The sequence below is a fragment of the Momordica charantia genome (genome assembly GCF_013281855.1).
Source record: "Momordica charantia cultivar OHB3-1 chromosome 1 unlocalized genomic scaffold, Mcharantia_2.0 BLBB01000001.1, whole genome shotgun sequence".
NCBI lineage: Eukaryota > Viridiplantae > Streptophyta > Magnoliopsida > Cucurbitales > Cucurbitaceae > Momordica > Momordica charantia.
The window spans coordinates 643794-715882 of NW_028275157.1; the positions used below are offsets into that span (position 1 = coordinate 643794).

Sequence of the window (72089 nt, forward strand, 5' to 3'; positions counted from 1 at the left end):
TTGTGAGAAATTATAGATTGTAGTGACATAGTAGGAAGAAAATGAAAATGAAATAACCTAAAAAAAAAAAAGAGATGTCAACATTTCGTCGACATCTTGACATGTCGATGCCATGGGGAAAATCGACTTTTCCCCCGTGTCACATTTAAATAATTATTACGACTTTCTTATTTTTATAACTTATTTAAAAAATATCTATCGGTATTGACATTTTATCGATATTTCTATGAAATTAAGACCTCCCCATTTATCTCGACATTGACATTTAAAACCTTGATTACACGTTATCCTCATTCTAAAAAAATAAAAGACACACTACTTACTGTACACACCATTTGCATATTTCCATGGTCGCCAACATAAACATTTGCAATTTCTTTTCAAATGGATGACATCAACATCCCAACAGTCGTACACTTTTAGCTGCTTCAAGTTTGTGAATGAATGGAAATTTGTTAAAGTGAAGCTTGTGTTAAACTCCTCTTCCACCTTCCAATCATCTCTCGTCCCTGTAACAAAGTTTCCTTCGATTATTGAACATTCCTAATGTTACATATTTCGAAACTAAGCTATAAAATTCAAATGTAGTAGTTTACTTTTCATTTAATTATTGTTGTACCTATATCAAGAAAAAAAAAAATTATTGTTGTTTTCTCAATGGAACTTTACTCTTAAGAAAAACCACTCAGTACATCACATTCAAATAAACCCAAATGATGCTCAGTGTGAACTGCATATTTGATCAAGCATTACCTGAAGTAACAAGGTAAAATATGTACCCCAAAGATTGAAATCCCTATTACTGAAGAAGTTATTATACTACCTTGCGAGGCGGGATGGCCAGTTCATTGTCCTCGATCAGTACGGCCTTAAACCCCAATGGAAGTAGTACGTCCTCATAACTATCAATAAACAATATAATCACGAGCGAAGTCTATGGAAATATACACATATATGCAAAAGATACGAAACTTGAGCTTCTTTTAGGGAAATAAAAGACAACATCATTCAAGAGGAATCATGTAAAAAGGAAAAAGGGGAAGATAAGGTATCCTCCTAAACAAAAAAACAATGAAGATTACAGAAACAATCTCCAAGTGGCATTGATAAAAAAGGAGTAATAACAAAAAAAAAATCTAGGGCATGGCAAGAGGAGGCAACGAAACTCGACATATTCAAGAAGTTCCTATCAAATACTTGAAAGATCATCCTATTTCTCTCCAACTAAATTTTCCAAAGCGTTAGGCTCCAAAGTCATGGATTTATCTTTAAAAGGATGGCCACACAACACTTGAAGTTTAAAATCTTTTACACGTTACTGAAACACCGGCTGAAGGCCAAGGCAGGAACTAATAATATCCCTCCAACATTGTGAAATACTCCCATTAAGTCCTCTCTATGTTTTAGGAGGTTTATAACTTAATTTTTGTTAGTTTTCATGTTATTTATGTCAGATTTATTAGCATAAGTGAGTGTTTTACAGGAAAGAAACATTAGAGGGAAATCAAAGACTTCAATTTGGGGAGAAATTAGAGTATAAATGTGTGATAAGGATGACACAGAGGAACCGTGAGCCTATCACTTGAAAGAACAGTGTCTTGACGCTTGTAGGATGAAGAAACAAGCATTCGAGGTGGAAGCATCATGGTGCTACCATGAGAAGCCATGGCGCCTGCAGCCAGCACCAACGCAAGTCCAAATTCTGAGAGAGCAGTGCCACAATGCTCACTTGTAGCACCATGGCACTGTGAATTTTAGGAGTTCGTCTTAAATTGAGACAATGCCATGGCACTAGTGTGGATCTTTTATCAAAGTATGGTTTCTGCACCACACAAGGGCAGAAAGAGAATTGAAGAGAGAGAACAAAGTAGTTTTTACTAAAAATTTAAGGCAAAGAGATCATCGAAGAGCTAAGAGAAGGAATTGTCTAGGCTCGGGATCATGATGATATATTCAAAGGTGGACTATTGACTCGAAGATGTTAATTTCTTCTCCTTGCCCTTGACTTTTTGTAATTTCTATGGGATTAGCTAAATTTCTCGTTCTAGGGATTGAGGTAGTCACTAGATATTATGAGTTGGATTTACTGATTTGCTTGACGGAGTTATTATTTTTCTGTTCATGTATTCATATGTTTATGTTAAATTATATTTGTTATCTTTTAATTTCCTATAGTGTTTTAATAGGTTAGGGTTTACTTGTTGTGATAGGAAAGTGTTAAATTATATTTGTACTTCTTCTTGATAGCTGTAGCTGCTATTTATATCCTTGTATCAACTCTTTAAAGAATAAGTAAGAATTATTTTCTTTTCTTATTAATTAACATGGTATCAGAACCTAAAGAGCTTTACGATTGGCTTTTGAAAACCAGTCAATTTCTTATTTGATAACTTTATTTTTATTTTCTTAAATTGGGCTTCATTGTCGAGCTCACTACTTCACCGATTAATTACATGAGAGATAGAATCTCATTCAGATCAGTTCATATCTCCATCGTTACTGAAGTTTTAGTTTGTGTCTTCATTCCGTTCGTGCGTATCAGTACACGAAAATTCTCAAGAAGAAAAGGAACTTCTTTTGAACCAACTCTCAAATACTGATTATGAAGGTTTTTCTTGGCATTGGCGAACCTAAATCGACGACAATTGAAACAAGTTCATCGTTGTTGTCTGTTCTTGGACTCCTTGCTCATTTGATTAGTCACTGCCTTCTCACGCCCATTGTTGAGATTCGCCACCATCGAGCTTGCGCCGTGTTGTGGGCATGCTTGTCCAGGGTGTGTTACCCATGGCCGCATGTCCAAACCATCCTCACCACTCGCTTTCCTTTCATGTCTTTAAAGCTTTCTAGTGTAATTTTCTTGTATCGGGTTTTTGGGGTTGTAGGTGGATTTTGACCGAGCGGCTTTGGAACTAGGTGTGTATTAGTAAGATATGTAAGCACGCCAAATTTCAAACCAATCGGAGTTCACACGGGCCCTGTAGGCCACCGAGTGACTCCTCGCCACTTAGGACGTCTACACCTGCCACACCAAAAATGCCTTATAATGTACCTTAGGGGGGACCAAGTAGTCATCAAACCTCCCCCCGACCAAGTGTTGTATACTTTCTTGCAATCAAAGCTTTCTTGCATCCAACGTCTACAATGCTTGTTTTAAAGATGTTTTCAACTGTTTTTCTCTCTCACGTTTTCTAAAACCAATTTTCTCCTAAAACGTGAGCGGAGGCTAGACCCACGACCGAGATTGTCCGCAACTTACATTTTTTCCCGGCTGACTTGCTCGTTTGAGCTAGAGCAAGTGCCGCACAATCGCTCGAGCTGCTTTAAAAAGGTGCGATTGTGACAAGTGGTATCAGAGCTTAGTTAGCTCCTCGACCCGAAAAAGTCCGGAACCATGTCGACGACAAAACAACTGAGCAAGTCGCACGTCGACCGACTGGTAGAGATAGAAGAACAACTTCTCTACCTAAGAGAAGTCCCTGATTCCCTCCGTCTGCTGGAGGCGCGAGTTGATGAATTCTCCGAGAAGTTTGGAGAAATAGACGCAGTGAATGCCCGTGTAGACGGGTTGCCGATACAAGATATAGCAATGAGGGTTGAGACCCTAGAAAGCAAAGCTACACGTCCTGGTAGCTTCGAACGTGGAGATAGTTCCACGAACCCAAACACACAGATAGAAGTACGTATGGGAGAGTTAAACAACTCGCATTCGGCAATGATGCAATTGTTTAACGAAATGACAGAAGACTTCAAAGTGACCATCGACACCCTCCGAGCTGAGATGACGGAAATAAGCACTAGAGTGAACCTAACCATGCGAGCCGTGGGAAATCAAGCTCCCAACCAAGCGAACATGGGGTTCAACAAGTTGAAGGTCCCAGAGCCCAAACCATTCAATGGCAATAGAGACGCCAAAGATCTCGAGAACTTCCTGTTCGACGTAGAACAGTACTTCAAGGCTACAGGGACAACGTCAGAAGAGATGAAAGTGACTTTGGCCACCATGCATCTTACTGATGATGCAAAGCTGTGGTGGAGATCTAAAGTCAACGACATTCAGAATGGTCGATGCACGATCAATAACTGGGATGATCTGAAGAAAGAATTGAGGGGTCAGTTCTTCCCCGACAATGTCGAGTTCATGGCTAGAAGGAAGCTACGTGAACTCCGACACACTGGAACAATCCGGGACTGCGTGAAACAATTCTCTGTCGTAATGCTGGATATTCGCGACATGTCAGAGAAAGACAAGGTGTTCGTCTTTATCGAAGGATTGAAACCGTGGGCCCGAACCAAGCTGTATGAACAAAGGGTACAAGACCTTGCCACCGCCATGGCCTCTGCCGAAAGATTGCTAGACTATAGCAGTGAACCATCCCACCCAAAAAGAATGCTACAAACCCCATTGGGGGAAACAAGACGTTCAAACCCTTTACCCCAAAGAGTGGGGGAGCTGACAAGAGACCTCAAGGCCCGAATCCCGGTCCTTCCCGAGGACCCTATCCACAAAGTCAAAACGCTCAAAGGCCGATATCATGCTTCTTGTGCAAAGGTCCCCATCGGGTAGCTGAATGCCCACACCGAGCTGCCCTTACTGCCCTTCAAGCATCCGTTCAGTCGTGCAATGAACCTGAAGTTGGAACGGATTGTGAGAAGGAAGAAGACGAAGAAACACCTAGAATGGGGGCGTTAAAATTCCTATCTGCCATTCAAAAGAGGGTCAATGGACCCAAAGGAACGTCCGAAAAGGGGCTTATGTTCGTAGATGCTACGATCAATTGTAACCCTGCAAAGAGCACCATGGTGGATTCGGGTGCAACCCACAACTTCATATCAGAACAGGAAGCCCACCGACTGAAATTGACTATTGAGAAGGATACGGGTAAGATGAAGGCCGTCAACTCCGAAGCTCTACCCATTGTGGGAGTTTCTAAAAGAGTGACGTTGAAATTAGGGACGTGGACAGGCAGTGTCGATTTCGTAGTAGTTCGCATGGACGACTTCGACGTTGTACTGGGGATGGAATTCCTCATCGAACATAAAGTCATACCGATGCCTCTGGCCAAGTGTATGATTGTCACTAGTAATAGTCCCACTGTGGTCACAGCTAGCATCAAACAACCTGGTGGCATAAGAATGATATCCGCGTTACAGTTGAAGAAAGGCCTCAACCGGGAGGAACCTACCTTTATGGCCATTCCGATGGTCGAACAGCCGGTGGAGACAAGAGATGTCCCACCTGAAATTCAAGTTGTCATGAGAGAGTATGTTGACATAATGCCAGATAGTTTACCGAAGACCTTACCTCCTCGACGAGGGATTGACCACGAAATCGAGCTCATTCCAGGAGCTAAACCTCCAGCAAAGAATGCGTACCGGATGGCTCCACCGGAGTTAGCCGAACTCCGAAAACAGCTAGATGAGTTGTTAAACGCTGGGTTCATCCGCCCAGCTAAAGCTCCCTTCGGAGCCCCTGTGCTGTTTCAGAAAAAGAAAGACGGGACGTTGCGTCTGTGCATTGACTATAGAGCCCTCAACAAAGTCACGGTTCGCAACAAGTATCCCCTCCCAATCATAACCGACTTGTTTGATCAATTACATGGAGCTAAATACTTCACGAAATTGGATCTCAGGTCGGGCTACTACCAAGTGCGTATTGCAGAAGGTGACGAGCCTAAAACTACTTGTGTGACGAGGTATGGGGCTTTTGAATTCCTCGTGATGCCTTTCGGATTAACGAATGCCCCTGCCACGTTCTGTACTATGATGAATCAGGTCTTTCACGAATATCTCGATCAGTTTGTGGTAGTCTATCTAGACGATATAGTGGTATACAGTCCGACGCTGAAAGAACACCAGATCCATCTCAGGTTGGTCTTCGACAAACTAAGGCAGAATCAGCTATACGTAAAGAAGGAAAAGTGTGCGTTCGCACAGAAGCGGATCACGTTCCTTGGCCACGCGATCGAACAAGGGCAAATCAGTATGGACACAGATAAGGTAAAGGCGATCCAAGAATGGAGAGTCCCTACCTCTGTGACCGAGTTGCGCTCCTTTTTAGGGTTGGCCAACTACTACCGACGATTTATCGAAGGATTCTCAAGGAGAGCCACCCCAATGACAGAGTTACTGAAGAAAGGAATGACCTGGATGTGGTCGAGGGAAAGTCAGGACGCCTTCGAAGATCTAAAGACGGCCATGATGAAAGGCCCAGTACTTGGGCTAGCCGACGTGACGAAGCCGTTTGAAGTAGAAACGGATGCTTCAGACTACGCGTTAGGTGGTGTCCTTCTCCAAGACGGTCACCCGATCGCTTACGAAAGTAATAAAGGTATTGTTTCCAAAATTTTGCCTAGAGAAGATATGCCTTATTTGCAAAATGGAAGAAAGCCCAATCGCAAGGTCTGAGACGACCCAGAAAGCACTTGAACATGATCAACTTTGTAAGCCGACTTGGGTATTGAGCATTTGTCTCCCGAGGTAAGGAATAACCAGTTACACCAAAGGATGCGGTCAATACAGCCAGAACCACACCAGTAACCCAAGTCAATTCACGAGGTTTTTTAAAGCCACCAGTAAGATACACGAATACTATTTGATTAATGACGACCCGAATCTCTATTTTTTATATTTATATTTGTACCCTATCTATGTCAAATCAAAAAATAAAGACAAGCTCCCCTTCCGTGTTTTTCTTGGATTGCTTTTTATTTATACGTTTTTTCACATCTGCTCCCGCGGAATCTTCTTGAACATATTTTTTGTGGTTTGAGAGAGTGATTTATCATTCAATGAATGACTGAAAAATCTAATGTTTGTTACTTTGTACATAAGTAAAACATTAAAAATTTTATTTAGGGTCTTATAACCAACTAATTGAACCTTTGAAATATGTATAAAGTATTAATTGAACGTGCTTTAGATGCACGTGGTTCCAAATTAATGCCGGATAAAAAGGATTTTGGTTATAGTTTTCCTTGCGATCCAGGTCGTCTTACTAATGGGATGCCCTAATACGTTACAAAATTTAGCTTTAGCTAATGATCCAAGCAGAGTTTTTTGTCTAACTCACTTCCTTTTTTCTTTGTGAGTTTCGGGAATATCCCCATTCATAGGTCCGGACAACCACTATGTCTATGTTCTTTCGTGTCGAAAGTATGTTTCAACAATACAATTGTGACTGTTACAGATGTACGGGGTCGGGTAATTTCTTGGTCCTCCGCCGGTACTTATGGATTCAAAGGGACAAGAAAGAATCAATAGAAAAAGAAAGAATCGGAATTGATCGATATATTTCTCGAAACAATCGATACAGTTTGATTCTTCAATTAGTAGTAACGGGACCAATGCTGCGAGCTTCCGGAATACCATGGGATCTTCGTAAAGTTGATAATTATGAGTGTTATGACGAATTTGGGACCAGATCTAGAACTATCCTCAACGGTTTGTGAATTGGGTTCGTATAGGCATTTTAGACGCCCCTATTGACATAACCTTTCTGGCTATATTTTCTGCTACTCCACCTAACATTAGAAAATGGAATAATCGGGAATCTCGAGTAACTGGCCAAGCCGCTAATAGGAGGCATCCTTCTGGATGGGTAGAAGGAATAAATAAAATTTTTAATGTTTTACTTATGTACAAAGTATTCATGTGGTATTTTTTCAGATTTTGCACGTGTGATACATGTTCCCTCTATTTCATTCTTATCCAAGACTTGTATCATTTGATGATGCCATGTGATTGCCTCGATAAGATAGTCCTTTCATTCTTCCTCTATGGTGTTTACGAAATTTAGTTCTTTTGGGGCCCTGCACCCACCCCCCGAGTATATGCTCCATCTGGGATAATTCTAAAAAGAAAAGAAAGGGTTTACAAAAAACGAGAAATAAAGGATTGGTTAGGGTAGAGTGGAGTCCACTAGATGGATTGAATCGAATTGCATAGAAGTTCATTGATATCTTCTTTTTATAAAGCAACTCGACTTCGATTCTTGAATAATCCACATCACTTCTGCTTCTATTGTAACAAAGATTTGACCTTTTCGAACTCTGTCTGTAACTCACTATAGGCTCGAGAAACAAAGAGAAGATGTGTACGAACGAGATATACAGCAACAAGAAGAAGGAAAAGGATTGAAGCTTCCTTGACCAATTGGGTAGATCAAGAAAACAGCAGTAGCAGCTGCAACAGGAACACTCAAGAAATCCGTCGGACGGGCGGATTCACATCTCTTACAACCAACACAGTCTTCTATTCTTGGAGCCGAACTGTCCATATCCAGTTCATCCTTCGGAACCATATCACATCCCGGATCTGATGAAATAGGATGAATTGAGACGGTATTTTGTAAATACGTAATTATCTTGTATATATTAACTATTTCTCGGAACCATATCACATCCCGGATCTGATGAAATAGGATGAATTGAGACGGTATTTTGTAAATACCTCGTTCAATTCTTTCGAAGTCATTGGATCCTTTTCCTCGTTCGAGAATCTCCTCCCTTCTTCCATTCCGTCCCGAAGAGTGACCGGGATTCACAACCAAATGTGTCTTTGTTCCAACCACCGTGCCCATAAGAAATCGCGAAGCCACCCAAAAACGGAGTCTTTGTCTAAAGAAATGCCTTGAGAAAGGGCAGATGTATAGAACCTTTCAACGAGTACATTAGATCTAATAGAATTATTTTGCTGTATCCAGACTAATATCAATCCAACCCATTTCATGAATAAAATGTGACCAATTAACCAATTCATTCATTTGGAATCTGGGCTCTTCTACGTCATTTTTATTTACTTATTTTTCCCTCTCTTTTTTTTTTCTTTTTTTATTCCCTTCCATCATTCCTTAGACCTATAACAAGAATATTTTTTTTAGTGGGACGATAGCTCTGAAAAGACAGACCCAATCGCAAGGTCTGAGACGACCCAGAAAGTACTTGAACATGATCAACTTTGTAAGCTACTTCTAGAGTCCACTTCTTCCCCATACTACGAGTGAAAGGGAAAATGTAAAGACTACCATTAAAGCAGCCCAAGCGAGACTTACCATATCCATGTGTAGAAGGACAAACGGGTTATATCATTTTTTGGTGGATCCGCGAATTACTGGAATGAAAACGTGACTGAATTGGTCCCGGTCACTCTTCGGGACGGAATGGAAGAAGGGAGGAGATTCTTGAACGAGGAAAAGGATTAGCTTACCAAGGCGATGATCAGTAGCTGGTCCGAGAGGATGATCACGGTCCCGCTTATGGGGTCAAATCAATACGTCCGAAGAAGAAAGATTGGAATATCAATCTTTGTTTGTCTATTAGTTCATAGTTCTTCTCTTTATCGCGGGGTAGAGCAGCTTCGTAATTAAAAATTCCCCCGTTTTCATCCATTAAATAATATTTAAGTACTTGAAAAGTCTGTTTTAAATTGTCAAGTTTGGCACCTCGATGTCGGCTCTTCGCCACCTGGGGCTGTAGTATGTTCCAAGGGTTGGGCTGTTCGCTTCTTTTCTTCATTTTGGATCGGAAAATGGAAGAGTTGCGTGAATCAAAAATCCAAGGGAGGTTCATGGCATATAATGGATTTGCCTGGACCGATACATGATTTTCTTGTAGTCTTGTTGGGATCAGGTCTTATATTAGGAAGTATGGGAGTGTGTGAAACCCGATTATTTTTTTTTTTTCTGTGGATTTTTGAATTATAAACACGAAGGTCTTGTGTTTTTGGCACTAATGCAAGCTGAATAATGTGGAACGACGTTATACCGTATCAGAGAAAGAAATGCTAGCCGTCGTTCACTGCCTCAGGTCTTGGAGGCAGTACTTGTTGGGCTCATATTTTGTGGTAAAGACGGACAACAGTGCAATTTGCCACTTCTTCAATCAGCCTAAGCTAACATCCAAACAGGCCAGGTGGCAGGAATTGTTAGCCGAGTTTGATTTTAAGTTTGAACACAAGGCAGGAAAGTCCAACCAAGCTGCCGACGCTCTTAGCCGTAAAGGAGAACATGCGGCCCTGTGCATGTTAGCCTACATTCACGCCAGCAAAGTGGACGGGTCGATCCGTGACCTTATTAGAGAGTATCTTCAAAGAGACCCCTCCGCCCGAACTGTGGTCGAGCTGGTTAAGACCGGAAAGACCCGCCAGTTCTGGGTTGAAGGGGACCTATTATTTACAAGAGGAAACAGACTGTACGTGCCAAGAATGGGAGACCTGAGAAAGAAGCTCCTACATGAGTGTCACGATACACTATGGGCTGGTCACCCGGGGTGGCAACGGACTTGCGCCTTGCTGAAAAAGGGGTACTTTTGGCCAAATATGCGGGAAGATGTGATGCAATACACGAAGACCTGTCTTATCTGTCAGCAAGATAAGGTAGAAAGGACTAAAATAGCAGGGTTGCTTGAACCCCTACCAACTCCTACGAGACCATGGGAGAGTGTGTCGCTCGACTTCATCTCTCACTTGCCCAAGGTAGGAGAACATGAAGCCATTCTTGTCGTTATCGATCGATTTTCCAAATATGCAACTTTCATTCCGACTCCCAAGACGTGTTCCGCCGAGCTGACAGCGCAACTGTTCTTCAAACATATAGTAAAGCTATGGGGAGTTCCAACGAACATCGTTAGCGACAGGGATGACCGATTTACAGGAACCTTCTGGACGGAACTTTTTTCTATTCTGGGTTCAAGCTTGAACATTTCCTCGAGTTATCACCCACAGACTGATGGTCAGACAGAGAGATTCAACAGCATGCTTGAGGAATACCTGCGTCACTTCATCGATGCCAGACAAAAGAACTGGGTCCAGCTGTTAGATGTGGCTCAATTCTGTTTTAACGGCCAGACAAGTTCCTCAACAGGAAAGAGCCCCTTTGAGATTGTGTGCGGAAGACAGCCGTCTATGCCACATATTCTTGACCACCCGTATGCGGGGAAAAGCCCTCAAGCCCACAACTTCACAAAGGAATGGAAGCAGACGACAGAAATTGCTCGAGCATATTTGGAAAAAGCTTCCAAGCATATGAAGAAATGGGCCGACCGCAAGAGACGCCCTCTCGAATTTCGAGTAGGCGACAAAGTTCTTATCAAGTTGAGGCCAGAACAGATCCGTTTCCGAGGACGCAAAGACCAGAGACTCGTGAGAAAGTACGAGGGACCCGTGGAAGTCGTTAAGAAGGTGGGGAGTGTCTCGTATAAGGTGGTGTTACCAGCTTGGATGAAGATTCACCCGGTGATCCACGTGAGCAATTTAAAACCTTACCACCCCGACCTTGAGGATGACGAACGCAATACTGCTGTGCGGCCCGCCATCGACTTCAAACAGAAGGAAGACAAAGAAGCAGAAGAGATCCTTGCAGAGAGAACCAGAAAGGTGGGGAGACCCGTTCGAAAAGTTCGAGAATTCCTCGTCAAATGGAAGGACCTACCTGATGCAGAGACCAGCTGGGAACGAGAAGAAGACCTTGAAGCCTGGAAGACGAAGATCGAGGACTTCAAGCTTCAGCAGTTGACAGGGACGTCAACCGTTTAAGTGGGGGAGAATGTTGTGGGCATGCTTGTCCAGGGTGTGTTACCCATGGCCGCATGTCCAAACCATCCTCACCACTCGCTTTCCTTTCATGTCTTTAAAGCTTTCTATTGTAATTTTCTTGTATCGGGTTTTTGGGGTTGTAGGTGGATTTTGGCCGAGCGGCTTTGGAACTAGGTGTGTATTAGTAAGATATGTAAGCACGCCAAATTTCAAACCAATCGGAGTTCACACGGGCCCTGTAGGCCACCGAGTGACTCCTCGCCACTTAGGACGTCTACACCTGCCACACCAAAAATGCCTTATAATGTACCTTAGGGGGGACCAAGTAGTCATCAAACCTCCCCCCGACCAAGTGTTGTATACTTTCTTGCAATCAAAGCTTTCTTGCATCCAACGTCTACAATGCTTGTTTTAAAGATGTTTTCAACTGTTTTTCTCTCTCACGCTTTCTAAAACCAATTTTCTCCTAAAACGTGAGCGGAGGCTAGACCCACGACCGAGATTGTCCGCAACTTACATTTTTTCCCGGCTGACTTGCTCGTTTGAGCTAGAGCAAGTGCCGCACAATCGCTCGAGCTGCTTTAAAAAGGTGCGATTGTGACACGCCGCAGCATCAAGTTCACCACCGTCGAGTCCATGCTACCTCGCTGCCGTTGAGCCCATTAGTTCTCTATCTCACCGCCACTGTTCCGGCGACACATTCAGAAGTCGTCGATCCTTCACCACGTCGTGATTCGCCACTGATTGCTCTGTCGTCGGAATCGCGTGACGCTGTCACTGCAACCGTCCGTGTACAATTTTAGGTGTGCGACATGGTTTGCAGTTCATAATATGAAGCCCTAATTTTCGTGGATTTCAAACATAAGTGTTGGTCTGGTTCAGATCTCGTTCGGTTTGATTTGGTTCGCATTTTTTTTCGATTCAGTACAACTAGGTTTACTTCGGTCCGGTTCACTAACGGTTTTCGGTCCGGTTCAGTTAGATTTAATTTGGTTCATCCGGTTCAACTTGGTTCAAACCCGATTCAGCTTTATTGCAGCTTGATTAAGTGCATCCCGTCTCAGTTCAGACCGGTTTTAGTGCTGTTCTCTATTCTTTCCTTCGTTATTGTGGGTTTTCATTTTTTTTAAGCGGCTGTTTAGTCTCTTTATTAGCATCAATGTCGCAATCCACCAAGATTACCAAAGAATTGGATAAATATGAGATAAAAAAACTAAAGAGCTTTTTAGAAACTTTGGATAATGCTCCTAGTCAAGGTATATGTTGGTAACTTTGACAGGTACAACTTCTAAACCTAACCTAAACATGGAACCTGGATTATTGATTCTGGTGCAACTGACCATATGACAAATAGTAGCTGTCATTTTATCTCTTATAGTCTTTGTCCGAGCAACAAGAAAATTTCTACAACAGATGGTACCTTATTAACTGTGGCTGGTCAAGGAATATCAAGATAAATTCAAATATTACTATTGTTTGAGTGACGTTTGCTTAACTCTCGCCCAGCTGGTCCCCAATGGGTGGGATCTATTGTTTGCATGTAATATAGCCTGTCAATACAGGCGGTGAGAGAGGCTTAATCGTGGAGACTTCTGCAGGTTGTTCCTCCTCCGGAAAACCTGTACTTTTGTTTATCGAAGAGGAAAGAGAAGAAACCCTTAGTGGAATCAGAGAGTGCTGGAAAGCGAAAGACCTCCAACAAAGCTTCTCTGTCAAAAACTGAAAAAGTGAGTGGTTTTTTATTAGTGGGGATTGACTTTCCACTACGGGAGGTATTTTTGATATCCCGACTGAATTCAAGGCTCCGGGTAGGCATTTACTATTTAATTCGTTCTTTTTTTTTTGGTTTGGCCGATGTCTTTTTATTGTTAACTTGTTTTTTTTTTTTGTGGATGTCTAGCTTTAGCTCGTACCCGTTGTTGACATGCTGTCGCACGCTTAGAAAAAGGCTTTAACTGACTTGGGAAAAAACAAGAACTTACTTACGGAGGACAGTTTGAGTCAATACGACCTATCGGATCTAACTCGTCCTCTTTCAGAGGCACTGAGTCGACTTGTTAGTGAGCCCCCACTCCTTTGTCAAATTAATGATTCCACTTCAGGTAAGCTCTTACCTTGACTTTTATTTGCTTCTCGTTTTATGAGTTGCCTTTATAGTTTATCTTTCTCGCTGTTAGATTCTTCCAAGTCCTCTGACGATCAGGATGAGATGGTCTTTTCGATCGACTTCGAGCTAACAAGAGGTCTACCTCGAGAATTATCTCGTCCTTGAGTGTTACTCGTGGTAACTCAAGTATAGAGCAAATTCATTAAATCCTAAAATTGCTATCCTCTAATTTACCTTCTAATAACTCATGTGTATCCTTGACACAAACAGGTATTTATTCTAAGGCTTTCTCGTATAGTAACTCATCTCCATGTATTATAGATTCTGGAGCTTCTAATCATATGACAAGTTCTTCTAATCTCTTTGAATCAGACACTCCTTCATATTCTAATGAAAAAGTTAGAATTGCAAATGGTAGTTTTTCTTCTGTTGCAGGAAAATGAACCATTAAATTGACTAAGACCATTTCGTTACAGTCTGTCCTCCATGTTCCACAATTAGCCTGTAATATTTTATCTGTCAACCAACTTTCTAAATATTCTAACTGTCGTATTACTTTCTTTGAATTCCATTGTATTTTTCAAAATCAGAACTCGGAGAGGATAATTGGCCACAGTAGGATGCTTGATGGTCTCTACTACTTTGATGAAGGTACCTTTAGTAATAAAATAACTCAGGGTCTTAGTAGTATTAGTTCTCTTACTGTTAAGGAACAAATTATGCTTTGGCATCATAGACTAGCACATCCCAGTTTTTTCTATTTAAAATATCTGTTTCCAAAGTTATTTAAGGGTATTGATTGTTCATCTTTTAATTGTGAAAGTTGTGTTTAAGCAAAAAATCGCTCCACATATTTTCCAAAACCTTATAAAACTTCCAAAGAATTTTACTTAATTCCCAATGATGTTTGGGGTCCTTCTAAAATCAGTACTCATAGTGGAAGAAGATGGTTTATTACTTTCATTGACGATCATATTCGCCTGTCTTGGGTTTATTTAATGTCAAAAAAATCTGAGATGAAAGACATTTTCAAAAACTTCTATGAGACGATTGAAACTCAATTTCAAACCAAAATTTGTATTTTACATTCTGATAATGGAACTGAGTATTTTAATGAGTTTTTGGGAAATTTTTTGAAAGAAAACGGTATGGTTCATCAGTCTACTTGTCGGGATACTCCTCAACAAAATGAGATTGCTGAAAGAAAAAATAGGCATTTACTTGAAGTAGCACGGGCTATAATGTGTTCTATGCATGTTCCAAAATATTTATGGGGGGAAGCGGTTCTCACAGCGACCTACCTAATAAAAAGAATGCCTACTAAAGTTTTAAATTTCAAAACTCCCATTGAGTCCTTTTAAAATATTTTTCCAACATCTCAAATATATTCTAATCTACCTCTCAAAGTTTTTGGGTGTACTACTTACGTTCACACACCTAGTCATTTCAAGTCAAAACTTAACCCTTGCACTATTAAATGTATTTTCTTAGGCTATGCTTCAGGTCAAAAGGGTTATAAATGTTTTGATCCTCAGACAAAAAAACTTTTTGTGAGTATGGATGTGTCTTTTTTAGAAAATCAACCGTATTTTACCCAAAATTCTCTTCAGGGAGAAAATGAATTTGGAAATGAATTTGGAAGATAATTTTTGGGATATTTTTGTTCCTCTTCCTAGTCCTATCAGATCGAATTTTACTAGTCCTTCGATGCCAAGTATAGAAACGGTCCAATTAGGGAGAAATACTACAAAACGATTCTACGAATCCTAGTTCTGAGTTAAAGTTTTATACTAGAAGGAAATTCAATCAGAGGAACCAAGATCAAATAGTTACTCCTTCACAAAGCCAATCTGAGACTCCTAGAAATGAAACTGAACTGTCTGATAATCTCCCTCTTCAACTTTGTCTGGTAATCCCACTTCTTTAAATTTTCAATATAATTCACTTGTCTCTGACCTTGATGTTCTCATAGCCATTAGAAAAGGCATTCGAAGTTGTACCAAACATCCTATTTCGAACTACATTTCATATGAAAAACTATCAAATAGTCATAAGGCCTTCACATCTAGGATAAGTAATCTGTTTGTTCCAAGGAATATACATGAAACTTTAAAAGATCCAAATTGGAAACTAGCTGTCATGGAGGAGATGAATGCTCTAAAGCAAAACAGTACTTGGGAGATAGTATAGTTGCCAAAGGATAAGAAACCAGTGGGATGTACATGGGTGTTTACCGTAAAATGTAATGCAGATGGTAGCATCGAGAGATACAAGACTAGATTGGTAGCTAAAGGCTTCACTTGAACCTACGGGATAGATTATCAGGAAACGTTTGCCCCTGTTGCAAAAATTAACTATATTAGAGTTCTTTTGTCTCTTGCAGTTAATTCAGATTGGCCTCTCCACCAGCTTGATGTAAAAAATGTTTTTCTTAATGGCAACCTTGAGGAAGAAGTTTTTTATGAATTTGTCACCAGGTTTTGAAAAGGAACTCGGATGGAATAAAATCTGCAGATTAAAGAAATCTCTCTACGACCTCAAACAGTCTCCTAGAGCTTGGTTCGAACGATTCGGAAAAGTCATATCGAGTTATGGATTTCTTCAAAGTCAAGCTAACCATACTATATTTTATAAACACTCTGAGAATAATAAAATCTCAATTCTGATTGTCTATGTAGATGATATTATTCTCACTGGTGATGATGAAGCAGGACTAGCTGGACTTAAGAAAAATCTAGCAAGTGAGTTTCAAATCAAGGACTTGGGAACATTAAAATATTTTATAGGAATGGAATTTGCAAGATCGAAGAAAGGTATATTCGTTAATCAAAGAAATATGTTCTTGACTTACTTGGAGAAACATGATTGCTTGGTTGCAGGATCGCAAAAACTCCTATTGAACCTAACTTGAAATTCCAAGCAGAAAGTACAGAAGAAATAAGATAGGGAACAATACCAGAGACCTGTGGGAAGATTAATCTATCTGTCACATACGCGACCAGTATTGCATTTGCTGTAAGTATGGTAAGTCAATTCATGCATGCACCTGGACCAACTCATTTAGTCTTTATGGTATTTATTGCTTTCCTTGTTTATAGTAGGTCATTCTCCTATATAAGAAGACCTAAGTTACATGTTTGAATATAGCATAATATTTTTTACTCTCACAAATTCACAAAAATCTTATTATTCTATAATTAAATAGCAACCTAGACCAAACTAAAAGACAAACCTAATTTGTCTTCATTTGTACCATGAATAAAAATGTAAACGAGTAGATTGACGGCAAGAAACAGTGCGTTAAAATATTTTCTTTTCTTCTCTTTCCTTCCTATCTACTCTGTTTTGCTTTGTTTATTTTGCTTTGTTTTTAATTTTTTCTTTTGGTTATTACATACTGTATTAAGGGTAGCAAGTTTTCTTCCTTTTTTTTTTTCAATGTTTCTCCCTTTTATTTCCTTTCTTTCTTTCCCCTCAACTTGTTTTCCAAATTTGTTATTACATACTCTTTTTTTATTTTCTAGTGATAATGATTCTGAAAAGTTAGATGTAGTAATGTACATCAATGGACTATTGAGATATTCTTTTTTTTGTCAGAAATTTTAAGTATGTTTTGTACTTTTACAATACAAAGTTTAAAATTTTTATGATCCCTCATTTAAAATGAGTACTGCCTGGAGGCTTACGCCTCGTCTCTCGCTGAGAAAAAACCTCGAGGCCGCTTTAAGACTTTTAAAACATTGTGTATTGTACCTATATAAGGTTCGACTTCTATGAAAAGTTCGTACCACCACAATATTTGTACCTCCACATATTTGGTTCAACCACTTGTATCACATTTCTTGTATCACCAACATTTATACTATTAATTTGTTTATTCACAATTTTGTATCACTTCAATTAGAAGTTGATTTTTCACCTATTGAGTTTAACTCACACATTGCTTCTGCATTACATTTATCACTTCCATTTTCTCAACAAACACAGTAGAATAGTCTTTTGTAATCCACATTGGGTGGCTGGAAGACCTTTATCATCTCTCCTTGTTTTGTAATATTTCATTTTATCAATAAAATATCCATTTCTTCTAAAATAATAATAAAAAAAATATATAAAACAAGGAAAGACAAGGAACCTGGGTATTTATGACCATTATAGGGAAAAATACACATCTTGAACAGAATGAAAATTTAAACGAGTAGGAAAGAATAAAAGTGAAGGTTGAGAATTACTCTGAAACTGAAACTTTGTACGGGGGTCCACCAATATGGTTATCAATCTGCAAATCAATATAATTATGATTAAAACATGAAGTGATTGAGAATTGAAACAAATTATACATTATAAAATCTAAGTAATGACCGTTTACTTGTCAATAATTTATTATTATTTTATCTTTATTTCCATTTATGTTTGAGTCTATCTTCTATATAAGAAGGCCATGTATTTCTTATGATTAATATATTGGAATACAAATAATTTGATTCCATCAAAACTAAGTTGGAATCAGAGCTTAGGAAGTAAACCCTAACTCTCAAAACCCTAGCCATCATCAAAAATACCAAACCCTAATTTTAAAACCCTAGCCATCATCTACCTCCGGCGAACTTCCCACGGCAACGCAACTGTTGTCGTCGATCCGTCGTCCTCACCGTCGATCTGCACCGGTGTCATCTGCACAGATCAAATAAATTCAAATATCCTAAAGACATTTAGAAACCCTAGCCTCTGAGCAGCTGCCGCCGCCCCCTTTTCATTGCCGGAACCCTAGCCGCCGCCGTCAAAAGGCGCACCTTACTTTCGGACGACTCCTTCGGGCTCGGGTTGCTCGCTTGCTGGGTTTATTTCGTCGTGGATTCTGTATCACTGATTGCAGATTCGGAGCTCGGAGGACATTGAGATTCGTCGCACCTCCGCCCGTCGCCTGTCGCCGTCTGTGCCTATTCCGCTGCCGTCTGACGTTGATTCGAGTAGTGTGCCTTCTTTCCATCGTCGTTCGCTGCTGGTCGTGGGTAGTTGCGCCACCGAAAGGGAACGACAGACCCACCTCTACAGGTCACCAGCAATCGTAAGGAGGAAGACCATCGGAAATTTTTCTGGTGACCGTCTGCTTTTTTTAGTTCGTGGGTTGTGGCTGTCCTACAAACCCTAGACCGGTTTGGTCGGTTCGCTCGATTCGGCTCGGCTCAGTTCGGTTCGGTTTGCATTTAGGATCTGTTTGGTCTGGTTCGGACCGGTTCACTCAGATTGGTCTGGTCCATCCGGTTTAGCCTGGTTTGGTTCATCGGTTCTGTCTATTTCTTGCCATTTTTTTTGGCTTTCTGGTTCAGTCTTTCTACTCTAATATCAGTTTTGTGGTCTGATTGTTATAGTTAATCTGTTTTTGCCACCATGGTTGAAGAAATCGTTGAAGTAACTCAAAGTTCCAACCAAAGTCTAGCGAAATATGAGAGTGACCGGGAGCAAGTTCACACTAATAGTGTTGACTCAAATCCATCTATTAAAGAGCATCTATCACAACAGCTAGAGACCAATTCGTTATTCGGTAATCTTTGTATTTCCTGGGCACAAACAGGTAATTACCCTAGAGCATTTTCTTGTTTTGACTCATCTCCGTGGATCATTGATTCCGGAGCTTCTGACCACATGACTAGTTCTTCCAAAATATTTGAATGATACTCACCTACATATTGCAATGAAAAAATTAAGGTTGCCGATGGCAGTTTCTCTTCTATTGCAGGAAAGGGAACCATTAAATTAACCGAAAATATCACTCTTCAATCGGTTCTTCATGTTCCTAAATTAGCCTGCAATCTTCTATCAGTTAGTAAACTCTCTAAAGATTCTAACTGTCTTGTTACTTTCTATGCATCTCACTGTTTTTCAGGATCGGTCCTCGAGGAAGACGTTTGGATGTGCTAGGATGCTGGATGGCCTCTACTACTTTGATGAACCTTCTGGTAGTAATAAAATAACTCAGTGCTTTAGTGGTAACCGTTTTCTCTCTATTAAAGAAAAAATTATGCTATGGCATTTTAGGCTAGGACATCCTAGTTTCTTCTATCTCAAATATCTATTCCCAGATTTGTTTAAAGGAGTTAATTGTTCTCAATTTCATTGTGAAAACTGCATCTTGGCAAAACACACATTAAAATAAATAAGGCAGATCGCCTCGCTTCAACGAGGCGATCGCCTGGCCTCAGGCGAGAGGCGCACAAAGGCGCACCGAGGCGAGCGCCCGATTGAAGGCGCTCGCTTGGGCACCTTGCAAGGCGCACCGAGGCGAGCGCCCGATTGAAGGCGCTCGCTTGGGCACCTTGCAAGGCGCACCTGGACGAAATCGCCTCACCTCTCGCCTGAGATGAGCACCCAGGTGCGCCTCAACAACACTGGTTGATTAGAAAACTATGTCAGAGTCCCGAAAGAAGGGATGAGATGTCTTCTCTCGTGGAACTATTCTCTCAACACGATAGCTGGTTCGAAGAAATTCTCGTGGAACTATCCTCTAACCATTGAATGCCTTTATTGGGAGGTGATTTATTTTCTTATTCCTCTCCGTTTTCAACTAACTTTGATGCATTGAAAGGAGAACTTAGCGAGACAATTAACAATGTCTCGTTGATAAAGAAAGCCCTCACTGGGTCTTCTTCCAAAGACAATGCTGGCTCAGCTAAAGTTAAGATTCCGGAGCCAAAGGCATTCAATGGTTAGAGGAATGCAAAAGAGCTGGAGAATTTCTTATGGGACATAGAAGATTACTTCAAAGCAGCACACATCCTAGAGGACGGTAGAGTGAGTATAGCAAGCATGTACCTCTTTGAGAATGCCAAACTATGGTGGAGTATGCGTTTTCAAGACGATGAAGATGCGGGAAGATAGAAAATAGAGACATGGGAAACCATGAAGGAGCTGAAGGATCAGTTCCTACCTTGTAACACTTCGTGTTGCAAGGGAAGCTCTCAAGAAGTTAAGCATAGTGGAACAGTGAGAGTTTAACTCGCTGATGCTAGACATTCATAACAGGTTCGAGGAGGACAAACTGTTAAATTTTCTATAAGGTTTGCAACCATGGGCACATACCGAGTTAATAAGGCGTGGCATTAAGGATTTATCAGCAGCAATTGCAGTAGTGGATGCTTTGATGGGTTATCCTTTCATGAATGCATCTTCTTCGTCTCAAAGAAGGAGAAAGACACCAAGACGTTCCCAAGTTCAAGAACTCTAAGAAGGGGAAAGGTAATCCTCACCACCTTCATCATTTAACTCAACCCAGATGGAATGTTTCATATGCAATGGACCGCACCGAGTGCGGGACTGCCCAAAAAGAGAGAAGTTGAGTGCTTTCATGCTTGAGGAAGCTAAGAAGGAGGTTACGCCAGATGCAACTCATCATGTTAATCCACTACAACTACATGGAAACCACCCATGAATTTGTGTCAAAGGAGTTAATGCATGTGCCCGTTCTCGTCAGGGACAAGTAGTGACGAAAATGCTAGACAATGGAGCTACAAACAACTTTCTGTCAACCAGGATCGCGATGAATTTGAGTTTGGAGATTTATGAGGGCGAAATTCGAGTTAAGGCTATCAATTCGGTGGCCAGTCAACACATGGCGTGGCGGTTGTGGTTGTTAAACTGGGTCTTTAGGAAGACCAGTGCGATCTCATGGTGGTAACTTTTGATGACTTTGATCTTATTCTTGAACTGGAATTAATAATTCTTTATAATGATGAACGTGTCCTTGATGCCCTTTGCTAATGGGATTCTAAAAGCGGATGAGAAGTCCCCTTTTTTCGTGCATGTTGTAACTGCAGGTCATGGTGAAATTAGTCAGAGAGTCATTTCTACCCAACAGCTTAAACCAAGTCTTTGGAGAGAAGAAGTAACTTATGTGGCCGCCTTATTGAAATTAAGCCCAATAAGTATGAGGAAGTATCAGGTGCCATGGCCAAAGTTCTTGGAGATTATAGTGATTTAATGCCTCCAAACTTGTCGAGAACTCTTCCACCCCGTAGAGCCATTGACCATAAGCTCAAGTCAAGCTCTCATCTAAAGAACCATATAGGATGGCGCCAATAGAACTGGCTGAGTTGCGAAAGCAGTTGGATGAACTTCTAAAATCAAGTTTGATTTTGCCGTTGAAAGCCCCCTAAGGTGCCTCGACCACAGGATGGATCAATGCAAATGTGCGTAAATTATCGAGTCCTGAACAAGGTGACTATCAAGAACAAGTATTCGATCCCAAATGTCGTTGACTTGTTCGATAGGTTGTCTCATGCAACATTTTTCACAAAATTAGATTTGCGCTCTGATTACTGGCAAGTGAGAATTGTAGAAGGAGATGAGGGCCGATGACTTATGTTACTCGATATGGTGCATTTGAATTCCTTGTAATGTCGTTCGGACTAACAAACGCTCCAACGACTTTTTTCAATTTAAAGAACAACGTTCTTTCTGAGTATCTTAATGACTTTGTTGTTGTATATCTCGATGATATTGTTATCTACAGCAAGACGCTCAATGAACTTCTCTTTCCCAGCTTGTTTTCCCTTTGTTTGAGGTGTTTCCCTCAATAAAGTTCCCCCGTGGTTCCTAAGACGAACACATTTTTCCTTCAATGAATATTTAATTGCTTGCCTAAGGAGATCGTCCTCTTGCCTTAGCAAAGCAATTTTCTCTTGCATCCAATTTGTTAGATTAACCACCTTTTCGTTAATTTGCAACAATGACTCTACAACCTTATGGAAGCAATTTCCCAAACGTCCAGTGTATCCGTCCAGAGATTCCTCCAAGGCACGAATCCAGTGTTGTTGCATGATAATGGAAATTGGGGTCAGGGCATCCATGTTTAGCATTGCGTTTGCATGCTCCTCAATAATATTAAGCATCCATCTCACCAATAATTTCAATTCTGGTTTCTGAGCTGTCATTCATTTTTCCTACAAAAAAAGAACGAACATTCAACAACAATACATGTATGTTCTCGAAAAGAAAGAGGTTAGTTTTGGGTAACAAATGAATCCAATGCCCCGACACTACTTTGAGTCTATGACATCATTTTGCTCGAACCATCTATCACCTTGACATAGAAATCACGCTCTAATACCAAGTATCACACGGCTAAATTCCAAAATGGTGTCGGAGCGTCTCGATGTTGCTAGGAAACGCTGCTAATGTCAAGGTGAAAGATGGTTCATATCAGAGTGTTGCTAGGAAACGCTGCTAATGTCAAGGAGATGACTAAACCACACTGTCAAAAATTAACTTCGGAATTTAGTCGTGTGATAGTTGCTATTAGGGAGTGGTTTTAATGTCAAGGTGATAGATGGCTCAAGCAAAATAATTTCATCGACTCAAAGTGGTGTCGGAGCATCTAACTATATGAAACGGTACAGATGGATTCACGTGCTTACCCAAACTAACCTCTTTCTTTTCGACAAACATCCAGGTATTGTTATTGAATTTTCATTCCTTCTTTGTAGGAATGATGGATGGCAGCTTGGAAGCCAGAATTGGACTTATCAGTGGGATGGGTGCTCAATGTTATTGAGGAGCATGCAAATCCAATGCTAAACAGGACGACCTGCCCCAATTTCCATAACCATGCAACAACACCGAATCCGTGTCTTGGAGGAATCTCTATACAGATACGCTGAACGTTTGGAAAATTGCGTCACTAAGATTGCAGAGACATTGTTGCAAATTGACGAAAAGGTGGTTAGTCTCGAAAATGGGATGCGAGAGAAAATTGTGTTGCTAAGGCAAGAAGACGATTTCCTTAGGCGAGCAATTAAAGATTTATCGAATGAATAATGTGTTCGTCAAGCACTAGGAACCACATAACCGAAAGAACTTTATTGAAGAAAGAACCTCAAACAAAGGAAAAACAAGCTGGGACGGAGAAGATCATCGAACGTCTTGCTGTAGATAACAATATCGTCGAGATACACAACAACAGAGTCATTCAGATACTTGTAGAGAACGTCGTTCTTTAGATTGGAAAAATTCGTTGGAGCGTTCGTTAGTCCGAACCACATTACAAGGGGAATTCAAATGCACCATATCGAGTGACACAAGTTGTCTTGCCCTCGTCTCTTTTTGCAATCTTCACTTGCTAGTAACCGGAGCACAAATCCAATTTTGTGAAAAACACAGCATGAAAAGACCTATCGTACAAGTCAGTGGCATTTAGGATCGTGTACTTGTTCTTGATAATCACTCTGTTCAAGGCTCGATAATCTACGCATATCTGCATGGATCCATCCTGCTTCTTATGAAAAAGGACCAAGGCACTATAGGGCACTTTCGATGACTAGATCAAACTTGATTCTAGAAGTTCATCCAACTGCTTTCACAACTCAACCATTTCTATTAACGTCATCCTATATGGTGCTTTGTATGGGGGCTCGACTCCCAGTGATCTTATGGTCAACGGCTCTGCAGGGTGGAAGAATTCTCGACAACTCTGGAGGCATAACATCACTGTAATCTCAAAGAGCTCTCGCCACAGCACCTGGCACCTTAGGCCTGGAAGGGCAACGCCCCCAATTTTTCTTATCTCAATTTTTATTTGCTTCCACGGCAAGAATCTACAACATGTGCAAGAATGGAGTAGATGGGAATGGATAATTGAACTTTCCTTAAAGTTATCCCTTATATATGCAACGGAGTGCTAAATTTAGACATCCTAAATTTAACCTTACTTTGAGTCCACTGCGAGGCTTGACTAACCTCCCGCTACTTTGGAAGTTGGAGAGAATCATAGAGCCACTGCTCCACTAACTCTCCCAAAGATAGGGTTGACTAAATTTACACATTCCTAAATTTAGCTAGCATGTTCTAGCCAATGTAGGAAGCACTCTCCCACTAAGTCTACCATCCACCATATTTAAGGATGTGGCCCGATCCTCATGGAAGTCCTTCACGCCTCGGACAAAACGCTCGATTGCATCACACCCACCTGCGCGTATGCACACGTGCGAGCGATTTCCTAGCCGCCCATCACCTGCATGCATCTAGCCACCCGTGTTCATTCGTGCGCGCCTGCTGTGTCACGCTTGCGAAACGTGTCCCACCTAGGCCTAGTGCTGCAACTTGTACCCTGCATGCCTGCAATGTCGTGCAACCTTGGCTCCGTTCACCGATTCCTTCACACGCTGATCCATCACCACTGTTGTTGCTCATGGCCTTGGTTTGGTCCACCAAGCCACTATTATTCCAAAATTCGCCATTGTAACAAACCTCCCCCCCCTTAAGCCTCTCGACGTCCTCGTCGAGGTCAATTTCATTCCCCTCCGAATGAAACACGGGTAGCACGTTACATCCTTCTCTGCACGAGCTTTGAACCACCATGTTTACCAAACCAGATTATGAAGAAAAACTATACCCATCGTTGGGCTTACAAAGTTAATTTTTATTTTCAACTGTTTGAAAATAAAAACAATGAACAAGTCTTACATACAAAAGAAATAATTAATTGAGAGTACAGACCCCTTCCTTGGATCCAAGAGTTCTCTTGACTCCTCCATTCCTGACTCTCCCATGCTAGGATCAGACTCCTCCTTGCTTTGATCGGATTCCTCGTCGTTGAGTCACTAACTACGATGACTTCTCAGTCCATCTTACTTTTCCTTTGTTTGAGGTGTTTCCCTCATTAAAGTTTCTTCGGGTTCCTCTTGTGCTTGGAGTTCGACGAACACGTTCTTCCTTCTTCGAATCCTTTATTGCTTGCCTGAGAAGATCATTCTTTACCTTAGCAAAGCAATTTCCTCTCGCATACCGTCTGCGAGGTTAACCACCTCTTCGTTCATTTGCAACAATGTTTCTGCAACACGACTGAAGCAACTTCCCAAACGTCAAGAATATCCGTCTAGAGACTCCCCCTGAGCATGGATTCAATGTTGTTGTATGGTAATGGAAACTGGAGTAGGGACATCCATGTTTAGCATTGCATTTGCATGCTCCTCTATAATATTAAGCACCCAACCCGTTGGTAGTTCCATCTTTCATTCCAAGTATGCAACTCGGCTCTCCAAAGTGCCTTCCATTTTCCTACACAAAAGGAACAAACATTCAACAACAATACTTGGATGTTTCTTGGAAAGAAAAAGGGGTTAGTTTTGGGTAAGCTCGTGTCTCCATTGGTATTGTTCCCTAGAAAAAGCTCGATATGCACCCATGCAAACTTGAGAGAGTTGACAAATTGTCCTACTCGAACATGTTATGAACGCCTAGCATCAACGAGCTAAACTTCTTAACATAATCTGTTACGATTCCACCTTGCTTCAACTTCTTGAGTGCCTCCCTTCCCTTCCAACTCAAAGTGTTACAAGGTAGGAACTTATCCTTTAACTTCTTCTTCCTGGTTTCCCATGTCTTTATTCTCGATCTTCCCGCATTTTCATCATCTTAAAAATACGTACACCACCATAGTTTGGCATCCCCAGAGAAGTACATGCATACTATGCCCACCCTAAGTCCCAATGAGGACAACGAGACATAGTTGATGGTCTCACTAAGTTCCCCTTTCAATGCCGTCAGTTGAAAACATAAACGAAGAAGAAAAGAATTCACCCCCCAACATGAAAGTAGTAAAAGAAGCTTAAATTTCTTCGAACCGACTATCGTGTTTAGAGACTAGTTCCACAAGTGACGACATTCCTTCTTCAGAAACTCCGACATAGCCTTCTAATTGGCTAACATGATCACGAATCGGCTCCGTCATCTGGATAATCACGAGCAATTATCTTAGAAAAGATAATAACCGCACTTTGATAATAAATGTCACATAGCTAAATTCCAAATAGAATTTTTCACAATGTGCGGCCTAAGGTTGCCACCTTAGTTCAACCTTTCATATGTATACCCAAGATCCAAACATAATAGAAGAATGCATAATACAACAAAGTACAGCACAACACAATACACATAATGAAGGGGGCGACACCCCCAATTTTCCTTACGTCATCTTTATTAAATTGTTTTTAAACAAAATACAAATTTTTCATTGAAAAGATGAAAGGGAACAAAACTGTTCAACGATACAAACTCCCAAAAGAGTGATATGGAAAAAGATGAAAGAAATTGAATGAGACAAAAAAAAACCCTAAGGAGATGAGTAATAGCTAGGGGTGAGCAAAAACTTCCGAAAAACCGAACCGACCGACAAAAATCGACCGAAACATTGTCGGTCGGTCGGTTTACATAATGATTCAGTCAGAATCGATTCTTTGGAAAGAAAAATCAAATGTTGTCGGTCAGTTTGGTCGAAAGTCTTATTTCCAACCGACTTTATTAGCATTCAATACAAAAAAAAAAACTAATAATAATATAGAGCATTAAATATTGTAGTCGGCTGCAAGCAGACGTATGTTGGTAAGAAAACCAGCGGCGGCTGGTTTCCCAATGTGATGGGATTTTCTTCTAAAATAATTTCCTTTCTTTTTTTTTCTCTTTTACCCTCTCATTTGTACATCCTGTTCCTTAGCAGCTCCATCTCTTTTCTTTCTTTCCCTCCTCTTCCTCTCTATCCCTTCCACTTCTCCCTCTCTGTTCTCTTCTCCTCTTTCTTTTTCTTCTGTTTATTTTAGTTTATCTTTTTTTTCTCCTCTTTCTTTTTCTTCTGTTTATTTTAGTTCATCTTTTTTTTCTTCACATTTATCTCTTTTCTTTCTTTCTTTTATACTCTCGTTTTTTCTTTCTTTTTTTTTCTTATTCTTCCCCCTCCTTTTTTTTCTTCTCCATTTTCTCTTCTTTCTTTATCTTCTTCGGTTTCTGTTCTCATTTTTACCCTTTTTTCTTCTTCTCTCCTTCCTTATCACTAAACCGATCAAAACCGACCGACCAACAGTGTAGTAGGCGGTCGGAATCGTAGAGTCTTCTAAAACCGACGAACTCAAACTGACGGAAACCGAACTTGTCAGTGGTTGACGTCGGTTTGAGCCAAAAACCGATTCTGACCGACTGATGATCATCCCTAGTAACAGCAAGAAACACAAAGCTCCAAGAACCAAGATAAAAGCTACTAAGGAGGTATAAAACCCTCTCAATTACAACGTATCATGTCATGAGAATAGCTAGAAAAAGAATCATCAAGGAACACCAATGAGAATCTTTAAATCTTGCTAAATTGAAACAATCTTCCGAGAATTTGCTTTTGTCCTCGAATAGCCTTTGATTATGTTCAAACCACAGCTATGATAAGATGGCCTTAATTCCATTCACCCATAATAGCCAAGCTTTATGACTAAAGAACAAAGCACCGAGGAGATGAATGATATTACTTGGTACATCAAAATCCAAAACCCTCTAGCGAAAACATAATGAAGAGAAGCATCCAGCAAATCTTGGAAAAGGAACAATGAAAGAAGACATGAGCTGTTCTTCACCTCCCACCTCCCTTGCACAGCACACAAATTGATGGAAATAAAGCAATATTAGGTATCTTTCTTTGGAGTGTGTCTGTGGTATTCACCTTGCCTTTGGCCTTCGAGTAAAATCCTAGTCAGAACACTGACTTTCTTGGGACATTTTGTCTTCCAAACAGCTTGAAAAATATCAATCTTCAAAGACCGTCGCAAACCTCCACTGGATCGATTCAGTTTGGCTAAACTTAAGGCTTCACAGTGGTGTTCCATGTCATCTTTGTTTGAAAATTTCTCTCCCTCCCTTATCTATTATAATTGGGGAGCTTTTAGCTTATCTCTTAATTCTTGAGTTTATCTTGTTATCTTTCAGTTATTTTTATTTCATTTTTCACTCTTTCGAGAGTTTGTATCTTTGAACATTTTCATTCCTTTTCATTAATTCAATGAGAAGTTTGTTTCTTGTTAAAAAAATAAATAAATAAAAGGTAAAACTTCAAACTTGCAATTGAAGCTGCCCGCCACTTGTAAAACACGCTGCTGCTTGATATTAACACCACAAAGTGCTGATTTATCCCAATTTACTTTCATACCAGACAACCATTCAAAGGCCTCGATGGAATTGAATAAATTCCTCAACATAACGTCATTGTCCTTGCAAAAGAGTAGAGTATCATCTGCAAATTGAAGGTGGGAGATGTGCACATTATTGTTTCCTACTAAAAACCCCTCGAAGTAACCTTTTGAATAAGAGCTCTCCAAAAGACTAATTACAACATCACCTACCGAAACGAATAAGAAAGGAGAAAGTGGATCTCGTTGTCTTAGACATCTTGAGGCTTTTATTCTCCATTTTTGGCCTTCCATTAATAAGGATGGAAAAGTTAGTGTCTCTCACAAGTCACACAACTGTTGATCTATTTAATCCATATCTTCCCAAAACCTTTCTGTTTAAGCACTTCTTCAAGAAAGCTCTAATCGACTCTATCAAATGCTTTTTCAATGTCTAACTTGAGGAGCCAACCGGTCTTTTTATGACTTTTATAATCCTCCACAACTTCATTCGCGATTAGGATTGAATCCAGAATTTTCCTTCCATTCTATAAATGCACTTTGAGTTTCGGATATAGTAGAAGGTAGAACCATTTTTATGCGGTCCGCTAGAACCTTCGCCAAAACTTTATAGATGGAGGACGTAAGACTTATTGGCCTAAGACACTAGAAATCTGTCTAGCAAGGGAGTGATTGGAATCATTGCCCATTTTGGTCTAGGTGTAAATTTACCACTTGTCGAAGGAATTTCCAATAATTCCAACTCCTCGATGATGCTATTGAAATTTCTCATTCCTCTCGTGATTCTTCCCCCTGAGGTCTTCCCCCTGAGGGCCTTTTCGTTGACCATCTTGTGATGTTAAAGTCGCCACCAATGCACCAAGCTTTATCACAATATCATGACAGATCACAAACCTTAGACCAAAAAGTGCTTTCTTTCACGATAATCTATTGGTCGATATATATTTGTTATCCATATATCATTAGAGGTAGAAAAGAAAATTAAAATTGTTAAAGAATACCCCGTTGACAAACTTCTTTAACACTTAATCTAGCTTCGTCCCGTAAGATAAGGATGCTTCCTGATCTGCCAATAGAGGTAAAACTTGTCCAATCAATATCTTTTGAGCTCTAGAGGGATTTTGAAATCGAATTATCAATTTGTTGAAGCTTTGTTTGTTGTACAAGAACCACCTCAGGACAATGATTTTGAATGAATCTTTTGATCTTCAAGCTTTTCTTGTAATTGTTCAAACCCCTGACATTCCAGGTAAGGATTTTCATCAAAATCATATGATCTCCAAGCTTTTCTTGTAATTGTTCAAACCCCTGACATTCCAGGTAAGGATTTTCATAATGTTTGGTTGATTGGTACAAGGGTATGCCTACTTCTTTAAAAAAAGAAGGGATGTCATCAACCTCTTCATCTTCCGGAAATAAGGTACGAACTTCTTCCGAAGAAAACTGGGCCTAGAGAAGATCACAGGGATCCTCTGGAAGATCTGCAATTGATGGGAGAACAAGCTACTTATACTCACCACAAAAGTCATCCTCTCCATCTGAGAGATCGAAGGCCTTGGAATTTTTGACTATGTTATCCTTGGAAGAATTAATCGATCCAAAAGATGAGACGATTGGCCTACCATTTCGCCTATCTGTTTTAAGGAAATAGGTTGAATTTCGAAAAATCTTCTCTCTCTCTTGATTAAATGCATCAAGAAGATTTACCTCCATCGCCAGATTTGAGAGTTTGGAGCAAGAAATCTCATCCTCATTAGCTGTCTTGGAAATAAGAAATCGTCACCTACAATAATGGGGCAAAGGCCGTACAAGGCCTTTGAATTTCCCCATACCTAGGGGCAAGAAAATATACAAGTGTGTAAGAACTAGAGTGGATGCTAGGACAACTCCCAAGTTGTCCCTTATATAGTGATAGTTTACAACTACCCACTACTCCAGGGTAGTGCTCCCTCAAAAAAGGAGCCATTATCCCACTACCTTGGTGCCATTCTAGTTGCCACTAAGTTGGCCATGAACCCACAACTTCCCCCATTTTAGGAACCCTTGATCCCACTGTCCCCCTTTTCCTCTCTTTATATTTTTAGGAGGTTTTGACTCGATCATAATAAATGGAAGACGCCCACGTCCATGCTACCTTCGGGTTGGTGTTGTGTGCACTAGCCACATACAGCGTTGCGCACACGCACGCTCACACGCCTACCTAGCACGCGCTTGTCATCTTGCACCTGTAGGTCGCGCACCTGCTATCTTGTGTCTCGCAGGGGCGCGCGCCTCCGCTTGATTGCCTGCTCACCTATGTCCGTCCCTCGCATGCGGGCGGGCCATTGGCCATCCACTTGGCCCCATGCCCGCCTACATGTCTAGGGATGCTAGCCACCCACTAGCACCATGTGCATGCTCCTTATCCTGTGAGCCCGCACATGATATACCACACGTTTGTGTGCCACCCCACAACCTTGACATTGGCTCGTGCAAGGCCCAACGAGCCATGTCTTCATGTCTCAAGATTGAGGTCCTAACACCTTTCCTCTTTGGCCTTTCGTAGTTAGAATAGTGTGTCTCCTTGTAGAAGAGTTAAAGGCCCAACGAGCCATGTCTTCATGTCTCAATCTTAAGGCATCAATAGCCTTGCTTGTACTGCCATCCTTATGCTTAATTAGGAAATCAGATGTTTGTATTTAGGAAATCCGACATACATGCATTCGGTAGGGCCCTAATTAAAGCCTACAATCCTTGTTCATATGGGCTCCATTTTTGTCGGAGATCACTAAGTTTCTCGCTATAATACACAATTGGTGGCCAATCTTGGGAAATGACAGAACCTATACCTATGCCTATAATCGAGGCATTCACTACTACTTCAAAACAAGTGTAGTGCTTAGTTTGAGTTTAATGGTGTTAAAGATTTGCTTTTGATCTTCTAGCCAACAAAACTTCTCTTTTTAATATAATATGTTAGCTACTAAGGACTAACCAACTAACTTGAATGGGGTGAATTTTGGGGGCCTCACACTAACTTCCTAAAGCCAATCGCTATTTCCTACCAGCCCAACTAAAGCCAACAAGTACTTTCCAACAACCAAATTAGCTGGCTTTTACTTCCAACAACTATAACTTAACGGCTAGTTTAGCCAATTATCAAATAGAGGCCACTTTTACAAATATGACCCTACATCATTTTATTTTAAAAAGAAAATTGTTAGAAATAAGCAAGGAGAAGATACTAGAATTACTCAAGAAGATAGAGAAGATAAATTGCGCTAAAAAATTATGGTGTCATAAAAAATAAAAAATAATCCAATAAAATGTGCGGTGAAATTCTGCATTCTATGCTTGTAAAAATGATAAAACTTATGGAAAAAGAATATAACAGAATACTTATCAAATAAAGATGATTACTGGAAACATTAGTGTTATAAGCTCCCCGTTTGGTCTTAAAAGCTTCTGCATCTGTTGTCCCCAAGCTGGTCTCACAGCAGGTTCAATAGCAGAAAAAAACCTACATGGTTTCCGATAATGATCATGTAGGATTCTTCTTATAGGAAATAATTTTTTTCATTATCTCAACTTACGTATAATCAAAAATGAGGTCAAACAATTCCTTAGGTCTCCAACTGAAAAAATCAGCCTTTAAGAATGTGAAGTATCTCATATTTGGCGATGAGGAAGATAGCTGCAGCTCATTAAAAAATAGACTGGTGAGTTATTATTTGTAAATTTAATGGCAAGCCTTAATGGAGCAGCTTATTTCCAAAAGTAGAAGCAAAATACGAGTGCATAATGTCCAAAATTTGATATGCATTCATCAGAGGAAAAATTCGATCCTCATTCTAGTATCTCTATAACATCATTTTTCACATGGATCGAAAGGAATTACCAAAAGCAAGTAAAGATAGTTAAAGGAAATATTTTCACGAGATAAAGCTCAAAGACTAAAAAACTATCTCCACGACTTGATAATATACAATCCAAACTTTAGAATTTGCTATATATGTCCTCAAACATAACATACTAGAAAAAAGCAAGAACGAACTACCCACCAAATAAAAGTAAGGCAAAAGAACAGCCCCCAAAAGAAAATTCAAAAACAGACAAAAAAAACAGTCAAAAACACCATAAAAAAAACAAGAACTAAAGAAAAGAGGAGAAAAACTCCTGTCCATCAAAAACGTATCGACAGACCAGCAAACCAAACAACACAAAAAATTGAAACTTAGGTAAGAATATTTCGCCCTCTTGGAATCAGAAGCTACAGGTTTTGTCTTTAGCTAGTTAGGAACAAGAGTAATGCCAACTTGTTTAGAACAATTAATAGATCCTGCTCTTTAAAATGAAAAGGATTAAAGGCCTTTGAACAACTGGTGGATAACCCTTCTACCTTCAGTAAGAAAACAAGAAGAATTTTCAATCAAAACTTTATCTTCAACTAATTGAATAGAAAAATTAAACCATCTTCAATAAATGATCCAAACCACAAGCAGTAGAGTCCTAAACAATGATTTCTCTATCAAAAAAATCATAAACATTAAAATTACAATTTTCATTACTATCAGATAAATCGGGCTCCGAAAGGGAAATCTAGGGGGCCGTTCAAGCGACGGACTTGCAAGGAGTGAAGTTGAGTAAGAAACGCCACTCCTTGTTAAATTGAAGGATTTAAAAACTCCAAATTTGAACAGTAAATCCACTATTCAACTCCCCCAGTTTACTATTCAACACCTTACTTTATTTTATTCCATCTATTTTCTCTATCTTCAAGTGGGTCCCACATCGAATCATGCATTTTTTCTCTTTTTTACTCTTCTCACAATGTGACCACATCTCAAATTTGGTGGGTCCCACCCTTTTTTATTATTTCTTATTTTTTATTTTGATGGGTTATACCATTTTTCTTTCTTATATTTTTTTTACTACTCTTCCTTTCTCCCATTTCTCTTTTTCTAATTTCCAATTATTCAATTTTTTTTTACAATTTAATTGCTTCGGTTTCACTTCCCTCCATATTCACAATTATACATATTGAAGTTTTCTAAATTGTAATGCAAATATATTCTTTTAATTCATAGATAAATATAATTTTCAATTATTGTAAATTATATGAATCATAATTCAATTTTATGTGTACGTAGTTTTTTTTTTTTTTTAACATATGTATATGCAGTTATGTTTTGATATAAAAGAAATTTAAACATTTGATTTCATTAATTAAGTACATAAATAATCTTAATTCTTGTTCTCTTGTACATGTTTAAATAATTATAGTATTAAAAATATATAATTTTAAACGAGTGCCTTAAAATAAGAATAATAGTTTATTTTGAAATTATAAAGATAAAGATACTTAATTTCAAGCGAATAAATATTAAAATAAAATAATATATTTATTTTTTAAATTAGTCATTTTCAAAATAACAAAGTAAATTGTATTGTATTTTGAACTTGTTAAAATAAAATCTATATTGAAAAAATGTTTAATTTTTAAATTAAACACAATCAAAATAACAAATATAGATATATGACATTCATTTTGAGTTTAGTCAATTAAAATAATATAAATATGTAAGATTTTATTTTTAATATAGTGAATTTAAAAGAGCTAGAAAATTTCTTTTATTTTCAAGGTAATCAAATTAAAATAACAAAAAGTATAAAAAAAAATAAAGTAATTTTATCATTGCTTAAATAAAATTTTAAGATTATGCAATAGAAATAAATGAAATAAACAATATATAATTGTAATCATAACCTATTTAATTTTAAAATATTATCATAAAATAGTATAACTTAACATTCAAATTTTAGAATCAACATAAACAAATTTTAAACAAAATTTTATTAGAATCTAACTCTTAACTGTAGTTTTAACAAAAAAAGAAAAAAGAAAAAACTAACACAAATAATTTACACAACTCCAATCGTAATAACTCTGCAACTTGAACACAACACAGACTTCAAATTAAAAAACTATGCAACTTGAACACAGATTGAACGACTCCAAACTAATTAACTCCCCATAACAACTCAAGGTTTAACAACTTCACCCTACGGCTTGAACACCCCCTAGATGTTTTCTTTAGTAGAATGACACACACTAGTAATTTTCTACCACTATACCTTTATTTAAGTTTCCTACCACCGTGCCCTCATAACCCAATTTTTTTCTCCAAGAGAATTGAGAAACGTATTTGTTTTTTTTTTTAGAAAGGGATCCTCCATAAATGGTAGTTCTCACTCGATGAAACCTAATTATTCTACCCAAAGACCTGGAAGGCCTCGATGTATAGGCAGAACTAGAGGAAAATATGAAAAGGCCCTCCTCATAAAATGGTTGTGGTGATTCTTTAATGACAAAGATGACCTCTGGAAGCAAATATGAAATCTCCTCCCTAGGCCGTCCTACCTGCAAGTCCAACTTTTTCGGCACTGGTCTCATATTGCAAAACTTGTCCTCTCTTCAACATCAACGCGAGACAAATTATAAGAGATGGTTTTAGCACTTAGGCTTCAATTGCATTGTTGGAAGGATAAAAACACATTGCAGATTTGTTTCCAAGACCCTTCACCTTGACCTTAAACAATGGGATTGTCTATTATGGAGGCTCGTGCCCACTCTCTAATAGTTAGAACATCCCTTTTTGTTGAAATCTACTCAGGGGCTTTGGGGTGGATAATTGGTTAGTATTGTTGGACCATATCGGGCCTCACACTCTCCACAATCAATGATTCCAAGAGATGGCTTCTAACAACTCAAGGTCCTGCTCTTTAAACATTCTCTTAAGCATTAGATGGATTGTTGTGAAGCGACTAGATTAAAGACTTCTCAATGTTGTGCTCTTTCTAAGTTTTTCTCTAATTATTTCTTACATGATATTTGTATGAATTGGGAGACTTTTATATCTCCCTTTCCTAGTTATCTTTAATTTTTTGAACAAGAAATAAACCTTTCATTGATAGATGAAAGGAAAAAAAAATGTTCAAAGATATACACTTCCAAGGGAGTGAAAATAAAAAGAAACAGTGCAAGAAGCAACTTAGGAAAAATAAAAGCCTCCCAAGAATAATAATTAACATTAAGAGAATAATCAACGAACAAATTTGAGAGCAAACACCACTGGAAAGCCTTGAATTTAGCTAAATCATAACATTCAATCCAAACCCTCCGCTAATCTTCAAAAATTCTTTGATTTCTTTCAAACCAAATTTCTGAAACAAAGGCCCTAACCGCATGTTGCTAAATTATCTGAGCCCTTGGAGTGTAGTGAGGCGCGTGCTTATTGTCACGGTCATACATTTTTCAACCGTGTGGTGCCATGATCTAAGCTCGACCATGGCCAACCTTACGAGGAACTCTAGCTCCACCAAATCCACTTTTCGCGCCCTTTAGTGGCTTCGTCGCACCTTAGGCGAGGTTCTTTCTTCCTCAACCGAGCTTCACTTGCAGCGGAATTCTGACTTGTCTCGGCAATGCACGTCGCCTGTACGTGCATTTAAACTCTAACGCGACTCTAGCCGGCTTGCCTCTACGCTAGGCCAAGCCCTACGGCTCTACCTTGCCTCTACTCCAGGCCAAGGTCATCTGAACGCGACGTCGCAACTTGATTTCAACCATCTTGGTTCTCGGCCACTCGGCCGTCCCGCTCCTACGATGAGCCAGGACCTTACCAGGATGAGTTCTGACCCATAACGGGGCCAGAACGCACTTAAAACGCCAATCGGGTACAACCGGGAGATTCCTGCCGCTTAACTATGTCAAAACTAGCTTATCAGGCCCATCAGACGCCTGTAAGACCATTCCTGCCGAAAAACTAGTCAATAACGGGCTAAACGGCCTTACCAGGTACTGCGGGGATGATTCCTGCCGACATCCGGGCAAAAAATGATTAAACTTGGCAACTGGGATGAGTCTTGCCGCTTACCGGGCCAAGACTAGCTTTTTCTCACTTACCAGGTGCCCACCGGTACTTTAGGATGTCACCCCGAGCATCGGGATGTCATCGGGCTTCGCTGCTCACTTGGGCACGGATACCGAGAACCGACCCATGTGCTTGTCTTAATGATCGGGACCTTCCGGACATCCAGCCATCCAGACACTATCGGGGCACGACGACTCTTGCGCTTGTGCCGTGTCGTTCGAGCATACCGTACCGCATAAGGACCCCCGTGGTGCAACCTCCGACGCATGGACCAAGGCGCAATGCCGGCACACCCGTGTCGCCCGTCACTGTCCTCGAGTTTACTATCCTCGACGGAAGTCGCCCAAGACACTCGTCTTGTAGACGCTCGCCCTCGCCATGACACACGCATGTGCCATGGGGTGGCTCGCTTAGGCCCTGACATGGCCCAGGGGTGGTGGAGAGCCAACACCATGCCTCCCCCTAAGGTACATTCTAAGGCAAACTTGGTCTGGCAGGCATGTACGTAGAAAGTGGCGAGGAGTCACTCACCAACGTAGAGCGCACGTCCGAACTCTGATTGACACGAAACTTGGCGTGCTTACATATCTCACTAATATGCATCTAACTCTAAAGCCGCTCGTCCAAACTCTCGATGGAACCCCAACTTCTAGGGTCGTGGCCCGGGGCCCCAACTGGCCCCCGTTGAGCTTGTCACTGACACCACTGACATTGCCTTTTGCCTTCCATTCTGCATACGCCTTCTCTAGGCATTCTTGAGCACATCCATATGGTGTGTTAGGTGATGCACCATCCTCCTTGGTCGCATCACGGCACTTCTCTCTCGGCCCTTGACATGGCCCGATGGGCGACATATGCTGGTCGCTGACACTTGCACACTACGTGGGCATCACAACCTACTCTCTACTAGTATGGTTGTGACACTTATCACGCGCCTCAAGAGAAGCCCGAAGCGCAATAAGCATGTGCTTCGTGGGCTTTTGAAATAAAAAGCAAATAATAAAAAAAAATTAAGCAGGAGGCAAAAGGCAGAAGATATGAAAAGATTTTGTTGGGTCTTTTTTAAAAAAGAGTGCTGCAGTTTGGAGTAAATGTCAGAAGGTAGAAAAGATATCAAAAGATCTTGTTTTTTTTTTTGGAAAGGATATCAAAAGGCAAAGATTTTGCACGATTTTTTCCCTCCCTTTTACCATTTACGACAATTCTTCTCCTCTTCCTTCACATCAATGAAAAAAGTCTTCTCACTAAACCTCCAGACAACTCTGCAACATCTACTATCTCGATTCACCCAGCCCCCCCCCCCCCCCAGCAAGCAATCAGGCAGCCCTTTTTTCCTCAAATAGTAAGCTCTCTCCCTTTTTTCAAATTCTCCAATCCAACAGTAAGCTATCTCTCTCTTTTTCGCTTTCTCTCTCATGGAAGTATGCTAGTTTGTTATGGAAGTATGCTAGTTTGGTTTTCATATGTTTTTTAAGTGTATATATATTATTTATTTATTTTTATATATAGTGCGCCTCACAAAAAAAAACCCGCGCTTTTTATTGCGCCTCACGCTTAAGCTCCAGAGGTCTATTGGGCTTTAGTGCGCCTCGAGCTTTTTAAAACACTGATCCTAGGTGATTTTGCTTACGTAAGAGCAATTTCGAGATAGTTGGAAAACGACAAGGTTGTGGAAACACATTTGTTTTGAGCATCATTTAATTTCATTTCCCTACTCTTGCTTGGTTAACTAGATGCTTGAAGAACTTTTCCATAGGTATCAGTTTGAAGGTCAGAACATATATCCTTTGACTAAAAATTATGATGCTTTTCTTCTTTTTTGTAGAAAGTTTGCAGATGCAGTAAAAGCCCCTCAACATGGATGTACACGCCACCACTCAAATTTGGAATTTCATTGTACTGAATTAAATCAAATCTTCTTTGTAACTAGTACTGAATCACCAACACCATTCACAGCACTCTTTTTGTAATTTCATTCGCATCACTCAATTATGTAACCAAATTTCTTTTAGTCCCTGAGCTTTGAGTTTATTTTCATTCAGTCTCTATGTTTCAAAACATTACACATTTTCACTGATGCTCAATTTTGATCTCTCATACAACAAAGAATCATTAGTAACCCTAATAATAAAATATCTATCTACCCTGCCCCATTCTCCCTCCCTCTTCTACCCGACCATCTTCACCCCCACCCCCCATCTTTTCTCCTCCCTCCTCCCTCCCTCAACCACCAACTGTCCATGGCCGCCCCCCTCTCTCCTCCTTCCTTCTTGCTCTTCCTAGTGTCGTTTCTTTTCATGCTTGCAGCTTGCAGTGGTTCCGTGTTACAGATTTTTACCCAATATGGAAACCAATAGTTGTTGTGTAAAGAATACGCATTTTTGTTTATGGATCGAGGCTAATGTGCTTTATGTGGAAGATATACGGCACAATGAGGTGCTACCATTGAAATTATCACTATTAGTTTGGATTGAGGATCACCTGGTAAAGTTGATGCAGCTGCCAGTGCAACACTTCTACTTCTTTTCTACTCAGATGCAAGTCGAATATGGTGCGTGTAAAATCCAAAAGGTGACTTATGCTGCAAGTCATCATGTCCAATTAGTTGTATGGCCGCCAGCCGAGGGAAGAAGTCAGATTCATCGCTGCTGGATCTAGAAAATGTGGCTGGTTAGCGTTTTGGGGCGTGGTAAAGGTTGGATGGGAAAGAAATAAGAAAGCCACTAAGGAGATGAAAATTCCAAGGGATAAGGAATTTTCGAGAGTACAAACCAATGTGCGTGCTAGACCTTCTTTTGCAGAAGTTCTAAAGGGAACAAACAAGAAACAATTCTCGGTGGCACACTCTAGACAGTTCCCTGGGATGGACCGAGTTTCCACTTCTATCTTCAGGGAGCAAGGAAAGAAAGATTCTGTAACAATTGGGGATTTGAAGCACCTCGCATGTCTTCCAAACAATATTGGGTAAGAAACGAGTCTGATGTCTTAGATATGGACTGGGAGAATGCTATGGTTCTTTCAAATTATGCGCTCATGATTGCTGAAAGGCTATTTCTCATGCTTTCAAAGCAATGTTCTCAGAAAATTGCCACATTAATCATTTCTTCGAAGACAAGGCCTTACTTTGTTTTGAGAGTGGTAGATCTTCATCCTCAGAGTGGCTCAATAGTAAATGGTATAGACTTGATGAGTTTTTTGTGAAACTGGAAAGGTGGAATTTCGGAGAATGCTGCAAGAATAAAGTTACGACCTACTATGGAGGTTGGGTGAAGTTATGTGACTTACCTTTAAAATTCTGGAACACGCACTGCCTCAATGCCATTGGTACTCAATTGTGCAGTTCATTGAATATTTCCTCAAAAACTCTAAATTTGTTAGATGTTTCAGCCGCAATGATTCAAGGTGAGAAAAATGCTTCTGGTTTTATCCTGCATATATAGAAATCAAAACAAGTTTTGGTACGTTTGTGGTTCAAATTGAAGCTTCAAACGATTCTTCCCACTTGTCGCAGCAAGGCCTGCCCCTGGCTGATTCTCCAAATTCGTTGGATCTCCAACGTCGGTAGGACATTCAGGGAGTTGAAGAGTCTCAGCTCGATCCTTTGTGTTCTTATATAAATTAGAGAGAGGAGATTTAATGTTATCAGCAGAGGCAGTTCAAGCGGCGGATGACAATTCAAATGAGCAGATGATTGCGCGCGGCCCTTCGTCTTCTTTGTCTGCTGCCATGAGGGTTCTTTTGGATGGGCATCCAACTGGCCCAATAGCCATTAATAACTCCACACCTACCGAAGATCTTTCGAAGATTCAGGAAGGCAGCTTCATCTCCCCTTTCGGTAACAAGGATGTGAGACGTAAGGTTGATGTCACAATGGTTACAAATTGGCCAACCATCGCTTGAGAATGAAGATGTTTCTTTGAACCTCGATTAATGATTGTTGTTCCAACACTTCTGCTGAAATTACCGAAATGGTCTCTCTTTCGGCCCTTAATTACCGAAACGACCGTTGTTCCAACCCACAAGGGTTGAAATTACCGTCGCTTGAGAATGAAGATGTTTATTTTCCACCTTTTCCCCTTTTCTACTCAAAGAGAAAGCAGGTGTCCAAGATTTTGTTTGACAGCAACCCTTTAATGATTGGAGGCCCATTCCACTAACCTAGATGCCGCTTTTAATGAAGAAAGAGAGTATAGTCTTGGGGTTGCTCTTCGATCTAAGCAGAATGTGGACCACTGTCTTAATGAAAAAATCAGCATTCCCTCTTCCAATGTTTTACATACCTATGACTTCAGTGACTTTTCGGATGACAACAAAGGTTTTAACGTTAGCATCAGCAGCTTGGATTCACCATTTGACAAAGATGACCAAGAGACTTCGTTCATCAAGGTTGTTTCACTGGGCTTGGCAGAAGATCTTAATCGACTTTTCTTGGATGAAAGTGAGTTTGGTACTCTTCTTCCTTCAGAATCAGAACCTCCTCTTTCCCAAAGACAAAATGTGGAGCAGAACGAGGTTGCAGTCTGAAAGATCAACTTTTTTTTTAAACAAGATACGAACTTTTCATTGATAAATGAAAAGGAACAAAATTGTTCAAGGATACAAACTCCTAATCAGTGTTTTCGAGGCGCGCCCAGGCGCTGGCCTAAGGCGAGGGGCGAGGCGTTTTGGCCTGGACGCGCCTTGAACAGCGCCGAGGCGTGCGCCTTCAATCGAGCGCTCGCCTTTGTGCGCCTTGCTGCGCCTTGGTGCCATCGCCATAAGGTGAGGCGAGCGCCTCTTTGAAGCGAGGCGACTCCTTTTTTTTGGTTATAATTTTAAAAAACCCACACCCAAAAATCGAAATACCCATGCGAAAGTCTTCCTCTTTCACTGTCGCTTCATCCTTTGCTGCTGCCATTGCTACCGCCTTTGCCTCCACTCATTGCACGATATGAAGCCATCATGCCTTCCTTCTCCTTCTTCGTAGACAATCAAAATATTTAGTTTCACCTATGATTGTGTATTCAAGGCGACGTAGGTGCTCGGAAAGGAAGAATTAGAGATGAAGAAGAAGAATCATGAGAGAAGAATTAGAGATGAAGAAGAAGAGGAACTGGAAAAGTAGAAGTAGAAGAAGAATTGAAAAATAGAATAAAAGATATGGGGATTTGATGCTTCGTTGAGACTTTTCCTATTCCTTTTACGTTTTCAAGGCATGCACATTAATTGCATGCAATTTTATCTTGCCATCTGGAAGCAAAAGGGAAAGATGGCAATAATTTTTTTTTTATTTAAGTTAATTTATGATTTAATTTTAGTATTCTACTTAATCACTAATTTTATTAATTTCTTTTTAAATTTATATTTTTAATTTTTCTTAATTATTTAAGTTAAAATTTATTTGCACCAAATATTTTCACCTAAAGTCTTTTTGATATTTTGGTATTGATTTTTTGTATTGTTGACATTTACTATTTTGGTATTGATTTTTTAAGGTAATTTAAGCACTATATATATAATTTTTACTTATTAATAAGGTGCACCTCGCTTTAATCGGGCGTCGCCTTTGTATCGCCTCAAGGCGATCAAAGGGTTTGTCGCCTTGCGGCGCGCCTTGCGCCTCGAAAACACTGCTCCTAATAAGGGTGAAAAGAGAGCATAAAAATAGAACAAAACTACAAAGGAGTTTAAAGGTCTCCCAATTCATACCAATCAAATTAGGAGAATAGGGGAAGAATGCATTGGAAAGAGTACACCATTGAGAAGCTTTAAATTTGGCAATATTGAAGCAGTCAATTGACGAACGGCTGGAATCTTTGAATATCCTTTGATTCCTTTCAAACCATAACTCTGAAATAATCGCTTTAAAACCATTAATCCATAGCAGATTAGCTTTAGGCACAATCTAACTCCATTGAGAATCTGGAAAATGTTTCTAGCAGCCACACACTTCCAAATCCAAGCCAAATTGAACATCTGGAAGAAGGAAAACCAACAGGCAGAAGCATATGGGCAGAAGAACACATGATTCAAGTTCTCACCTTGTTCAGCACATAAAAAACAAATGGATTGTTGTAAAGCCATATTAGGGGACTTCTTTTGTAGAACCTCAGCTGTATTAACCTTGCCGCGTAGGAGAATCCAAACTAACATGCTTACACGTTTTGGGCTGCCCGAACTCCAAAGAGAAGATAAATGAGCTTTTGACAATCGCAAATCAGCTCCTCCGAGCTTACAAAGAGAGGAAACTGAGAAAAGTCCCGAATTTTCCAAGCTCCATCGACGAGCATCACTTTCCTCAAAAAGAGTAACCAAAGAAATACATGATAGGAACTCCGAAAACTCTACAAACTCTTCAATCTTTCAACGCCCTTCTGGTAACAATATTCCAAGAAGAGAACTCCCTATCCCAAGCATCCCAAACCGAAGTAAAGGGAGACGTCGAGGTATTATAAATAGAAGGAAAACTTTCCATGAGAGGAGATTCACTAATCCACAAATGATGCCAAAAAAAAGTTCTAAACCGTTTCCTAATTTGAAAAGAGAGAATTTCTCCATCTTGAGCCACTGATCGTTAATTTTGTTCTAAGGACTATGGCCCGAACCATGAATTTTAGGCATCACGTTCCAATTAAAACAATCAGAACCATATAAGCTGGCCACCACCCTACACCACAAAGCAATTGGTTCCACACTAAACCGCCATCCCCATTTAGATAAAAGCGCGTTGTTTCACTTAAAAATACAGCCAATGCCCAAACCGTCAGCTTCCCTAGAGAGAGAAGCAATGTCCCAACGAATTAAGTGTCTCAAGGAACCTTTCGAGGAGTCACCCCACAAGAAGGAATGGATTTTCTGCTCAATCTGTTTACTGATCATCACCGGACCCTGAAAAATAAAAAGATAATAAAGGGGGATGCTTCCAAGAACATGTTGACACAAAGTCAATCTACCACCTTTTGACAAGTGGTACCTCCTCCAACGATCAAGCTTCTTAAAGATTCTTTCCTGGACCGGAGCCAAAAAGAATCAAGTTTAGGATTTCCTCCTACAGGCAAACCCAAATATATAATCGGAAGGTGTTTAACTTTACAACAGAAGGAATTTGCAACCTGCTCTACCCTTTGATCTTCCATGTTGATACCACACAAAGACGATTTCTCCCAATTAACTTTAAGACCGGACAATCACTCAAAGGCCTTAACAGCATCAAATAGGATCTTGAGCATCCCATCACCATCTTTGCAAAACAATAGTGTGTCATCGGCAAACTGTAAATGGGAGACATGTATGAAATCCCTCCCAACTACAAAACCCTCAAAGACTTCCTTTAGATATATGTTGTCTAGCAAAATGCTAAGCAAATCACTGATCAAAATGAATAGAAAAGGAGAAATGGGGTCTCCTTGTCTCAAACCTCTCGAAGCTTTAATTCTCCTCTCAGATACCCATGGATAAAAACCGAGAAATTGTTGCCCCTAATGCAACCATTAATCCACTCAATCCACTTCCTACCAAAGCCCTTCTGTTTAAGAACCTCCAAGAGAAAGTTCTAATCTACTTTATCAAAAGCTTTTTCCATATCAAGTTTCAAAACCCAACCTTTCTTCTTTCTACATCGATAATCATTCACCACTTCATTTGCAATGAGAACAGGGTCGAGAATCTGCCTTCCACTTATAGAAGCGCTCTGATTACAAGAAATAGTGGATGAGATAACCTTGTTGAGTCTTTCTGCTAACACTTTTGATAAAATCTTGTAAGTGATGGTAGTAAGACTGATGGGACGGAAATCTTTCACTTTCTCCACTCCTTTGGAACAAGACATGAAATTCTCCTTAATACACGAATTCACCCTACCATTGCAATAAAATTCAGCAAAAAATCTCGAAAAGCCAGCCTTGCAATACTTCCAGAATTTAATGAAGAATTCAGCTGTAAAACCATCCGGTTCCAAGGCCTTATTCTTGCCAAGACCTTTTAGTGCACTCCAGATTTCGCCTTCCTCAAACGGTCTTTCTAACCATACTCTGTTTTGAATAGAAATAGGCCTCCAAGTAAGGTCCACTGGTAGAAAACACTGCTGATCCTCCTCCTTATAGAGATTTTCAAAATACTGAACAATTTCCAGCTCAATGTCCCTCAGATTTACTAAGGGATGCCCTGCAGAATCTTGCAACTCTGATATTAGAGCTTTCCTCCTCTTGGCTGCCAACCTGTAAAATAACTTATTGTTCTCATCTCCCTCCGAAAGCCACCTGATTTTACTTTTTTGGAGAAGAAATTGTTCCTCGCGAATATAGAGATCCAGCAGATTCTGTTTTCAGGAATATCTTTTCACCACTTCATCATGATCTAAACCTGAATCCTCCTCCTTGTCATCAAGCAACGAAATTTCTTCAAGAAGTTTTACTTCAGCCGCCTTTCCCTGGTGCTCTTTCTGATTATGCCACTGCTAAAGGGCAATCTTCAAGTTTCTAAGCTTAGAGGAAATTAGATAACCTGCCCAACCATATGATTTATCATCCGAGAGCTTGGATTCAATTAAACTAACACAATCCTTGTCCTTCAACCAGGAATTAAAAAATCTGAATGGATAGGCCCCATAAAATCTCACCTGAATTCAGAAAAATGGGAAAAATTATCAGAGGTAGTTCGTTCAGCTCTATACACTGAGAGTTATGGAAGAGGGAGTCCCAATCTGAAGAAACAAAAAAACTGTCCAGCAGCGAATTTGTACTATTCTTTCCCATCTTTGACCATGTATAATGTCCATTGGATTTCCATAATTTCAAGCTCCTCAATGACTTTATTGAAAATCTTCATAGCCTTCGACTGTCTTCCACCAGAAGAACGATCTGATGCCCATCTTGTGACATTAAAATCATCTCCCATACACCAAAATTTGTTGGAAAACCCGACTAAGTTGCTAATTACTTTATCTATTCTGAAATTCCCCTTATTCCTTTCAAAGCTTTCAATGAAGCTCATCTTCTTGGAACGTGTTTGGTTATTATTGAAAGGTTTTTCAAGCAATAGTGTCCAAATATAGTCTTCAACAAACAAAAACGAAGTTGGCAGATCGGATTTTCATCAAATCTCTATGATTGGGCAAAATTAGAATCGGAAGGCAGCTCAGATAGTTGGCCCATTTTATGGGATGCTTCCAGAGTTACCGCTATTCCTGTCTGAAGGAGAACTTCATTTGTCTCATTCAAAAGAAAGAAACAGCCATGAATTAAAGGATTTTAGGCCAATTAGCCTTCTGTCCTCTATTTACAAAGTGTTAGCAAAGGTGCTTGCTTATAAAACCAAGCTGGTTTTCCCTCGACTATTGCCCCAAACCAAAGTGCATTCATTGAAGGTCATCATTTTGGATCCTATTCTCATTGCATCCAAATTAGTTGAGTACAAACTTAAAAAGAAATGGAGCTGGATTATTAAGCTAGAACTTGAGAAGGCTTTTGATATGGTCAATTGGGATTTTTTATCCATGGTGCTTCAGCAAAATAATTTTGGACAGCTTTGGATTCGTTGGATCAGGGGTTGTATCAAAGAGCCTCGCTTCTCAATATTTGTTAATGGCAGATCAAGAGGATGGGTTCATGATTCTAGAGGCTTAAGGCAAGATGATCCTTTTTCATCTTTCCTTTTCCTTCGAGTAAGCGATGTGCTTGGTTCTCGCATGGAAAATATCTATGCCCGTGGTTCTTTTGAAGGCTTTGTTGTTGGTAGAAACGCCGTCCACATTTCCCATCTCCAATTAACAGACGATACTATCTTGTTTTGTAAGGATGATGATTCCATGTTAAAAACTCTCTGTGAAACAATAGCAGCCTTTGAGGTGGTTATTCCAACCTAAAGGTGAATTGGGAAAAGTCATCGGTTTGTGGTTTAAACATGGCTATGCACAGAGTCTCTCTTATTGCCTCTCAATACCGCGCTAAAGTTGAAACTTCACCGATTACAAATTTGGACTTGCAGGCTTGCCTCTAGGGGCAATCCTAACTCTTTAGTTTTCTGGCGACCTATCCTATAAATAATTTCTAAGAAACTAGAAAGGTGGAAGAGGTTCCAGTTATCACGAGGTGGTCATTTGATTCTTTGTTCAGAAGTCCTAGCCAATCTTCCCACATATTTCATGTCCATCTTCCAAGTACCTACTTCAACGTGGAAACAAATTGAGAAATTAATGGGATCCTTCTTTTGGAAAGGTAATTCTGATAGTAAGCTAAAGCATTTAGCAAATTGGCAAGTCACAGATACACCTTTTGAGAATGGTGGTCTAAGCTTAGGAGGGTTGTACGCTAAAAACAAAGCCCTTTTGACCAAATGGAGCTGGAGATACTGCTTTGACTCCTCTTCCTTGTGGCGTTCGGCGATTGACAGCATCTATGGTTCAGATTCTTTTAATTGGCAGTCTCATCCTACATCTAATAGAATGCTCTCGGTGTCCCTAGGTTAATATTTCAAAGCATTGGCAGTTAGCAAAGTAGCATGTTTAAATCTGTTGTTGGGGATGGCTCTCACTTCTTTTTGGCTTGATACTCGGGAGAGCGGCTCTCCTTTTAAAGCAAGGTTTCCACATCTCTTTTCAGTTTGCACTAATCCTTCTAGCTCCGTCTCATATTGTTGGGACACCGTTTCTCTAGCTTGGAATATTGTAGCCAGAAGGAATCTTAAAGATGTAGAATTCACGGAGCTGTCCTCCCTACTTGATATACTACACTCTTGTACTTTATCCAACCAACCGGACAGACTTAGTTGGAACCTCACCTCCTCTGGTGTCTTCACGGTTAAATCCTACTCAAGGTCTAAGATGGTCACAAGATTCCTAAGGTGTTGGTTTTAGCTCTATGGAAAGTCGGGAGAAAGTTTCAATACTTTCATGGGTTTCTCTATTTGTCAATCTGAATACCTCCAATATTCTCCAAAGAAAGCTTCCTTCCTCAGCTCTCCATCCGTCCATTTGTGCTCTCTGTTTGGCAGAAGATGATGTTCTTGAGCATTTGTTCTTTTGGTGCCCATTCTCAGCACACTGTTGGAGTTCTTTGTTTATCTCTTTCAACATCCACTGGGTTTTTTCAACTGCAGCTAAAGACAACCTAAGCCAACTGCTCTGTGGTCCCATTCTACCTCCCAAAGCCAGGGTCCTTTGGGTTAATTCAGTGAAAGCTCTGATCTATGAACTTTAGTTTGAAAGAAACCAACAAACCTTCGAAAACGAGCAGCGGGGTCAGTTGGATTGCTGGGATCAGGCCAAGTTTAAAGCTTTCCAATGGTGCTCGCTTTCTTCACTATTCAAGCATTACTCCATCTTAATCATATATTCCTCATAGGAGGCCTTCTTAGTACCTTAGTTTGTTGTTCTACTGTGTTTTCATTTATTTTGCAGCATCTACTTTTTCGTTCCTTTGGTAATTTGTATCACACTTATACTTCTTTTCATTTACCTTAATGAAAAAGTTGTTTCTTGTTTCAAGAAAGAATACAAGAAGCTTTGAGGAAAAGAAGCTTTGACCAAAAAAATAAAAGCTTTGAGGAAAGATCAAGGACAAATAAGGTAGTATATCCTACCAGGCAAGTGACTAACTAAACAAATATACAATAACTAAACATTTACATATGATAGAATATTAGAATAAAATATACCTTGAATAATTAATAGAACAAATAAGAGGCCTTGGGGCAGACGTGCATGCCCTCGGCCCCGGGTATAGGGGAGCAAAGCTCCAACTTCCAGTTATCAAAAAAAACTAATAGAACAAATAAGAAAAATATCTGGTAAGATTCCAACAGCAACATTCACAAATAGTTTCTCTTAAAAAAAAAATTCCAAAACTGCCTACACTTTTTTCTGTTCTTCGATTATTTTGCCTCTGAAAAGAAGCAAAATGTGGAAATAATCTACTTATACCTCTCTTGCCTTTTGTATGGCATTTTCTGATATGTCCAATCCAATAACATAGCGCTCAGAGCATGCCAGTTGTACAACATCGTGTCCCTGTCATATTTAAAAACTTTGATGCTTTCATTAAAAGCAATAGTAAGATTCTAGCTAATTGCTAGGTGCAAAAATTGAATTCCATGAGAATGTAGAGAAACAACTAAATTAGATGGAAGGAAAATGCTCAATTTAAAAAAAGCATAAATTGGGAGTGGTAGTATCTTGGTTATTTTGCAGTGCATCTCATTTGATAGAAACTGTATAATTTTGTATGACTAAGTTTAAACTGATTCTAACAATCAACTGTCCATTGGATTCGTCAGGGAAGCAAAGTATTCCCAGTCGTGCTAAATCATCTGTTCCAATGTTCATTCTATAGTATTTCAAACTTTCATATAACTATCATTGCTGTCACATCCATTCTTCAGACATTTATATACTGTAGCTCGTCTTTATTCTTGGCGATTGGAATTCTAAGTGTAATTTGTAAAGAGGGGTTTTTCTTTGTCGTCTTTGTCTTTTACTCTTTTGGTCAATGCTGTTTTATGGCATGACTTTGCACTTTTATCTTTATTTTTTTAATATAGAAAACAGATAGACTTTCATACTTCTGTCTTTATAAATGGAACTTTTATTTTAAATTAGTAAAAATAGCAATTGATTCTTCAGGCTTGTTTTCGGTGAGCTCTTTATGCTCGTTAGGCTCTTCAGCTTCCCCTATTCCAAAGGTTTTCTAACTCAGCGCTTTGGAAATTCAACATGTCTGCTTTCTTGGATTTTAATTAATGGGAAAGTAAATGCAGCAAATATCCTTCAGAAGAAGCTGCCTGATTTAGTCTTATCCCCATCAAGGTGTGTTTCATGTGCGGCTAGTGGAGAGTGCCAACAGCATCTCTTCTTTCAATGTTTGTTTGCCTTGGCCTGTCGGGAGTTTCTCATCAATTTTCTCTGTGTTTGGTCTTTTATTCGAGCGTTCCTTCCAACATTTTGCAGCTGCTGTGTGGTCCAGTTTTCTCTCCAAAAGTGAAGCTGTTGTGGGTTAATTCCATTAAAGCTTTATTATCAGAGCTTTGGTGAGAAGAAATCAAAGGACTTTTGAGGACAAAAGTAGATTGCCAAAGGAGTGTTTTAGTCTAGTCAAGTTTAAAGTCTCTCATTTGTGTTTTCTAATTATGCCCCTAGTATGATTTCTTCTAATTAGGAGGCTTTTATAACTCTCCTTTAAGTTCTCCACTTCTTTTAGCACTTCTTCACTACTTCGAGAGTTTGTATCTTTGAACAATTTTTGTTGTTTTCGTTCATTAGTGAAAAGTCCGTATCTTGTTAAAAAAAAATAGCAATAAAATCACAAATAAACCAAATTACATACACTTCCACATCCAGGAACAAGGGCACGACCATTTGGAAGAGCTCCTATTGCACAGAGATGACTAATCACAGGTGTCGGCTGTCCTAAATCCCATGGTGTCAGACCTTGCTCCCAGCATATCTCCCAACCACCTAATTAGTAAACTTTTGAAGCATGATCACAATGGATGACATATTATAGTTACAGTAGACAACATCAAAAATGAAAGGATATCCAGTCCAACACAATGCAAAAACATGAAAAAAGATGTCAGCAAAAATTGACTCGTTGAGACCCATGCCATTGAAGTATGATTGCATATAATTGCCCGTGCACATGTATCACACATGAAGCTCGGCATCATGCCATATCTACATGCTGCGCCGAGTGCCCAATTTCTGTTTAGGCATGCCACCCAACATTCTTACCCGATATTCCCAAGCTGCCCAATGTCCAGCCTATCCTACATGTCTCAACCCGGCTACATTGCCACTTGCATCTGTTTTATGTGATTGGCACTAAGCCCAACACATGACACATGCATCTGTGCAAACCAAATGCACCATGCCACTGATCACTAGACTCATGCTTCTTGTAAAGCCTCGTGCTTCTTGTAAGCCTCATTCCAATTGTCTATTCAATTGTTCGGCAACATACCTTTCTAGCATGCCCAACCTCGTCCATGCAACCCTCCCTAACATGTTTGCCACTCACAGACACGTTCATTTGTTTAACCACCTTGTCAAACACCCCACTAGAATATCCACTGACCTCTTTATCCTAAGTATAGTCGAAGACATGTTATGCCATTGAAGCACCATACAATAATGGGACACTAGACACAATAGCACTGGTCTTCCTAGAGAAACTCTCTATCCCACACACTATTTAAAAAAATAAAAATAAAAAATCCAAAAACTAACGAAATGAGATTTTAGTATCCATCTAAATATAAAAGTGAAAACAAAAGGTAGCCACCCATCACAAATTTATAAAGAAATCCACTTTTTACGGCAAAATGTGTTGAGCAAAAAAAGGTTCCCAGGCAAACACTCAAACAAGTCTATAATAATTATTCGCTGTTAAGCTGTTCAAAAGAGTGCTAATGTCAAGCAAATATTATCAGCCATTTCATTGAATTGAAACCTATCGATGTACTATTTCTTGAAATGCAACCTAAATCGCCGGAAAATTCCCATTCTAATTAGGTATTCATCCTTCAAATAACATAATTGATCCCAAAAACGGCAATACATCACGAACACGACGCTTAAGGCCAAACGTGACAGAACAGGTATAAATCGAAAAATGTTGAACTAAGAGAAAACTGTAACATCCAGCGAGTCATTCAAGTATACTCTAGGAAGCCTAAAACAGACAGAAGCAAAATTTCAATTGTGCAAAATTTTCACCAAATACACGAATCCGAGAAAATATGAAATCAGTTGAAATTCGCATTAAACAGGGTTGAAAGAAACTCGCCATTACCAGTTTGGTCGGTGCGCATAACGTTTTGAAACTTATCGAGACGCGATTGATGATCGGATTTCGAAGCGTTGTGTTGTGCATTATCTTTGTTCATCCTAATTTTCGTCGTCAGAACTCGATGGCTTTGAAATGGAGCAGCTCCAAGTATTGAAGGTAATTTTCTAGTGCCGAAGAGCATAACTTGGAAGCCGAGAAATTTACAACGTTTCAATTCATTAATTAGCAAAAATCCCTTAAAATGCGGCTTTCAGGGAACCATATTTCTGATCCAGATGCCTCCCCTTTTACCTCTCTCTCCCTATATACACACTATTTAGATGTGGTTTCAAATTTTAATCAATATAATTTTTATTGGTGCTTAAATATTAAAATTTGAGTATATCGCTGTAAACTAAAATGGTTACTTGATGGAACGTTTGATTTTGGAGAGAATATATTTCATGGACCATTTTTTTCTTGAAGAAATTTATCATGATCATGGTTAAAACTAAAATTTTGATTAATATTCATTTTAAAAGAGTAATATACTGCATAATTGACATAAAAGAATTAGAAATTTAAGTAAAGAAAATGTAAATTATGTTAATGATGGATAGCTTAATTTAAGGATAGTTGAAATAGATATTTTTTTTTTTTGGTAAAATACATTTTTAGTCCCTAAGTTTGAGGATAGATTTCTATTTGGTCTCTAAGTTTCAAAAAGTGACAGTTTAGTCCCAACTTTTAGAAAATGGTTCTAAATGATCCCAAAAGTTAAACTTTCGTTAGTATCGAAATGCTGACATGACCTTTTAAGGTCTTAGGTGGCATTTGTTGATGTGGCATTTGTATTTTTAAAATAAAAACAAATAGTTGTTTCTAAATCTTACGTGCCCTTTAAAAAAAAATAGAGAAAATCGTGGTGTTTGGCCAACAAAAAAGAAGAGAAAACTTATAGAGAATCTGGAACACACTTAGCAAGAAAAAAGGAAGGAAGAATCAAACGGACTGTGTGCCAACAAAACTTTGTTCACTACAGTATTCAAGAAGGTAAATTTTTTCTGCGAAGCTAAGAAGACACAACGTTGTTCACTACCTTTGAGTAACGCTTCCAAAGGAGATAAGGCAAAATAGAAATTTTTTCTTACTTGTTGTTAGAAACAATTGTTACTAATACTTTCAACTTTTATTGAAAATGGAAATTTGTTTTGGTGACAGAGTCTAGGATTTGTTTGTTAGGATTTTGCTAAAACTGAATGTGTATTTTTGTTATGTTGTGTTTTTATTTTAATGCAGAAAAATGGATGAGGTTGGGAGATGGAAGGAATTGAGGGTTGGGAAGAAAATGAAGAGAGAGAGGGGGTTGGGGAAGAAAATGGAGAAAAGGAATGGATTGAGGATGAAAATGAATTTAGTGATATTGAGGGCGAATTTAGTGAGTCCATCTGATGATGAAGAATGCTTGAGGAGTTTAATGTTAATGTTGACATTGACGATGATGTTCAGTCCAATTATGTCTCATCCAATGACTTTGATACCCTTGTATCTTCTAACAGAGAAAATGAGCCAAGATATCCTAAGTTTATGACAGATGTTGACTTGGATGATGTACATTTTGTAGTTGGGATGAAATTTAGTAGTTCACAAGAGTTGAAAAATGCAATCAAAGAGTATGTAGTGAGTGCGTCTTTCAATATTAAGCTCGTAAAGAATGACAAACTTAGAGTGACTGCATGTTGCAGTGGGGAATGTATTTGGAGACTGCATGCTAGTGTTATCCAACCAGATTCAACGATCCAAATTAAGACATCATTCTAAACACATATGGTCCAGGGAATTTCATAACAGGAATGTTAACTCAACTTGGGTAGCAAATAAATATTTAGAGAGGTTTAGAAGTCAACCGACTTGGAGGCTAGTTGAGGTAATGGATGCTATGAGAAAAGACTATAAAGTTCAAATTTCTAAGAGTCAAGCATATAAGGCTAGAAAAAAGACCCTAAAAAAGATCCATGGAACTCTGATTGAACAATATAAAAGACCGTGGATTATTGCGAGGAGTTAAAACAGTCCAATGAGGGGTCAACAATCAAGATTTTCTGTGATAGGGTTGTGGAGGATAGTGACCCTATTTGTAGGAGACTGTATATTTGTTTTAAAGCTTGCAAAGATGGCTTGTATGGATGCATGTCATCTAAAAAGATCGTGTCAAGGACAACTTATGTCGGCAATAGGAGTGGACAAAAATAATTGCACCTATCCCATTGCATGGGCAGTTATTGAGGCAGAAACTAAAGATTCATGGACATGGTTTTTGCCGCTTTTGAAAGATGACATTGGTTCATTCAATGACATTACCTTTATGTTTGATCAACAAAAGGTATTTTTTTTATCCGTTGTTTACCAATATTTTTTTTTTACTCTGATACTTATATATTGATTTCATGTATTTTTTCCTTTCCCTTTTTTATTGATCAGATTATTGTTTAACTTCTCTTATCAGGGATTAATGCCTACCTTTGATGATTTGTTCTCAAATATTGATCATAGATTTTGTGTGAGACATTTATATTAAAACTTTCAAAGATGTTCAAAGAGATGGCTATTAAAAAGGTATTTTGGCAGGCTGCTAAATGTACGACTAGGTCAAAGTTTAATGATGCAATGATTGAACTAGGAAAACTAGATGTAAATGCATACTAATACTTGGATGAGATACCTACAAAATATTGGTCTAGACGTGCATTTAGAGCTGAGGTAAAATGTGATATGTTGTTGAACAATATTTCGGAGTCCTTTAATGCTTTCATTATGCAGGAAAGAGATAAGTCGATAATCTATATGCTTGAGATAATAAGAAAACTGGTAGTGACTCGAATAAGTAAGAAATCAGAGGTTTACTCTAAGATAAATGGTCCATTGGGGAGACAAATTCAACTGAAATTGGATAAGAATAAGTCTTTGTCTAGTAGATCGATACCACAGTGGGTTGAAAATATGATGTTTAAAGTTGAGGAAAATACTAACCAGTATAATGTAAATCTAGAGGATAAAACACGTGGTTGTAGGAAATGAGATTTGAGGGGAATCCCATGTGCTCATTCTATCTAATGTATATATTATATTAAAAAGGAGCCTGAAGAGTTTGTTGTTGAACCATTTCACAAGGAAACTTTTACTCATTTTATTAAACTAGTGAACGACCCCACATTATGGCCTATAACCATAGGAGACCCGCTTAAGCCACCTATTTTGAGAAGACCTCCAAGAAAACCAAGGAGACAACGAATAAGAGATGTTGATGAGCAAGTACCATCTAATTGGATGAGAAGACAAGTTGCATCGATAAGGTGTGGTAAGTAAAAAGTTGTCGGCCATAATGCCCGATCTTGCAAGGGACCTGTAAATGTGAGAGGCCAAAAAAAAGGAAAGAATACATTTATGGGCTTCACTGTTTCTCAATTAGTAAGTTACGGTAACAAATATTATTTCATATACTTAATTTTTTTTAATTATTATTATTTTGCGTATTGTATCTACATGATGATAGAGGAGAAGGAGTAAATTCAATTATTGGCCCAAGTTAAGCCGCACACAATCTTAAGTTGCTGCTTTTTTTAATTTTTTTTCATTTTGTTTAAACCGAAACTATTTGAACTACTTGAAGTTATTGCTTACTCCTGTGTTATTATTTCATGCTTAGACTTACATTCTTTTAAGCCTTTTGACGTGTGGGGTCGAACCGACCTTAATTATGTATGAAAATTTAAATTTAAATTTTTTGTTTTTTTTTTTTGAAAGAATGAGTTAAAGGCACGATGATTTGTTATGTTATAACCAAACTTTTGCTTTTTCATTATCATTTACCTTGTTAATTATTATCTCATACTACACTCTTTTAACATAGGGAGGGCCTAATCATGTTTCTAGGCCTTATCAGACTTCTTGGTCTAATAATCTTTCTAGGCATTATCAGACTTCTTAATTGAAATTCATAGGGAAGACAAAAAAGCTATAAGAAACCCATAGAGAAAAGACAAAAGAACTAAAAATCATAAAAAATTAATAAGCTATAAGCAATAAAGGAAGTAGAAATGGGAGTCATTGATAGTCTTCGTATTTATTGGTGATGAGTAATATTACTTCCACCCCTTCAATTTCTTAAAACATCTTTTCACAAAGATTATATTTCTTTTAGTTCTTCCATCTCTCTATAATTCTACCATTGCATATTAAAAATACAAGGAACAAAAATGGAAAAAAATATATATTTTGTAGATGTTGAACACAGAAACAAAATATTTTGTCCGTTGAGATGTTGAACATAGAAATGACTAGAATGTTTGAGGCACCCATGACAGATTTGTAAACACTGCAACAATAAGGATAAAGGGAACAAAAATGAAAAGTTAAAAAAAAATTTTTTTTGTCAATGTTGAACATAGATACAAAATATATTGCCCATTGAGATGTTGAACACAGAAACGACTGGAATGTTTGAGGCACCCATGACAGATTTGTAAACCCTACAACAATACTAGCGTTAATTAAACCAGAAAAATTCCTAATTTCGTTAGAGAAGACCGTAGAGCCAAAAAAAAAAACTCCTAATTTTGTTAGAGAAGTCAGATTATAGCATAAATTCAGCAATCGATTTGTTGAGAAACAAACCCAAGGAATTGAGATTTCTCAATTTCTCCAGTAGACCTTGAAACTTAAAAATTCATCAACAATTTAATCTTTAACTACAATTACCTCTTTCAATATCAATTTCAATTTTTCTACTCATCAAAACAAAACCCTAAATTAATTTCAACCCACTGAACAAAATCGAACCCTCGTCATTTCATGGCGTGAGTTCAGACGAGAAACCCCGAGAATACCTTTTCGAGAAGGCCGGCAGTGGGAGCAAAGTCGCATTCTTCCGGGGAAATGGTCGCCGACGTCACTTGAGAGAGAATATCTTTCATGAACATAGATGTGGCAATGGCAAAATTCGTAAAGAAGAAGATGTGGGAGAAACGAATGAGAGGGAAGAAGACGTGGGAGAAGAGGAATGAGAGAGAAGGATGATGGTTAGGAGAAATAGTCGCGTCACAATTCAATTACTCAATTTGTAAAATCAAAGTATTTATTTTATTTTTAAAAATACAAGTGCCACCTAAGAGTTTAGAAGGACACGTCAACATTTCGATGCTAACGAAAGTTTAACTTTAGGGACTATTTAGAACTATTTTCTAAACATTGGGGACTAAATTGTCACTTTTTAAAATTTAGGGACCAAATAGAAATTTATCTTCAAATTCAGGGACTAAAGATGTATTTTACTATTTTTTTATTCAATAGATTTTGTGGAATTACTATTTAAAAATGAAAAATCTTTATCTTTTGAAAAAAAAATCTGCTTATTATTATTAATTTTCATTTTACAAATTTTTCTTATTTTCATAAAAGAAATATTGAGTTATATTTTAAAATTGTAAAATACTTATAATAGATTTTTAGGTAAGAAAGTAAGACATTAAATAAATTTTTATTTGATTATGAAATCCTATTTTTAAATTTTTCGTCAAATTTTTAGATTTTGAAAAGAAAAAAAAAGAGACTACTTCATAATTTTTAAAAACTTCTTTTATTGCTTCTTATTTTTAAAAAATCATTTCTATTATATATTTTTATTTATAATATATTTAGTTAAAAAGTAAGACATTAAGCAAATTTAGAAACCGATAATGATACTAAAATTTTAGGAAAATAAATCACATACACATTATACGAAAATGTTCAGTATTACAAAATTTTAAAAAATTGTTAATGAAATTGTAGTCAAAGTTAATCTCTATTAAAATTTAGAAATATAAATATGACTAGTAAAATGAAAAATATATATACACAATATAGATAGTCAAATAGTAAATTTGTATGAAACTTTTGTTTATTTGAAAAAAAAATGAAGATGTTGTTGAAGATAATTGAAATAAAAATGACTTAAAAGGGCCACCTTGAGCTATGGTAAAAAAAAATAATAATAAATAAATAGAAAAATAAGCAAAACAACGAATATGTTTTGGTTTTTTAAATATAGCATTTTTTTTCAAAAAAAAAAATGGAGGTTCACATATTAAGTGATAACATTGCCTTGCAGACACAAACCCAAGCCCAGAAAATCCTACATTTTGATTTCCCCTGATTTCTATCTAATATAAATGTGATATACTACTGATATAAATGTGTGATATATTACTCATATGTATATCTGATATACATGCGATGTACTATTTATACGACCGTCTGATATACTAATGAAATTACTATTTGATATACTACTGAAATGACTGTCTGATACTATTGATGTGATAGTCTAATCATTTACATATGATACAATGTTGATTTTACTTTAACAAAAGAATGAAATATGGTATTTTAATGCAAAAGTGCAACAATATTCAAAATTAGAATCAATAGATAACATTATCAAGATGCTAGAACCAACCAAAATAGAAATCTTTAGAAATTGATCTCTTTTGGACACTTTCTGTCATTTAATATTATGAAATGTCCACTACAGTTATTAGTGCATATAATTCGTCGAATATCTGAAAAGAGTCCACGAGATGCACTGATATTCAATCTAAATGAGAACTTTGTAAGATTTGGACGGAGAGATTTAACTTGATTACAAGTTTAAACTGTTTTAATAAATACCCTAGTATTGACCAGACTCAGGTGTACGTTACATGTACATCGGAAGTATATCAGAGGTACATTAGATATAGATTGGATGTATATCAGATACAGATATACATCGGGGATGTATATCATATATAGATTGGATGTATATCAGATACAAATATACGTCAGATATAAATTAGATGTATATCAGATATCATAAAGGTAAAATTTGAATAATAAAAATTCCGAAAATAAAAATTCAAATATTATGCTATATTTGAAATTTTGAAAAACTGGCGACATTTTGTGAAATACATAAAATATTTTTGCTACCCATTACAATTATCCAAAAATAAATTATAAAATTTCGAAAAAGAAATTAAAGATCTATTTAGTTGGCAATTCAGATTATGTTTCAATGAATGGAATGGATTAAAAACAAGTTGGTCTTCCGCAAATCCAACAAGTTAAGTTTTAGGATCTAGTGGCGTTTTATCTCAAACTCGTAGGTGTATAATTTATTCCATTTAACTGTTTGATCTCATGCTAATTTTGTAGTCAATATATTCTAACCCACTAATTTCCAGGTTTTTGTTCTATTGCAATTTCTTTCCTTTATGAATATAAGATAAGTTTTTTTTTTTTTAAATCACAAGACCTGTGACTATTAAAGAGATAAATAATGCATTGACTATTTAAACTATGTTCATGTTGGTTAAGGTAAGTTAGTATTAATAACGAGGAATATAAATAACATGGACATTAGGAAAATAGGTTCAAACCTCATGATAACTTTTTTTTTTTATATATGAGTTTAACAATCGTAGAGGTGAAAAATCAAATCATCGAACTTTAAAATAGTAAGAAGTATCTTATTCATTGAGCTATATTCATATTGGTACAGTAATCGCCTACCTAAAATGTTTAAAAGTAACATTGAGGAACATAGGTTGTAAATGTTGGAATGAGTTAAGGGCAAATTTGAGATGTGAAAGGGGAAGAGAGGTATGATAGCAAAAAGAATAAGTTTGAGGAATGAGTTAAGAGTGAAGAGTTGTGAGTAGACGTATGAGATGGGATCACTCGAGCCATCATATGGATTCATCGTAGACATCTTGAACTTAGCGGTATCAGTATATCGATCGCTTGTGAGAATGGCGACTCCTCTTGTTTCGGTGAAATTCACCTCATCAGGAGTTGGGTACTTCCTCTTCAAATCCCCGATCTCTTTCTCTAGTTTATCTCTCAACTGCTTCACCTCGAATCGAATATCATAATTGATGAGATTGAATCACCAAGGGAAACGATTGGCTAGATTTTCCCTTTTGAAATTTAAAACACAGAAAAGGAGAAAAAACAGAAGAATGGGTTCTGTTACCTTTTGAAGAAAATCCTCCTCTGTATTGTAGCAAGAGATCAACACCTCCTTTAGACCTTCCTTGCTATATCTCTAGGTTGAGGACCGATTTGTGAGAACCAATTTTGAAAACCAAATTACAGGGAATTATCATATAGCTTTTTTGTTCTTCATGGGTAGATAGAACAGTGTAAAACAACTTCTGCATCTTTTACCAAAAGTGATGTGGGGTAACTCCCCACATCACAACAACTTTCCACCCCCCTACAATTTTGCAAAGGAGTTCTTAATTATTAATAATAATTATTAATCTAATTAATTAAATCTTTATTAATTAAATGAATAATTATTTAATCTTTAATCACATACCATATATTTGAATCATATTCAAATGCATCTCTCTTATATAACCTATAGATTTAATGTATATTTTATGCGGATTAATTTTAACCTATAGTTTTAATATAAATCCAATTCATATTAATTATTATTTTTAAATTTTATTCAAATATTTCTCTCATAATATATAGTAATTTCGAATCTTTATCCAAAATTAATATATTTATATTAATATATCAATATACATTATATACATTCTCTATTTATAATTTGAACATTTCAAATTATTTCATAATTCTTGATCCTCGTTTTACTCGTTGTTAGCTAACAAGAGGACTTAATGAACCTACATATCAGAAGCTCCAACGATACGAGATTAATTTATTAAACTCATTAACCATATTAATCAACATTCATTAATTGTGGGTCACTCCACTAAAGACCCATAGCTGTACTCTTCTCACTGTAGAATATTTCCGTGTCCATGGATATTGACCATTAACGGCAAGTCAATCCTTCATGAGTATTCGTAACCATAGCTGGGTCCAAATTACCGTTTTACTCCTGTGTTACATCTTGCAGCTTAAGTATCACTCTTCTCTAATGAACAACCTGTTTATGGTCCAACCATTAAACAAAAGTCCCTCTCGGACCAGTGAGAGAGTGGGGACCCTTGTTCAATTCCCGGAGTCAGCATTTACGGGAACACTCATCTACTTATACCCTAAAGTCAGGAAGGAGTGAATTCCATCTTGCATATGTTGGGTGTGTTGCCCTAAACTCGTAGTTATTTTGTAAAAACAAATGTATATTCAATAAAGTTTTATTCAATAAATTTGTTGTTGAATTCATAGCATTGCATTGTCCAAAATTCAATAAACTAAACATCCGAGGTTATTTTAGTGTAACGAGGACAGTATATGTAATGGGTATATATTTGATATACCCCTGATATACAAGGTATATATTTGATATACCTTGATATACAAGTGGATAATGTCTCGTGAATAACCTAAAGGGTCTATAGTATATGGATAAGGCTGGGTACCTTATCCTGGCAACACTATGGATACGGCCCACTCTGTAAAGGTTACAGACGACTCGATCCAGGTCGTTCGTGTGGAGACATGCGAGTGGGGGTATCCTATACAATGAGTTTGTATAAGACCGGACCACAAAATAGCCAATCTTTAGATGTAACACCGTTAACTAATAGATTGTTGTTTCTTAGGATGACCAAGCAACTCATTCTCAATCCTGAGTGAGTTATGGACTCCTGTCCGCGAGGGCTCGTCCTTTGATCTGTATGAGTGAGAGTGACCCGAGTTGCCGACTCAATATTCCTACCATTTTGGGGACGAGACCGAGTGGGGAGCTGGGAACATAACTTCACAAGATGGAATTCACTCCTCTCTGACTTTAGGGGAGTAGATGACTATTCCCTTAACTACTGACTCCGGGACTTGAACAAGGGGCCCCACCCTCTCATTGGCCCGAGCGGGACTTCCTATTATTGGTCGGACCATAACCGGGTTATTCATTAGAGGAACAGTGGTATTTAAGGAGTAAGATGTAACTCAGGGGTAAAACGGTAATTTGACCCAACTTGAGTTACGAGCACTCGTGAAGGATTGACTCGTCATTAATGGTCGTATATCCATGGACATGAAAACATTCTGCAGTGAAAAGAGTGCAACTGCGGGTCTTTAGTGGAGTGACCCGTAGTTAACGAATGTTGATTAACTCGGTCAATGAGTTTGACAGATTAATCTTGTATCTTGGAGCTTCGGATCTGTAGGTCCATTAGGTCCCCTTGCTAGCTCATAACGGGTAGAACGAGGATCAAGTTTTGTGAAGAATTTGAACTGTTCAAATTTCTTAAGGGATTATATGTAAATTGATACATTATAATATATAGTTAATTCTAAATTAAAACTATATATTATGAGAGAAATTATTTGAATGAGATTCAAATAAAATTAATATGAATAAGATTCATATGAAGACTATAAGTTAAAAATAATGTGCATAAGATGTACATTAGAACTATAGGTTATACGAGATAAATGCAATGGAATATGATTCTATTTATGTGATAAATAATTAAGGGTTAATTATTTATTTGATATATATACATATTAATTAATTATTAATTAGATTAATAATTAATTAACATTTATTAATTAATATGATTAATTAATTAATTATATATATTAATTATTATATATATATATTAATTATTAATATTAATATTAATATTAATAATAATATTAATATTAACACTCCCCTGCTTAATTGCAGGGGAGTGGGGGCACTTATGACGTGGGGAGTTATCCCCACGTCATATCAGTTTTTTTGCAGAAGGGTTCTGCAACAGAAAAAGGCCCCAATGAAGAACTTCTTGGAATTCTCTCAATCAAGCTCTCTCCCTCAACTCTCCCTCACATTGCAAACGAAACGCTCCCACAAGCGTGTTCTCGAAACCCAATAGGATAGCAAGGAAGACTCGGTGGTGCTGTTCGGGTGGAAACCGTTGAAGAAAAGTTCTTCAAAGGTAGTATTTTTCCCCTGTGTTTTTCCTTCTTTGCAAATTGATTTTGTTTCTCAAATGTCACGAACAACGGTCCGCTTCCGCTCCGGGATTAACATCCCTTCAGTATAGTTATGTTTCCAACTCCTCATTTGGTCTCGTCCCCAAAAATGGTAGGATCATTGAGTCAGCAATCCGGACAACTCTCACCCATACAAATTAAAAGGCGATCCCTTATAGGCAGGAGTCTATAACTTGCTTAGGATTAAAATCGAGTTATCTGATCATCTTATGAAATATTAATTTAGTTAGTTTATGGTATTATAACTAAAGATTAATTATTTCGCAGTCTGATCTTATACAAACTCATTGCATAGGATATCCCCACTCGCATGTCCCACGTACATGAACGACCTGGATAGAGTCGTTTCTAACTATTACAAAGCGGGTTGTATCCATAGTATTACCAATATAAGGTACCCAACCTTATCCATATACTATAGAAAATTTAGGTTATTACTGAAACATTATTCACTTGTATATCGAATATATATACTGTATATCAAATATATATACTGTATATTAAATATATACCAGATATCAAACATATACCATTCCAGTTACATTAAATAACCTTGGATCTTAGTTTATTGGAATACGAGTAATGCAAAGAAAAAAGAACTCTTTATTGAATAAATGAATAATTTGTTCATTATTTACAAACATACAAGCTAAGAGCACCAAACCCAACAATCTCCCACTTGTCCAAAAGCAAGTGAGATGTACATGTATTATAATAAACTAGGGCATACAATATACCCAATGACGTCTCGCACTTGCCTTAGACTAAATGACACATGTTTAATAAACCTAGACTCTCTAGATGACCCTCAAACACTTTAGCCGTGAGAACCTTTGAAAACGGATCAGCAATATTATGTTCCGAAGCAATCTTCATGACGATTACATCTCCTCGTTGCACAATCTCCCTTATCAGGTCGTACTTCCTCTCTATGTGCTTGCCTTTCTTGTGGCTTTGAGGTTCCTTCAAATTTGCCATAGCACGACTATCATCACAATAGAGTGTAATGGACAGGTATATATTTGAAACGACTTCCAAGTCCGTTAAGAAATTTCTAAGCTATACAACTTCTTTAGCAGCTTTACAAGCATTGCGGACAACACAATGGAAGTTGCTACGTACTTAGCTTCCATTGTGTTGTCCGCAATGCACCATTGCTTAACACTCCGTCAAACTACAACCCCTCCATTCAGAGAGAACACTAATCCTGACGTAGATTTCCTCGAATCGTTGTTAGTCTGAAAATCAGAGTCAGTGTATACAAGCATGTAGTCCCTCGTTCTCCAAAGATACTTGAGGATTGTTTTAACTGTAGTCCGGTGACCAAGCCCTAAATTAGACTAATATCGGCTGACAGTCCTAAGTGCGTAGCATATGTCAAACCTAGTACATAGAATGACATACATAAGGCTGCCCAGAGCTGAGACATAGGGAATACGTCTCATGTCCTTGAAGGGGATGTGAATCCCGAAGCAGAAGCTGTAGAACGCGTTCTTGAATTTCTTTTGAAATTTAAAGCACAAAAAAATATAAAAAAAAGGGAAAATGTTGGATTTTACCTTTGAAGATTCTTTTTCGTGTTATCCCAATGAGACAACACTACTTGATCTTTCTTGCTATGTCTCTCGGTTGGGAATTCGAATGGTGGGATCCAATTGCAAAGGATTGAGAGAGTAAGAGAGTTGAGAGATTTCAAGCATTTTTCATCCCTTTAGGGTTCAACTTACTGTTATATTTATAGAGAGGAGAAATCTTAAGACCATTAAGATATTTTATCTTTTTGGATACATGATATCTTCTCCTGAATCTATGGGAAATCCTAAGGCCATCAGGATATCTTTTTATTTTTAATTAATAATAAAAAATTAATTAATTTAATAAATAATTATTAATCTAATTAATAATTAATTATTTTAAATCTAAATATTAATCAAATGAATAAATAATTAACAAATTAATTATTTAACTTTTAATTAAATATCATATATTTAATTAAAACTATATATGTGAATCATATTCAAATGCATTTCTCTTGTATAACCTATAATTTTAATATGAATCCAATTCATATTACTTATTTGAATCCTGTTCAAATATTTATCTTATAACATATAGTTTAATTATTGAATCTTTATTAAAAAATAAACTATATAAATAATGTAGCATAATATACATTATATATATTCCCTGATATATAATTTGAAAATTTCAAATTCTCTCAAAATCTTGATCCTCGTTTTACCCGTTGTGAGCTAGCAAGGGGACCAAATGGACTTACAGATCAGAAGCTCCAACTATACGAGATTAATCAGTCAAACTTATTAACCGAGTTAATCAACATTCGTTAACTGCAGGTGACTCCGCTAAAGACCCGCAACTGTACTCTTCTCACTGTATAACATTTTCATGTTCACTGATGTACGATCATTAACGACAAGTTAATCCTTCACGAGTACTCGTAACTCTAGCTGGGTCAAATTATCGTTTCACCCCTGAGTTACATCTTGCTCCTTAGATACCACTGCTCCTCTAATGAACAACCCGGTTATGGTCCCACCAATAACCTGAAGTCCCACTCGGGCCAGTGAGAGAATGAGGCCCCTTGTTTAAGTTTCGGAGTCAGCATGTAAGGGAACACTCATCTACTTCCCCTAAAGTCGGGAAGAAGTGAATTTCATCTTGCATAGTTATGTTCCCAGCTCCCCACTCGGTCTCGTCCCTAAAATGGTAGGATTATTGAGTCGGCAACTCAGATCACTCTCACTCATACAAATCAAATGACGATTCCTTATCAACAGGAGTCCATAACTCGCTCAGGATTAAGATCGAGTTACCTGGTCATCTTATGAGATAATGTCAAAGCTATTAATTGCTTGTTTTGTGCTTTGAATGAAGTTGAGTATACTAGGGTGTCTATTTATAAAACTACTAAGGATATATGAGATAAATTAGAAATCACTCATGAAGGAACTAGTCAAGTAAAAGAAATAAAGATTGACACGTTAGTTCATCAATATGAAATGTTTAAAATTGATGATAATGAAGCCATCTCCGATATGTTTATTAGATCTACTAACATTGTCAATGTTGGCTGTGTTGCTATAAACTCGTAGTTTGTATTTATGTAAAAACAAATTTATATTTAATAAAATTACATTCAATCAATTTGTTGTTGAATTCATAGTTGCATTTTCGAAATCAAATAACTAAACATCCAAGGTTTTTATCATGTAACTGGGACAGTATATACTACTGGGTATATATTTGATATATCCTTGATGTACAAGTGGATAATATCCTGGGAATAACCTAAACGGTCTTTAGTATATGGATAAGGCTGGGTATCTTATCTTCGAAACACTATGGATACGACCCACTTTGTAAATGTTACAGATAACCCGATCCAGGTTGTTCGTGTAGAGACATGCGAGTGGGGGTATCCTATACAATGAGTTTGTATTAGACCGGACCGCAAAATAGCCAATCTTTAGATGTAACGTCGTTGACTAATAGATTGCTACTTCATAGGATGACCAGACAACTCATTCTCAATCCTGAGTGAGTTATGGACTCCTGCACGTGAGGGCTTATTTTTTCATATGTATGGGTGAGAGTGGCCCGAGTCGTCGACTTAACATTCCTACCATTTTGGGGATGAGACCGAGTGGGGATCTAGGAACATAACTTCACAAGATGAAATTCACTCCTCATCGACTTTAGGGGAGTAGATGAATGTTCTCTTAAATGCTAACTCCGGGACTTGAACAAGGAGCCTCACCCTCTCACTGGTCCGAGAGGGACTTCCGGTTATTGTTTCGACCATAATCGGGTTGTTTATTAGAGGATCAATGGTATTTAAGGAGTAAGATGTAACTTAGGGGTAAAACGGTAATTTGACCCAGCTTGAGTTACGAGCACTCGTGAAGGATTGACTTGTCATTAATGGTTGTATATCCGTGGACATGACAATATTATGCAGTGAGAAGAGTGCAACATCGGGTCTTTAGTGGAGTGATCCGTAGTCAACAGCGGGTCTCTAGTGTATATTTGGGTATTTTTATGCAAAAAATTGCCAAAGTGTGACAATTTTAGCTCTTAAATATCATAGATAATATTAGAAAGTGAAGTTCGAGCTAAAAGTCCCAAGTTTTGAATGCTTTGGCTAAAAATTGCACTAAATCCTTTTATTTCCGGCTTAAATGCACATGTTTGGAAACAGAAGACAAAGCATGAAGAGAGTGCTAAGCTCAGAGAAGAGTGAATGAAGCATTTGCAAGGCATAGTAGACGAAAGTTGTAGTGAAGCAACGCTGGAGCATGGATTTACTGTGTAGTTAACAGCAAGACACGAGAATTCACCATGTCCATACAATTTTAAGCTAGGTGCCTTAAAAATGGGGCCCGATATAAAAATAACATTTAACCCTAGCCGACACACCCAATAGAGAGCGTTTTTTAGAGCTGAAACGACAAGGAGAAGGATTCTCTCCATTTTTGGGGGAGAAAGCTGACGAAAGAGGGAGATATTCGACTGCCGCTTCGACCTGTCATCTTCTTTCTCGGTTTTATGCTATTTCCTTGAAATGGGTTATCTTCTTCCTTTACCCATTGTATTTTCTTATTCTCCATGAGCTAAACCCCATTTCGAAGGAGATTTACATGTTGTAACTTGTTTGAGCTCGAAATCGCTTAGCTAGGATTAAGTGTAGGTCGGAATGGACCGGATGATCATCTTTGAACTGTCAGACGGCCTCTCAGAGCACTCGAGGGACCTGCAAAACAAAGTTAGCACTCCGACGAGCAAGTTAGTTGTAGTCCGAGCTAACTTGTCAATTCTATCTAGGATTGCGTACCTTGCATTTAAGGCAAGAGTTTCTATTTATAGAAACTAGACTCGACATAAACTCTGACACACCCTAAAAATGCGGCGTGTTGTCGGGTTCGGAAGAGACAACGTTACGGACTTTGATGAAGGTTGGCTCGGCTTCTTGGGTCGTACCCTATCCGCCGACCTAAATGATTTTGGGTCAATTTCCTTATTTCGTGTGGGTGTGAATTCAACTCTCCTCTCGGATCACGACACGTGGCAGGCCAAAATTCGTACCCAACATAACTGATAAACAACCGAGCCTCTAACTACTTCATTTGTTTTTAAATGGAGTTGTTTCAATTTCTTAAAGCTTACCTAACATTGTTGGTCACTTTGTTCTGTATGCTAGTGTCTGTATTGACCTTGGAGGGCTTACAGATTGCTGACTTACTCTGTTTGTGATTAGTACTTTTTCTAGTAATTTGTGGATGCTTAGGAATGAGGTTCTCTAATCATGCTTAGAACTTGTTTGTATTGCATGGAAACTTAGCAACGACAGTTGTGGGTATCTATGTTTGGGTTTCTCAAAAGGGAACCATGTCGAGTTGAGCACTAATGAATATTGTCATGCTAGATGGTAGGTTGAGAATGTCTGTAAAAGCATATTAAATCTCCTTCACTTTTCCATATCTGTTAACCCCCATTTTCGCTGTTCTGTGCTGTAACTTTTTTATGTTATCAGCTTTTCGAAGTGTGTCTGTTGTTGAGATCATTTACTGCTTTGTTTATAATATTTCTTTTACTTACAACACAATAATCAATATTTTATTGTTTTTACATTTTGGTATGCAAATATAGATTAGAATATAATCCAAAGTCTGTATAGATTTCGACCTTGTTTCATGCTACAATTGGCAATTTCATGTATACTTGCACGTGTTGTCAACATAGTTGTGATATTTAATTAAATTGGATTCATATTAAAACTATAGGTTATACAAGAGAAATTTTTTTAAAATATGATTCAAATATATAGTTTTAATTAAATATGTGATATTTAATTAAAAGATAAATAATTAATTGTTAATTATTTATTTAATTAATATTTGAATTTGATTAATTAATTATTAATTAGATTAATAATTGTTATGGGTGGCGCCATCATCGAGCATGGGCCCACTGAGAACCACCTTCTCAGATGCGCGGGAGGAGACGAAGGACTATAAATGGTTACGCACCGTACACGGCCACAGCTGGCAATGCACGTTGTCGGTACGACAGGCGCATTCCACGCCCTGGGCAACATTCCCATAAGGCAAAGGTGGCGGGGCCACCCTACTGCTGTCGGAACTGCATTTCCTCTTGTCGAGCCGTACAGTGTGCGACATTTCTGCCACCTCCAACCGTCGTCCTTCCTGGTTAGCCTTCCGAGGCTATAAAAGGAAGAACCAGTGATCAAAATGTCGATGTTGATGGAAATGTCGACGTCCCGATTTTAAGGACATGTCGATGTCGACGGATATTTTAGGAAAAATAATGGAAATTGATGAATTTTTTTTTAATTAGCAAATAAAACTTGAATTGTAGCTTAATTAGTCTTTAATTTATCACCTTTAACCATTAAATGTAAGAATATGACCATTTTATTTATGAATATGTCGGTGTCGATGGAAATATCCTAAAAAGATTTTTTTCTTTAATGAAGATTGATGGAAATGATTTGAATATATAAAGTAAACTTTAATTTTAAACTTTTGACTACTTCTTTAGAGTATTCATAATAGGATTCATTTGGAAGTGAGATAATTACGTACTTGGTTTCCAAACACATTTATAAATTCTAATTAACTCGTACTTTTTTACTTTTTACCTACTTCTCTTTTCAAATTTGAATTTACACATTTCTCAAACACATTTACAAATCAATCATCAATCCAATTTTCCAATCAAATCTAAACAACTTCCAAACACATTTCTAATTCACCTAAATTATTTATTTTTTTTTTTTGCCTTTTTACATTTTACCTACTTTTCTTTTCAAAATTGAATTTACACATTTTTCAAATACATTTACAAATCAATCATCAATCCAATTTTCCAATCAAATTTACACAATTTCCAAACACACTCTAATTAACTCATATTCTACTCATTTGAGCAACTACCTTCAAAACTTTCAGTCTATTGTAATTTATATTAAAGTTATCAAGATAGTGCACTAGATTCTCCGAGATCATCTTTTTGGTATTAATTAAGTTACCTATTCTACTTCATGTATCACAATATAATAATATTTTATTTTTTAAAATTTCTAAGATTATTTCAATATTTATATATGTCAATATTTCACATATATTGTTCAATTGTGTAACTAAGGACTAGATTGGATTATAAATTATCAATAAAGCAAATTTCGAATCTTATTAGTTATACAGTATTAAAATGCGAATATTACATTGAACAGACTAAGATTACAATCATCAAGGTTGTGGGAAATTATAGACTGTAGTAGCATAGTAGGAAGAAGACGAAAATAAAATAACCCTAAAAAGAAAAAAAAATGACATGTCGACATGTCGACGACAATGTCGATGTCAAGCATGCCGACACGTCGACATGTCGAGCGACATATCGACGTGTTGCTTGACTTTTGAACTATGAGAAAAATAACCATCCTTACCAAGTAAGTGAAAAAACTTGTCACTAACACTTGAGGTGTCTTTTCCATCTGATATTTTGATTGCTAACTTGATCGTCGGAGTATATTAAGTGGGACACCGCACCGACGTTGAGTTCTTTTGTTTCAGGTCCAGTGGATCCAAGGCGGAACTGCTTGTCCAGGTACCACGTGGCCCTCTGCCAAAAATCGTAGTCAACAGTTGGCGCCATCTATGGGAACGACATTTTCAAGCCTAAAATGAAAGCTAGTTCTCCGCACTAAGACATCGTTGTGATGACCTCTGACAAAGAGTCATCCTATGAGAATTCCGTCGACAAAGAACGTCGATGAGACAAAGCTATCAACAAAGCTATCCTGACTTCCCCTATCCCACAAAAGGCAAAAGGGACTCGGGACACCATCAACCCGCTATGCCTGATGGGGCATGTTGGGATTTTCTCTACCTTTAAAAAGATTAGAGACTTGTGCAAGCGCACACAGTCACAAGTAATACTCGGAAGTAATCCAAGGTCGAATCCTCAAGGACTTGTTGCTTTTCAAAATCAAGTAATGCAATGAAATGGTTCAAATATGCAATTGTAATTTATGAAGAAAATTTTGATGAAATGTTGTTGTTTAGGGTTGTAACTAACAAACAATTTAATAAAACTCAACCTCCTTGTCTCCTACCTTAATTTTGATGCGAAACATGAAAAACACACTATGCTGAAAAATACACCAGGCGCAATTCTTGGCTTTTCTTGGGATTTGAGTTCTACTCTTTCACTACCGCTTTTGGTTGCTGTAGAGGCTAGGGTAACCTACAATCATATTCCTATGTGTGATTACAATCCTAGAGAATTTGTACCAACTCATTTTCATTATGGGTCAAAGGGCCTATGCCTAGGACCATATTTTATGCACTTATTCCTAAGTCACATCCCATATTGGTTTCCTATTATTTTACCTAACTCACATTTCCCAAGGTTGGGCTTTGGTGTATAAATCAAGTTCCCACCGGTCGAATGGAAACAAGACGTAAAAAAAGTTTTTAGAAACCAACCCAAAAAAGTACCAGGCGCAATCTAGGCAAAATACCGAGCGTGTTGAAAATCAAATCATTTGACTAAGGCATTCCACAAGGAGGTTCCACAAGGAGGTTGATAACTAATTTAGAACATAATTAAATGAAAGTAAATGCACGAAAACATAAAGAAAGTATTTTTCATTGAAGTTAAATGAATAAACAAGCCATACAATGAGTTCTAGCTTGACCCTCTTCTCTCTCGAGCGTGAGGGGAGTTGAAACTCGCTAAAGAACAGAATGAAAAAGAACGGAAGTAAAAACTTGAATTAAAAGCAATACGAAAGGTAAAAGCGTGAGAAACGAAGAAATGAACAACTAGAACATAAACATAAACCCAAAAGACGTGTTCTACAACTAAAGAGCATCTAAAAAAAGATGAAATGAAGCTTGGAGGGGATGATTTGCTGATGGAGGGATGATTTTCTTTTATAGCACCACAGATTGGTTGAAATTCCCCTCCATTTTAGGTGGAAAAGGGTTGAGATTCACCTAACCACCTCACTTGGACTTGAACTCACGGTTTTGAACATGTGGGAAATGTCAAACTTGCCATTCATTAATCAAAACGTGCGTTTTGACATTTTATCCTCCAAAAATGCGCCGGGCACAATTCTGCAAAAGCAGAATTTTATTATCTTCTTCCAACTTTGACCGCATTTATCTCATCTTTTTCCTAAAGTAACATAGTTTGATTTTTATGCAGAAATAATCTATGCATGTTCTACTTTTTGAATATGTGGTCATTTTTTGCAAATAATAATAGGAAAGAGGTAAAAAATGTGGTCAAACAGGGCTATCGACACATGTTTCTGCAGTAAAAAGTCAACCCTAACAGGGCATCTGAGCAAAAGAAAGTTGAGACATCCTCATCGGATGAGTTCCGATTTAGCAATCAAGTTCGTGGACCAGTTTCATTATTCCTGTACTAATAGGCGAATGGAAGCCTATCTCTCCTCGATCAAACAGAAACCAGGCGAGGACTTGAAAGTGTATGTCCCTCGCTTCTCAAATGAAAGGCTCCGAGTGTCCAACTGCAACGAAAGCGTGGCCCTGTGGGCGCTCTCCCAGGGTATTAGATAAAGAAAGCTTGTACGCTCACTTTCTTAGAAGAAGACAACATTTTGAGCGTAGTTTCATAAAAGACTGTTTCTGAAACGTCATTTGAACTATAAAAGGGTCGTAAAGCTAGTTTACGTCACTTTTGCATTTGAGGATGTCTGGCTCACGTGCTCGTGACTAACAACCCAAATAAATGAACGGATGTGAATCCCGGAGCGGAAGCGGACCGTTGTTCATGATATTTGGGTAACAAACTCAAAATGTAC

The 72089-nt window shown here is 38.1% G+C and overlaps 1 protein-coding gene across 7 annotated transcripts; it reads right to left on the reverse strand.

Annotated features, from left to right (window-relative positions):
• Positions 1-221: 221 nt before the first annotated feature.
• Positions 222-51558, reverse strand: HOL3 (S-adenosyl-L-methionine-dependent methyltransferases superfamily protein). 7 transcript variants are annotated; one of them, XM_022293673.2, is made up of 9 exons: positions 51251-51555; positions 49784-49914; positions 48385-48471; positions 32148-32248; positions 31975-32074; positions 17872-17918; positions 16491-16541; positions 824-902; positions 222-509 (listed from the first exon to the last, which is right to left on the reverse strand). In XM_022293673.2, exons 1-9 carry the CDS (start codon positions 51426-51428, stop codon positions 456-458), a joined length of 828 nt encoding a protein of 275 aa, XP_022149365.1. In that variant the 5' UTR covers positions 51429-51555; the 3' UTR covers positions 222-455. The 7 variants fall into 7 exon arrangements, 5 of the variants coding, with proteins under 5 accessions (XP_022149365.1, XP_022149366.1, XP_087978779.1 ...); XR_015790241.1 differs by having other exon boundaries at positions 373-509; positions 754-902; positions 51251-51557; XM_022293674.2 differs by lacking the exon at positions 16491-16541 and having other exon boundaries at positions 51251-51552.
• Between the last annotated feature and the right edge of the window lie 20531 nt (positions 51559-72089).

What these genes read in the sequence shown, in the direction of transcription:
- HOL3 (XM_022293673.2), bottom strand. Translation starts at nt 51,428, where the DNA reads ATGCTCTTCGGCACTAGAAAATTACCTTCAATACTTGGAGCTGCTCCA. An exon ending in GACCTCATTTTTGATTATAC is followed by an intron (nt 32,075 to 32,147) that starts GTAAGTTGAGAT and finishes GAAACCATGTAG; the next exon opens with GTTTTTTTCTGCTATTGAAC. An exon ending in TTATAACACTAATGTTTCCA is followed by an intron (nt 17,919 to 31,974) that starts GTAATCATCTTT and finishes ATTGATTTGCAG; the next exon opens with ATTGATAACCATATTGGTGG.